This window comes from Pelophylax lessonae (assembly GCF_965119305.1).
Source record: "Pelophylax lessonae genome assembly, chromosome: 2".
Taxonomy (NCBI): Eukaryota; Metazoa; Chordata; class Amphibia; order Anura; family Ranidae; genus Pelophylax; species Pelophylax lessonae.
The window spans coordinates 40078394-40150482 of NC_138769.1; the positions used below are offsets into that span (position 1 = coordinate 40078394).

The following is a 72089-nucleotide window of genomic DNA, read 5'->3' on the forward strand; positions in this document are numbered from 1 at the left end:
TGCTTGCGGTTCCGGTACTCACTTTCGTGGCTCCTTGGTGGCCTAATGGCTATGTGGGTGCCATCGATTGCCCCTAGGATTTGCGGCATGTGTGCCCGCAGGTAGAAACCCAACTTGACTTCATTCCACTCATTTTCATTCTGTGGCCAGTGGATAAAATTGGGCACTATATCGACTATGGCATTAATGACCAACATGAACACCCTTGAAACTGTGGGCTGGCTAATGCCCATGATACTTCCCGAAGTGGCTTGGAAGCTGCCACGTCCTAAAATATACAAAGTGGCCAGCAATCTGGCCATGCCGGGCACCGCATGGCCGCGCTGTGTGTCCGGGTCAATTTTCTCTGCTATGAGCTGGTAGAGGTGTAGAATAGTTCCTCGCTCGAGCCGGAACTTCCTCCTGACATCAGAATCCCGCAGCTTGTCCAAATAGATCCTTGGAGCAAAAATGCGTGGCTGGCGAGGTAAGGGCACACGGACTGGAGGTGCTGCTGCTGGAGGTGCTGCTGCTGCTGCTGCAGCTTCCCCACCTTCTGCTGCAGCTTCCCCACCTTCTGCTGCCTCCTGTGCTAGGGCCTCCTCAAACAAGGCACCGATAAATGCCAGCATTGCACCATCTAATGCGTCTGGGATATCGTCCTCCATTTTGAACGCGCAAATTCGCGAATGCGCAGATATATATAGAAACGGCCGCTAATTATCACACCTGTGAGCCAGCTATAAAAGGAGCACATGGCCAATATGGCTGCTGGATGTTATAGATCGATGTTTCTTATGTGCTAGCAAGACCCTGTGACCCACAACCTACATTATCTGGAGGTAAGACAATTGTATCTCTCTCTCCCAAAAAAAAGGAAGGAGAGAATTTGTACTTATCTTGGGTGTGCTTAAGTTGTCTATGGTGAATCCCCTCCAACCCACAATAGCTTGGGAACCCCTCAAGTGTCTTTTAATCATTGGCAGTTGGCCCCATGTGCATGTGGTTTGGACATGTGTTTTCTCATGTTTGTTAAAGGTGTGCAGTCTAGATTTGGCATCTAAACCTGCCCCCTTACCTTCCCAGCTTCCAAAGACACCATTTTTGCTTTCCTGATAACTGTAATTTATTATGTGCACGTATGTAGGTCATGCGATTTCTCGTGTATGTTTAATGTTTGCAGCCTCCTTTTGCCTATAAAGGATTACACCACCCCCCTCCACCAAGTCTGTTTGTGCCATTAGGTAAGTGTTTGGAGGGCCTTGTGTGATTTGTACCCATATGCGTTTTCTTATGTGTATTTTTTCCATTTCTTTGCAGCCTCTTCTGCTCTTTGCCACCACCACCACCACCACTGTGTTTGTGCCATTAGGTAAGTGTTTGGAGGGCCTCGTGTGATTTGTACCCATATGCGTTTTCTTATGTGTTTTTTTTTTCTATTTCTTTGCAGCCTCTTCTGCTCTTTGCCACCACCACCACCACCACCGTGTTTGTGCCATTAGGTAAGTGTTTGGAGGGCCTCGTGTGATTTGTACCCATATGCGTTTTCTTATTTTTTGTTTTACATTTCTTTGCAACCTCTTCTGCTTTTTTTGCCACCACCACCACCACCGTGTTTGTGCCATTAGGTAAGTGTTTGGAGGGCCTCGTGTGATTTGTACCCATATGCGTTTTCTTATGTGTTTTTTTTTTTCTATTTCTTTGCAGCCTCTTCTGCTCTTTGCCACCACCACCACCACCACCGTGTTGGTGCCATTAGGTAAGTGTTTGGAGGGCCTCGTGTGATTTGTACCCATATGCGTTTTCTTATGTGTTTTTTTTTTCTATTTCTTTGCAGCCTCTTCTGCTCTTTGCCACCACCACCACCACCACCGTGTTTGTGCCATTAGGTAAGTGTTTGGAGGGCCTCGTGTGATTTGTACCCATATGCGTTTTCTTATTTTTTGTTGTACATTTCTTTGCAACCTCTTCTGCTTTTTTTGCCACCACCACCACCACCGTGTTTGTGCCATTAGGTAAGTGTTTGGAGGGCCTCGTGTGATTTGTACCCATATGCGTTTTCTTATGTGTTTTTTTTTTCTATTTCTTTGCAGCCTCTTCTGCTCTTTGCCACCACCACCACCACCACCACCACCACCGTGTTGGTGCCATTAGGTAAGTGTTTGGAGGGCCTCGTGTGATTTGTACCCATATGCGTTTTCTTATTTTTTGTTTTACATTTCTTTGCAACCTCTTCTGCTTTTTTTGCCACCACCACCACCACCGTGTTTGTGCCATTAGGTAAGTGTTTGGAGGGCCTCGTGTGATTTGTACCCATATGCGTTTTCTTATGTGTTTTTTTTTTCCATTTCTTTGCAGCCTCTTCTGCTCTTTGCCCACTACTACCACCACCACCACCACCACCACCAAGTCTGTTTGTGCCATTAGGTAAGTGTGTTCTGTAACTGTTCACTAATTATACTGTATATGAAGAGCAATCTGCAAATCCTGTTTTTTCTGTTTTCTCTTTTGTCATTTCATATTTAGGAGTTTGGGGCTCTTTGCTGCTGCTGGACAGCCAGATTCTCTGCCCACCTCGTGCTCCCATGGCCCCACCCACTGGAAGGATGAGAAGGGGCAGGGTGGCCAGGGTGGCCAGGGTGGCCAGGGTGGCCAGGGGGGGCAGGGGGGGCAGGGTGGCCAGGGGGGGCAGGGGGAGCAGGGGGGGCAGGGTGGGCAGATCGTCTGGCTCTGGTGTGAGGGAGGCTCCAGCTGTATCCATGAGGGAGTCCACCATCCCCATCCCGGAGGAGGAAGCCGGGGGAGGTGGTAACACACCAAGTGGACAAGCTGGCTCTTCTGACAGTAGTCCTGGAGCGGGTCCGTCCACCAGAGTCAGCTTGTCCACATTATCCCGGCTTCCCCGTTTCACCCACAATCAGTGCTGTGCCCTGGTCCACGCCTATATGGCCAGATATCAGGCGATACATGGGACCAGGGCCGCGTCTTACTCAGTAACAGAGAAGAACAGATTGTGGGATGAAATCCGGGATGCTGTAAATGCACTGGGTGAAGCACCTCGCCACCGTGACAGTGTGCGGAAGAAGGTCAACGACATCTGTGGGTCCGTTCGGAAGAAGCTAATTGCATGGGCTGCGGAGGGTCTTTATGACCGACAAGGTCGGCTGGATGAACGTGCACGAAGTTCTCTCTGGGATTATCAATTACCTTTCTTGAACATCATAGGACCTGATACCATCTTTACCAGAGAGGACTTAGATTCGGATGCTTTGCACCGAGGTAGGATATTATCTTGGATGTCAATTGTGTGAGTTGTTTGGAAAAGATTAACTACTATCCTATGTGTGACATTAATAGAATGTGATACTTGCCCTTCCAATTGTCCTTTTTTTGTTTTCCCCAACCTGCAATTTGTTCATCTGTAGCACGGATCTCAGCCCCTCCACAGCCCATGCAGCTTGGCGAACCAGACGGACTCACAGGTGTTGACATCAGTGCTGACCCTCCTCCTGGTAGGTCCAATATCATACTGTGCCAAACAATGTAGATGTTTTTTTTTTTCCAAGATAGCTCATATTGCTATGTCCTTTACAGAAGATCCGCAGCAGGGAACACACCCAGTGCAGCTAGGCCTGGAGGAAGGTGTTGGTATGTCTAGCCAAATAATGTTTTTTGGAATCTTATTAACCCCATTAACACACATGTTTTTTATTATGAAAGAGTGTTGCCTTTTAGATGTTTACCCTGCAAAACACAGTTGACAGCATTAATGGGTGCCGTCATTAGTAGGCAGACCAAGCCTTCTTAAACTTTGGGAGGGTTTAGCAAGTGTCCTATGAGCCCAGGAAAGCACTTTTGAATGTTTGGCCTCAATGCTTCATTCATGAAGCTAGGAGGGCAATCTGGCCATAATCATTACTGACTAAGGTTATGTACTAAACATGTTTTTTTCTTTTGTTTTTAAAAGAACATCAGGCCCCTCTTGACGTTGCAGCTGGAGTTGGATCAGGAGCTGGCGACGATTCTGCATCCAGTGCTGTGGTATGTGATATAAGGGAACAAGGTGCACATGTAACATTTCAATGGTAGCATTGATTTTGGACTAGATGTGGCTTACATTGTGTGTGTTAAATTAGTGCTATGACATTCTGACGATGCACCAGCACAACAAGAGTTCTATCTTGAACATCAGGGAATTATGTTATAATTTGGTGTGCCACTAATGTTCCAAAAACATCCAGGATCTTTAAAGTCCGGCCCGTCTTTGATTTTCCAGGTCCAAATTCATGGGTATCGTTTGGTTGGGTTGTCCTCTAGCCGATTGATGGCAAGATTTTAGAAAACATACGTAGATGTATAAAGTCATTGGTGTAGTAACAGATTTACCAAAAGCATAAACAACCTACCACACCAGGGTTAATTGGGAACACCTTCATGTTGAATCTTTTTTGCCTTTGTCATATTAGTCCTACCAATATAATATGTACCCATTATCAGAAGTGTTGCTAGCTTGGATAATCTTACAATGAACAAGTACTCATTAGAAGCACATCAAACTTTTCAACGTTCTGCTTGGGGTGTTAAGTTGTCAAACTAATCTGAAATATTTAGTCATGATGTTTGATAATGATTTGGTCTATTTCTTCTGCTTTCAGGTAGCCTTAGATGCAGAGGGATTGTCACCTACCCAACTTCGTCCATCTATGCTGGATGTAGCCGAGAGGCTGCTTGATGAGTATCAGGTCCAAAATGAGTTAAGGAGGCGTACTCAGCAATCTACTGAGGCAGTACGTCTGCTCGGGCTCATACAGGAATCTGTAGCAACAATGGTACAGGTTCACCAGGATATGTTACAGGTTCAACAGGATATGCGTAACAGCTTGGTAAGTTTAGCAGACCAGCATCAACGGGATCGGCAAAGTGTTGACACTCAGGTGCTGGCCACACGCCAATGCCTGTTTGGATCTGAAGATGCCCCATTGGCAGAGCCCTCCCAAACATCTCACTCACCTGCCACTGCAGGTTGTGGTAGTGGGAGGGTAATGCCAGTGTTGGCCACTTGTCAGGCAGCTGGGGATGGGACAATTCCTCCTGTAGCCACTCCTAGCACTTCACACTCCGTTCGGACTCCCACACCCCTCAATGAGCAATCCTCCTGCACAACCTCAATGCGCACTGGTTCCACAGTACCCCTTCCACCTGACTACATTCCCTCCACACCTTTATCACTTCACTCCTCCCCAGGCCGTTCTTCTTTTTTGTCACCAATGCGACATGTCGTTTGCCCCCGCACCGTGGACCACAACAACCAATCAACCACCACTCCCCACACATCTTCACAACCCTTGCACCACCAGCAGCATCAAATAGCCTTGGAGCAGCAACGATCCCATCTCATGTTAATGGCACACGTTGCCCAAATTCTTAGGCTGACCCCAGAGCAGATGAGACTATTGGCACAACATCTTCTGTCTGGGACATTTCCAAGGTTCAACACCCTGCATCATCAGCAGCCTCAGACACAAGATATGATCCTAATGGGCCACTTGACCACAACTCTACAGCTAACCCCAGACCAGATGGAACTATTGGCCCACCATTTGATGGCAGGAACCTTAACAGTGCTCACCACACTGCTTCAGGCACCACCACCAACTTAATTTTTTGTTTTTTTGTTTAATTTGGTTTAGTTTTGTTAATGATTGTTACATTGGCCAATTTGTTGGGCCATTTTTTTTTTTAATTTGAGGGTGGCACAATATGATTTATTATAGTGCTTTTTTTGGGGATGAAATAAAATTTTATGCAAAATGATTAGTTTGTGTTTGCTCTTTGGTTTTTTAGGAGTGTTGGTGGCCAAGTAATGGCCCTGGTTAATGTAGGCATTTATACACACGTGCTTCTCGATCTCCAAACATATGATTTCATGTAAATTTAGATAACTCAATGTTCACATAACGACCCAAGAAAAGGTCTCCCTTCAAATGTAGCTTCAAAACAAGTCTCAAGGCTAACATAAACCAAAGCCAACATACTAACAATTACAGACCACACCACTCGACTAAACAAATACAACACAAAAGACATTCGATGTGTACACCAAAAAGAAAACTTGGGTAATAAAATAAATTTTTTAATAACACATGTGGGTGTCTACCAACTGTAGCGTACAAAAAATATATTACAATATATAATAGAATGAACTAAATTGCCAATGTAACATTTGTGTTGCAAAGAGCAACATACTTTAATTTTATTTAGATAAACATATTTTGTGTTCCAAAATTTTTTTTGAGGTTTTCACTAAAACAAGTCTTTTTTGTAAACATTTTTGGTTTTTTCCGTTGCCAAAAACAACAAGTCTTTTTTGTAAACATTTTTGGTTTAGTTTGTTACCAAAAACAACAAGGCTTTTTTGTAAACATTTTTGGTTTAGTTTGTTACCAAAAACAACAAGGCTTTTTTGTAAACATTTTTGGTTTAGTTTGTTACCAAAAACAACAAGGCTTTTTTGTAAACATTTTTGGTTTAGTTTGTTACCAAAAACAACAAGGCTTTTTTGTAAACATTTTTGGTTTAGTTTGTTACCAAAAACAACAAGGCTTTTTTGTAAACATTTTTGGTTTAGTTTGTTACCAAAAACAACAAGGCTTTTTTGTAAACATTTTTGGTTTAGTTTGTTACCAAAAACAACAAGGCTTTTTTGTAAACATTTTTGGTTTAGTTTGTTACCAAAAACAACAAGGCTTTTTTGTAAACATTTTTTTTTTTTTTGGTTGCCAAAAACAAGGCTTTTTTTGTTTTTTTTTGTTTTTTTGGGTCCCAAAAAAAAGGGTTTTTTTAACTTTTTATATTTTTTTGGGTTGCCAAAAACAAGGCTTTTTTTGTTTTTTTTTGTTTTTTTGGGTCCCAAAAAAAAGGGTTTTTTTAACTTTTTATATTTTTTTTGGGTTGCCAAAAACAAGGCTTTTTTTGTTTTTTTTGTTTTTTTGGGTCCCAAAAAAAAGGTTTTTTTTAACTTTTTATATTTTTTTGGGTTGCCAAAAACAAGGCTTTTTTTGTTTTTTTTTGTTTTTTTGGGTCCCAAAAAAAGGGTTTTTTTAACTTTTTATATTTTTTTGGGTTGCCAAAAACAAGGCTTTTTTTGTTTTTTTTTGTTTTTTTGGGTCCCAAAAAAAAAGGGTTTTAAATTTTTTATATGTTTTTGGGTTGCCAAAAAGAAGGCTTTTTTTTGTTTGTTTTTTTGTTTTTTTGGGTCCCAAAAAAAGGGTTTTTTTAACTTTTTATATTTTTTTGGGTTGCCAAAAACAAGGCTTTTTTTGTTTTTTTTTGTTTTTTTGGGTCCCAAAAAAAAGGGTTTTTAATTTTTTTCTTTTTTGGGTATATTTTTTTTTAGAATGTAGAAATGTGACATTTAAAAAACATTGGAAAATTAACACAACAAATTAAAAAATAAAAACTACAATCTTTTTAAGGGTGACACATTCCTCACAAATGGCTCCTGAGGGTCTGGATCCGCCCCATAAGTGTGTTCCAAAACTAAAATTCGTTCTATGCACCATGTAACATATTCCAAAAGGACCTCATAGGTGAGGTGGGTGTGTCCTGGGTAGAAAAAGACATGACAATTAGTTTTATGCAAAATGATCCAAACAACGATTGTAATTAATGTGCCTCAACAAATATGCTTAGGAGTCTATTGGTTGGCTTTTATCAACACTCTGAAGCAAATATGCTAAATTGCTGGTGTAAACCTTAAACTCAAACTTTCACAGCAAATTGTTCAAAAGGTTACATAAGATGGCTTGGAATGTTAGTAGCAGTTCCACCAAAGCTAAGTAAAAGGCTTTTCTTCATGTCAACACAAGCAATCATTTAGAAGAATGTAAGGTGTTTTGGGTTCAATTGGTCAACACGATACATGTGCACACATTTATCTCTATCACCATTGGAGTTTGTGTAGCGTTCTCTCTTCCTCTTACTGTCTATAGATTGAACCTGACACATAGTAGAGACTTACCCTTTGGAATTCGGAGGGCCAGTTGTGGCCGGAGTACATGTGTCTGCTCCACCGTTTTATTTTCCGCCATCCCAGCTGTGTTAAGAGAGAAGAAAAAATGTATCTAAAAATCGAATCACGCTAACTGTAGGTTACGCAGTCATGAAAACGCTCTAACACCCACTCATTACCCCTCCACATTTCCCTGAACGTTTTATTTAGACATTGATATGGTGGTGATGCAGATTTGTACAGTGCAAGCGTCATTCTTCTGGGTGAAGCTTGTAGCGTTAAGGATACGTACTCCCTGCTTTTGTGCTGATTGTGTTTTTCTGATGTTTTTGGTGCCTCAGCCCTGCCTGTTCTAAGTGTTGGAAACATATCATTTTTGGAGGGCTGCGGAAAACTAATCAGGTTAGACTTACACTCTCTAGGTTTTTGGGGACAAGAGAAATAACAATCCTCCTTTTTACATGGCCCCTGTACACACCTCTAGGCACCTCCCTCCTGTTGGTTGACCCCACAGCAGGCAGCTTGTTATGGAGGCACATGAGATGAAGCCAAGCACCCTGTGCCTGTTCAGGCACTAGGCTGTGAGCCAGCCTTGCGCCCCTCCCTTCCGATGGTCTCAATGATTAGGAGTGACAGCATCAGGAGGCAATATTGGCATGCTGTCACCTCAGTTAAGGAGGAGGGGGAGTCTGTTCCAGACAAGTATTTGTGCAAAGTTTTGGACAGTAAGAAAATGGTCCCAGTAAGTCTTAGGGGGAATATGCACACCTATCACTTGGAATACTAATGCATAGAATGCATTTACATAAAGAACCTGCTGCCTTTAGAACAACTTGAAGCCTGAGCGGGGACATACACAGTTACCATTTCTCCACTTACTAAGTAGACACATTACTGGAAAAGCACACAACTTACCATCATCAGTTTTTTTTTGGGCCCCCGAAGTGGATGGCGTTGCTGGCTCTGGAGAAACTGCACAAAAAGAACACAAATTGAGAGCTGGAATGTGGTACATTACCGAGGAAGAGTATTTATGAAAGATTGATAAACACACATTTTCAGTGTTGACTAAATCAGGACATGATTAAATTACAATGTCCCCAAAAAATTTACAAGTACAAAGCACACCATTTCCAATGTAGAGAAACTAACACCAATTTAGAATAGGGTGGCTTGAGATAACTTACAAAAGATAACATGCCCTGTAATGCTCCCCAAAACCACCTTTCAAACATGAAGGTTAAGCAAGAGTGTTTCATGACCAACCTTCCTGTCACATATAGCAAAACTACACTTGCTTTGACTCCAACTTAGATTATCCTAGATACACATCATCCTAGCACACACAATTCATGTGAGAATCTAATTTTAGGTACTTACAGACTAGTTCAGGGGAGCCTGGAGTGGTGGAGGATGGGGGAGACCCTACATGGGGGGATGGTGTCCCTTCATGGGGGGATGGCGTCGTATCTCCTAGAAACACAAAGACACAAATACAATCCTTGAACCAAAGCTATTTGATAAAGGCACACAGAAAGTCGTTGGGAAACATTGAAGGTAGTAGTTACATTGGACTGGGTAAGCAGCGGCCCCTCTTCCCCAGTCCTCCACAACAAACATCCTCAATGTCAGCTGCTACATAACCCCAATGGCAAAATATATATATTACAGCCCTTATATTTCCCAGGACACATTGAACACACAAACACATGTAGAATACTTACTTCCCATTTGAGGAGAGCCCAGGTCCTCATCACTGGGTGTCAAATGGGCCTCTTCTTGGGCACCAATGTCCTCCTGCCCCAGATCCTGGCTACTTGGCCCTGCCTGAGGCTCCTCTGTTGCTGAAGCGACATCAACCACAAAAGAAAACAAAACAAACAATCATTCCTCCAAGTTAGACCTAATACACAACACACCAGCACATCCACATTACTTACAGTGGGCCTGAGAAGGCTGAGCCTCCACATCCTGATCACTGGTTTCTAAAATAAAAGAAAAACATTATATATTATTTATGGACACAAATAGGCAGTAACCTCTCATCATGCTAGCACCATACTCAATGCCCCTACAATTCAGAACATAGAAGTGCACTTACACCAATGAGATGCATTGACCATGTTTTAAAACAGGAGGGCACCATGCAAATTAAGCGGGCGCCTAAGGCCTCGCACCTACAAGGGCCTTGCGGCCAGTGGCGGAGCACCAACATTTCGAAGGGCGCAGTCAGGGAAATCTCCCAAGTAAAAGATTGCTTTCAATCCTCGGATATAAAATTTGCTGCAGTCCCTTCACTGCGTCTGCCAGGTGTCTGTTGTCCGCTGACACTTACTCCTCCTTCTCTGACTGGGGATTGGCCGTCTGATCATGTTATCCTAAGATGTGGAGGAATCGGTAGGTGTGTACCTGCACCAGTAGGAAGTGACTGGCCAGTCAACTCACTCTGCTATCATCAGTTGTTGCTCTGGGAGGAGAGCTCCGCCCTGGACCGGGAACATACAGGTAACCAGGCCCAGACTTGATATTTTGCAGGCTGGTCATAGATTTGTGGTGTCCACTATGCAAAGGGATTGAGTAGCCCCAGGGAATTTGGAAGAGTCTGAAAATGGTTGGTGGAGGAGGAGGAGAAGAAGGCCCTGGGTGGCTGGGGGACAAGGAGAGGGCCCCTGGGTGTTTTCTAGAGGAGGAAAGATCCACAATGACGCCAGAGTCAATTGCCAGGGAAGAGAGTGGAGCTGAGCAAGTCCTGCCTATCTGACCTGAAAGCCAAACATGGTATAGATGGAGCCCTTTGCCCTACACAATGACAGCACCGGAGGTGGAAGGTGAGTGGTAGCGGGTCTTTGACATTATAGAGCATATGGACTCTGTCCATTATTGGTAGTTTTTTGTTTGGAGTTGTCCTTTAGATGTTTAACTGTGTTGTTTTTGACCCGAGCTGTGAGGGACTGAGGTATGACAGCCCACTATGCTGAGACTTATAGTGCCCTAGAATGTTGAGGACTGAGGAATCCTTAGTCCCTAACAGAGGGCACTACAAGTCTTAGCATAGCAGGCAGTAGTTCCTCATTCCCCTACAGAGAGCATTACAAGTCCAAGCAGGTAGCCTTCTGCAGTGGGACTTGTTGTGCCCTTGACTGTGGTGGACTGAGGAAGGGAAGTGTAAGAGGGTCTCTGTAAGCTCAGATGTATGGGGGAGCTTTGGGGACCACAGAGTTCCCTTTTACACCAGAGTCCCCAGCTTCCCCCCTCAAATAATGGTTCCCAGAACTCTCCTTACATCAGAGTCTTCACACTTCCCTCTTACAGTGTAGTAAGTCTGGAGACTCCGATGTAAAGGGGGCTCTGTAAAATGTGATTAGAGATTTGAAATTTCTACCATTTTTATTTTCTACTTACGATCCACAATTTTCAGCTGCTCAAATGGCTCGCTGTCTCTGAAGGCATATTGGAGTGTGGCCGTCCTCCTCCTCCCCTTCTTCACCAAAAGCACAAGAGGGTGCCGGCCGTCCGCTTTGGCTAGAAGCAGAAGAAAAAAAAGAAACATAAAAAATACGAATGTACATAGTAGTATTAAAGGTTGTGAAGAGACACTTGATGGAGGTAGGAAAGGTAGGAGCGAGAGGGAGGGGGGGGGGGTGTTGGTATTAGTGTTGTTGCATAGCTAAACACATGTCCACCTACCCAAAAAATTGTAACCTATCTGGTCACATGTAATGTATATTTTTACTTACCGGAGATTTGCTCCACACCCTTTAGCAGGAGCATGGGTGAGCGCCTTTTGGCATCACTCCAGGCCCGCTGCAGATCCACCATATCAGCCTAGAACTGAAATCTCCGCTGCAGCCTCATCCGGACACGACACATCATCTTGTGCTTTTGGTGAAGATGCATGTTCACCTTATCATACCCCCAGAGGAGGAGGAGCTGTGGAAAGAGCAGTGTATGTTTGAGTCCAAGTATGTCCAAAATAGTACAGTCTTCAAATAACATGCTAGGTCGTCTTTGAGATATTGTAGAACAAAGAATTCCATTTCTGGTGATACATATACATCGATGTCCAAATCTACCTCCATGACATAGGTTGCCCCACACTGGTGATTTCCTCTACATGATATAGCCATTTTCTCAATTGGCCTTTCATGACACACCCAGGGCCGCCATCAGGGGGGGACAGGCAGTCACTGTATTTACAACCTTATTGCTGTCCATTTAGCAGGGTGAAACTAACTTTACACACATGTAGCATAGGTATCAACTTTTGTCACCATGTTAAAAGGACAGCAGTATGGGTAGCATTACAGTGACTGTTATTAGTCCAGGCTCACTAAACTAGCCAATGCTTGGAAAAGCAAGCCATGCAGATTGCTTTTCAGGTCCCTTTTAACATGAGCTGTCTGATTGGGTGTGGCTGTTAATTTTTGACGCAGACCTGATAAGCCCCTCAATTCTCCTTTATGGAGTGTTATATGTAAATGGGATTGCTTCATTTGAGATGCAGATTTAAACTATGTATGGCCAGGCTGAAGGTACCCAAGTGGATTGCTCGATCACCTGGAGGACAACGTACAACCAGTCTGTCAGATTTTACACACACTTATCGCTAGCATCTCTTGTAGCCACTAGCAATAATCACTGTGTTTTCCTGGCAGGGGCAGCACCGGGTGAACACAATGGCTCCGCAGGAGGGTTTCCCCTGTCTGTGTTGATGGTGGAATCAAGGCAAAATGTTTTTCCTGCAAGCCACGGGACAAACAAAGATAGTTTTGTAATTAATCCATGATTTTGCCAAAATGGAAAAAAAAAAGAGGTTTGCTTTGTATATTCTTAAGTTTGCTACATAACTAGAACATGTAACAGTGTTATATCATTGCATGAGATTTCCCCTCACTTCCTGTCTTGGTGTCACCACGACAGGAAATGAGGGAATCTCCCGTGGGGATATAGCCAGCAATTCTTTCCTTTTATATATACTATGGACATTATAAGGCAACAATTGCAAGCTATTTCCCCACAGTGATATTCCCCTCACTTCCTGTCTTGGTGACACTAAGACAGGAAGTGAGGGGAAATCTCATGCAATGATATCACCCTATTAGAAATTGGAGTTCCGTCTAAAAAGTATACATAAAGTAAGCACTTGGTTTCCAAAGTGGCAAAATTATGGAGGAGTTAAAACCCCATAGTGTGATTGGGGAATCTGACGCTGTGCTCCTACACTCCTCAATGTGTCTGTTCATTATGCTGTGCTGAATTATCCTTGATTCGCAATTCCTGCAAGAGTTGCACATGGTATGTGGGAGATGCGAATTTAAGGTGGCATAATTATCCACACAATCACACATAATCCTTTTTAAAGGTCCCCAGCAGAATTTGATGGCATAGTGGTTCACAGCAGTGCCATCAAATTCCAGTTAGATCTGTAAATTAACAAAGCAATGTGATCTGGGGGTGTATTTAACTTGCAATGGACACCCCCATTCATTATCATATGGCAGTGTGAGATGGGTGTGTTGGGAATGTGATCCATTAAGAAAAGTGATTATACACTCATGTGTTTCTTTTAGAGGTGATTTGTTCAAGGCAATCCTTTGAAGACATGACCATTCCAGATTTTTGGGATCACTGATTCCATCTCAGGTGAACCAATTAGCTGCTGTGTGCAGATCCAGCTTATGATGGTAAGAGTGTCAGACAAGACAAATGGGGCCGAGCTTGCAGTGTGTATGGATGTATGTAAGGCAATAATTTTTGGCATTATGCATTTAGGGAATATAATAATGTTTCTAATCTTGCATATATGAAAAGGGTCAATACATTTGTCTTTATCTAGACAGATTCCAAAGCGTCAGAGCAATCTGTCACAGATAATTGTGTTTCATTTTGTGTAAACGTTAAAACTAATCAAATCTATCTATATACAGGCATAGCCCACTTTAAGTACACAATGGGACCAGGGCATGTATGTAAACTGAAAATGTACTTAAAGTGAAGCAATCCCTTTTTTCTTTTCTCAATGCATGAAAATACACCAGCTCCATTGTAAATTTTGGCCACATTGACATAGCCTTACTCCGAAACCATGTGGGAGCATGTTAAGGGGATCCAGGACTATGACATGATAGATTACCTAGGCAAGCTGGCCAGCCACAAAATGGATATGGTGTAGTCCTGGGTACCCTCTCGTTGCTCCCTAAGTTTGTTATCCCTGTCACTTATGGTTTGTGAGCAGTGTCATGGCAAGCTGAACAAGCTGTGTCCTTACTCACGATTGTATATAAAGTGAGTGTACTTAAAGCAGGGTATGCCTATCTATATCTATATAGAAAGATCAGAGATGTGAACCTGTTCCCTATTATATACACTAATATATGGTATATAACATATTCTATAATGTATATATTGTATATAATATATACATAGTATATATATTGTCTCGAATATATATATTTTCTATAATATATATTTTGTGTGTATATATATATATATATACACACATACATATATATACACATATATATATATATATATATATAGGGAACAGGTTCACATCTAGGAAGTTTCTATAACAGGAAGCTTCTAGATCACGTCTAATAGGCAGAAAGTGCATGCGCAGATCAGCAGACCAAAAGTTTCTTGCACACCCTCTTCGTAGGTCAAATCTTTCCTGATGTCTGAGTGAGCTATATATAATCCAAGCAAACACACACCCAGAATGGTAACGCCCAGTCCAAAAATTAACTGTGTGTGTCCTGTGTGTTTTGGAGCATGCTCAGTTGCCAAAACAAGGGAAATAGAAATGAGGAGGAGGAGGAGAGAGACCTAAACTTCCCAAATCCATGTATGTATGTATGTAGGTGTGTATAGTATATGTGAATTGATAAAATTCTCTCTTCAAGTTTGCTAGTCATTATTTAGAATGTTTAGATACAGGAATACATACATATATATACAATTACATGAGAGAGCGAGAGAGAGAGAGAAATATATATTTAGGGAAACAATTGAAACACACCTTTTGGGATTTGGGAAGTGAGATTGTGACGATTGAACAGATATGTAAGCCAACAATCTGACTCATCACTCATGAACATCCCTAAATTTGGCGTGGCAATTATATCAGGCGTTCTTATGTGCGTTTTGGCTGGCGTTTTCACAGGCGTTTTGACATGCATTTTTTGGGCAGGCATTGTTATATGAAATCACCTAAAAAAGCCCCAAAAACAGACCACAAACACCTACATGTGAACGTAGCCCGTTTGGGGGCGTTTGAGGGGGATTTGTCCAGCTCAAGGATCAACTCCCAAAACAGGCAAAAAATCCAATCCTATTCAGTTCAATGGCCCCTGTTCCCATGTGAGCATTTTGCCGGCATGAGGAATACACCCAACGCTCACTGAGAAATAGCACAATGATTAGGGAGTCTGCCTTCCTGCTGTAGGTTTGTAAGTTCGAATCCGGAAGGAGCCCTCTGTATGGGCAACACTTGGATATCTCCAATTCTCCAAATGTTGACATCAATAATTTTGTTCATGTTTGAAAAAGGCATGTGTATCAGCAAACTTTTAATCTAAAGACATGAACAAAATACAAAAGATGCCAGTCAATATGTAGCAATATTGTGAGCTAAAGCTCTATTTGTTTGTTGGGCATACTTTGCTAATTAGCCAAGTATGAGATATATATATATATATATATATATACCTTCAGTTAAATGTGTATTAAAATGGTAACACTTGGCCATACCCATATGGAAGAAAATGTAGTATTTGCAATATATTTCTAAAAAAATTCTTTGGAAACACATAAAATATTGTCAAAATTGTGACATTTCCTTGATATGTGTGAAATGCTAATAATCTTTCTTTGAAATATGTTTTACATCTATTTTTTTTATATCTGACGACCAATTCCCCAATGTAATATTTTGTGGGTTTTTTCCGATAATGTGGAGGTTCTATATAAACACTGTAGATTTGACTGCTATGATTTCTGAGTTAGCAGGAAAGGTGTATGGAATGTGATGGTGTTTACTAAGGGATCCCTTGTTGGAAGTGTGCATGTTTTTCCAATTCCGCCGGTTTTTGCCATTTTCTATGGGCGAGACAGCGGATTTCCAAGCGGTATTCAAAAAAAATTTGACCCAAAATCGCGCTGGCGAAATTTTTGGAGCCTATTTGGCGTTGCGCATGCGCACATTTGCGCGTTCGCAGCTCGAGGCTGGAGGAGCTGTTTAACCTTTCTACACTTTCGCAGATATCTCTCTTTCTAAGTCAGTTTTTGACATTTTTTAAACGCAAGTCATCTCCAAATTGACTTCCACACCTTCCACAGTGATTTGGGATTTTTGGGGGTACAGGGGAAAATTTGGCTAAACTTTAGTCGAGCTTTTAGCTGGCGTGGTTTTAAGTCGCGCTCTGACCATATTGCATCTTAATGAATCTCACACTAGGCGCTATTTTCCGCCCGCCGTTCTTTGAATGCCAATTTCAGACTTAAATAATCGCCGGTTCGCAAAATCCCGCCGAAACGCCAATTCGCCGTACTATGAATTAGGCCCTATGTAACATACTCCTGCATTCTATACACTATATTATACATTACATACTCCTGCACTATATACACTATATTGTAAATGACCTACTCCTGCATTATATACACTATATTTTACATTACATACTCCTGCACTATATACACTATATTGTACATTACCTATTCCTGCATTATATACACTATATTGTACATTACCTACCCCTGCATGATATACACTATGTAGTGCATTACATAATCCTGGATTATATATAAGGGAAGCGCATGCGCCGATGTCATTAAACCAAGACGGATTACAACAAAACAAGGAGACAGTTACAAGCAGCGATCATTCGGGTATTTTATGAGGATTACAATACAATAAAGGTGTGTGGGAGAGTTTATAACCACTTTAAGTACCGCAGTTTGTTGCCATTCCACAAGCATGCACAATTTTAAAGCATAACATGTTAGGTATCTATTTATTCAGCGTAACATTATCTTTCACATTATACAAAACAATTGGGATAATATATTGTGTTTTGTTTTTTTTTTTTAATTCATTAAAGTGTATTTTTTCCAAAACAATTGGGTGTGAAAGACCGCTGCGCAAATACTGTGTGACATAAAATGCTAATTTGCTAATACAGTAAAACCTTGGATTGCGAGCATAATTAGTTCCGGAAACATGCTTGTAATCCAAAGCACTCTTATATCAAAGCGAATTTTCCCATAAGAAATAATGGAAACTCAGATGATTCGTTCCACAACCATTTATTCATAAGTCTTTCAGTTTATAGTCTATATACAAAGATTATAGCAATGTGATAGGTTGTGGCCTCATAAAATGTCCATCCACAAATGGCGCCTCCACAAGGGGATTAGAAGCAAAATCCAGCAGGAGCTACAGAGTATAAAAGAGAAGAGAGGCGCCTCTAAGTGTAGCAGTATGGGGACATTTAATGAAGGTACAACATTTAGCAACTCACATGGTTGATGATTAAAGAGGCACATCTAAGTATGTAGGCATCTGGGATAAAGCTGTCCACATAGACCATCTTCTGAATCACTGGCTCTCACCGATGTCAGTCTGCAATTGTGATTGGGAAGACTACCCTGCAGTAGAGTGATCTGAAAGCGAGACTTTGGATTGCAGCGGGGAAGGGTGTGATGAAGATGGCAGTGCAGAGGACGGTCTATGTGGAAAGCTTTACCCCGGATGCCTGCATACTTAGATGTGCCTGTTTTAATCATGAACCATGTGAGCTGCTAAATATTGAACCTTCATTAAATGTAACCATATTGCTACACTTAGAGGTGCCTCTCTTCTCTTTTATACCCAGTTGTGACATGACGCTACTTGTATATCTAGACATCGCTTGTATATCAAGTCAAAACATTTTTAAAAAATTTGCTTGTCTTGCAAAGCGCTCTCAAACCAAGTTACTCTCAAACCAAGGTTTTACTGTATATAATGTTTGGGGGTTCTAAGTAATTTTCTAGCAAATACGGATTTAAAAAAAAAGTTACAGAAAAGGCCTGGTCTTCAAGTGGTTAATTACCACAAAAAGAAAACTTTATTTTCAAAGAAATGATATAAAATGATTTAGGTACATTGATACACGATAGAGTAATTGGTAAACTATCACAGCATTGCAACTGAAACAAAACTGATAATGAAAGGGTATTACTGGTTGGTACTATGATGATTAATAGGGACAGTTAAAAAGGGCAGAGCAAAAAGTCACATGACCAAACAATAGAGGCAGGTCAGTTTCTGTACATTAGTGACCGTTGTTATGTTGATACTAGTCTGGTCACAGCAAGAAAGGTGAGAACTGAAGAATACTCTTTACTCTGAACTATTTAAAACAAAAATTTAAAAATACAGATTTCTTCTTATATCAGAGTAGGAGTATACAATGACGTCTTTATTTAGCTAGATTTGCCTTTGCTAAGAGGGCAGTTGACAATCAAAAAAAAAGTAGGATTAGAAGTGTAGCTCAGTATTATGATTGTATTGATGATTGATGATGTTTCTTATCCTGGCTGGAGCTTGCTTGTAATAGATGAAACCACTGTTATAATTAATTTATACGCATGTATGCTCAATAAAGCGGTATTAACCACTTTAAGACCGGAATGATTTGCCCCCTTAATGATCAGGCCCTATTTTGCAATTCGGCACTGCGTTACTTTAACGGACAATTGCGCTGTCGTGCGACGCTGTATCCAAATAAAATTGATGTCCTTTTTTTTCTCACAAACAGAGCTTTCTTTTGGTGGTATTTGATCACCTGTGCGATTTTTATTTTTTTGTGCTAAAAACAAAAAAGTGCGACAATTTTGAAATAAAAAAAAATATTTTTATATACACTATATTGTACATTACCTACTCCTGCATTATATACACTATATTATACATTACATACTCCTGCACTATATACACTATATTGTACATTACATACTCCTGCACTATATACACTCTATTGTACATTACCTACTCCTGCATTATATACACTATATTGTACATTACCTACTCCTGCACTATATACACTCTATTATACATTACATACTCCTGCACTATATACACTCTATTATACATTACATACTCCTGCACTATATACACTATATTGTACATTACCTACTCCTGCACTATATACACTATATTATACATTACATACTCCTGCACTATATACACTATATTGTACATTACATACTCCTGCACTATATACACTCTATTGTACATTACCTACTCCTGCATTATATACACTATATAATACATTACATACTCCTGCACTATCTACACTATATTATACATTACATACTCCTGCACTATATACACTCTATTGTACATTACATACTCCTGCATTATATAAACTATATTGTACATTACCTACCCCTGCATTATATACACTATATTGTGCATCATACTCCTGCACTATATACACTATATTGTACATTAGATACTCCTGCATTATATACACTATATTGTACATTACATACTCCTGCATTATATACACTATATTGTGCATCACATACTCCTGGGCTATATACAATATATTTTACATTGCACACTCCTGCACTATATACACTATATTTTAAATTACACACTTCTGCACTATATACACTATTCTGTACATTACACACTCTTGCACTATATACACTATTCTGTACATTACCTATTCCTGCATGATATACACTATATTTTACATTACATACTCCTGCACTATATACACTATATTGTACATTACATACTCCTGCACTATATACACTATATTGTACATTACATACTCCTGCACTATATACACTATGTTGTGCATTACATACTCCTGGACTATATATACGGGAAGCGCATGAACCGATGTCAGATCAAACCGGAACGGATTACAACAAAACAAGGAGACGGTTACAAGCAGCGATCATTCGGGTATTTTATGAGGATTACAATACAATAAAGGTGTGTGGGAGAGTTTATAACCACTTTAAGTACCGTAGTAACGTTTGGGGGTTCTAAGTAATTTTCTAGCAAATACGGATTTTAAAAAAAGTTACAGAAAAGGCCTGGTCTTCAAGTGGTTAATTACCACAAAAAGAAAACGTTATTTGTCTCAAGGAAATTATATAAAATTATTTAGGTACATGGATGCACGATAGAGTAATTGGTAAACTATCACAGCATTGCAAACTGAAACGTGGTATGATAATGGAAGGGTATTACAGGCTGGTACTATGATAATTAGGAACAGTTGAAAAAAGTCACATGACCAAACAATAGAGGCAGGTCAGTTTCTGTACATTAGTGACCGTTGCTATGTTGATACTAGTCTGGTACATAGCACAGCAAGAAAGGTGAGAACTGAAGAATACTCTTTACTCTTTAAACTTAAAACAAAAATTTAAAAATTCTGATTTCTTCTTATATCAGAGTAGGAGTATACAATGACGTCTTTATTTAGCTAGATTTGCCTTTGCTAAGAGGGCAGTTGACAATCAAAAAAAAAAAAAAGGTAGGAGTAGAAGTGTAGCTCAGTATTATGATTGTATTGATTGATGATGTTTCTTATCCTGGCTGGAGCTTGCTTGTAAGCCCCGGTTCACACTACTGCGTGTGCGGGGTTCGCATGTCATGTCGGAGCGCACTGCTCCGACATGACATGCGATCAGCTGTGCGGTGCGAGTTTAGCCATACAGTTTGTATGGCTAAATTCGCATCGCACCCGCAGCAAACACGCACAGGAGGCATTTTTGCTGCCGCATCAGGATCGGATCGCACAGCGGTTCACACTTGTGCGATCCGATCCTGTGCGAACTGCACGATCGCACTGCGATATGCGATCAAACTGGGGGTGTCGTTAAGATTACATTGACACCCCCAGCGGATCGCATATGGCAGTGTGAACTGCCTGGGGTGCGTGTGCGATGCGGGAACAGGCTGCGAGTTCGCAGCCTTCCCGCATCGCATCAGTGTGAACCGAGCCTTATAGATGAAACCACTGTTATAATTAATTTATATGCAGGTGTGCTCAATAAAGCGGTATTAGCCACTTTAAGACCGGAATGATTTGCCCCCTTAATGACCAGGCCCTATTTTGCAATTCGGCACTGTGTTATTTAACAGACAATTACGCGGTCGTGCGACGCTGTACCCAAATAAAATTGATGTCCTTTTTTTCCCACAAACAGAGCTTTCTTTTGGTGGTATTTGACCACCTGTGCGATTTTTATTTTTTGCACTATAAACATAAAAAGAGCGACAATTTTGAAAAAAAAAAACAAATTTTTTCACATTTTGCTATATGACATTCTCAAAAAAAAAAAAATTAATTAATTAAAAAATCTAAATTTTTTTAACATTTTAGGCCAATTTGTTTTCTGCTACATATTTTTGGTAAAAAAAAAATCGCAATAAGCATATTATGATTGGTTTGCGCAAAAGTTATCGCGTCTACTAACTACGGGAAAGATGTGTCATTTTTATTTTTTTTTTTTGTTTTTACTAGTAAAGGCGGCGATCTGCGTTTTTTTGCAGGACTGCGACATTGCTAGCGGACAGATCAGACCCCTAACTGACATTTTTGACACTTTTGGGGGTACCAGTGACATTACTACAGTAATCAGTGCTAAAAATATGCACTGTTACGGTAATAATGACACTGGCAGGGAAGGGGTTAATACTGTGGGTGATCAAGGGGTTAAAAGTGAGCCTAGGGGAGTGATTCTAACTGTGGGGGGCGTGGCTTGTGAAATGACCATAGAGACATGTGATCCTATACAGAAGGATCACAGGGGCTCTGTGATCATTTCAGGGAGAAGAACGGTCGGCTGTGTTTACAACAGCCGACCGTCCTTCTCTCTCAGCGGGGGGTGATCGCGGGTGTCAGGCAGCAATCGGAGCCGCCTGCCCACTGCACCGACTTCCCCTCTGCCGAGTGGGGGCGGGAGCGCGCCGCTGTAGGCTTGCGCTCGCCCCCTAGCTTCCTGCGCGCGACCAACGTAGGTCTACGTCGATTTGCGCAGGACAGCCACCCTGCCGGAGTAAAAAGGCGGCGAGGGGTCGGGGAAGTGGTTAAAGCCAATAAGAAAAATGTATTATTTTGCAGCTTACCAATCCTTAAATGTGGCATTATAGAACTTTTATTATAGTATTTTTTATTTAGTATTAGGTGAGGACCTCAAGCAAGGGAAAGGCTGACTGCACAGATTGAGGAAGAGGTTACCATTTTTGCTGGAAGTGGGATCCTTTCAGGTACATCCTATTGAAGCAGCCTGCGGAGACGGAGGGTACTGTGAGACTGTCGATGTTCTATCTAACCTTTGTTTCTATATGCTGGTGTTGACCTCTCTATAATCTGAGGGTCAACACAATCTGGTAAGCAGATTGGTTTTCTCACTTAGTGGTGACAAATAGATCAATAAAAATGTATTACACTTACATGGAAAGCATATAAGCTGTGCAGGCTGGAAAGGCACATTAGGCACATAAGGAGTCGGTGTCCATGAGCTGCATCGGGAGTAAGGCTCCACACCCCTATACGTAGGGGACTACTGAAGGAGTCAACATGTGACGTAACGCGTATAGGGGGGCAGAGTCTTACACCTGATGCAGCTCATGGACACCCACTCCTAATGTGCCTTTCCAGCCTACACAGCTTATGTGCTTTCCATGTAAGTGTAATACTTTTTAATGGCCTAATACAATTTTAAATGGAGAGCATTAGATCTCGCTGTCATTTCTCCTATATTCACGCCGTGGACATATACATAGTAGGGATCGACCGATTATCGGCAACACCGATATATCGGGGGCCGATATGCACTTTCCCCGATATATCAGAATCGGCCCCTGAGGTTACCGATATTACGATATTTAGGGAAAGTGCTTGTACCGGGGTGATGCCTGCAGCTAGAGGCATCACCCCGGTGCTGGTGACCATAGCCAATGGTCGGCTGACTTGTAATGACAACTGTCATTACAAGGAGTGGGAGGGGACTTCTGCTGCTCTCCCGGGTCTCCCGTCCCACCGGGAGATTCGGGCATCATACCTCCACCGCCGCCGCCGAAAAGAAGACCCGGGTCTCCATGTAAAAAAAACTGAAGTGATGTCATGACATCACTTCTGGGTGCTCGGCGCCGAATTAAAAAAACTGACAGCATTCAAAACAGCCAAACTTGGCGTTTTGAATACTTTTCAGTGCTGAGGAGGGGTTTGGGGTCTTGTAGACCCCCAGATCTCTCCACAAGAGTACCTTTATAAAAAAATAAATAAATAAAAATACATTTTTACATGTCCGAAAATATCGGCAGCTATCAGCCGATACCAATATCCGATGACCAAAATATCGGTATCGCCATTAAAAAAACGATATCGGTCGATCACTATTACATAGTTACATAGTAGTTGAGGTTGAATAAAGACAATAGTCCATCCAGTTCAACCTGTGTAGGTGTGTGTGGCTGTAATCATCTCACATAGCCCTGAATGTTCTGATCCTTGAGATGTACGTCCAAGAGTCTTTTAGGACAATTGAGAGACTTAAGCCCCGTACACACGTACCGATCGTCGGCCAAACGATCGGCCGTCTTTTGTCCAGGGCTGTCGTGTCTGTTGAAAACTGCAAAAGACTGCACACGAATTTTGTCGCCCAACAACAGCCGACTGCAGAAGTGACGTCATGTGATGGTTAACTTTCCTTGTCTTTTTTTTTTTCTGAGCATGCCCAGTCTTGCAAATCTGTTGTCCGAATTCTGTACTGACTGGCGAACAATCGGCCGTTCTGGTGTCGGCATACAAAAATTTTAATGCTTGCACGACAGATTCTGTTCGGCCGAAAGTGCGCTGTCGGCTGTCGGAAGCATCATACTAACAAGCCGAAAATCGGCCGATTGGTCGTCGGCCGAATCTTTTCGGCCGACAATCTGCACGTGTGTGTACGGGCCTTTAGATAAGAGATCTACCTTTGGCTGCCTCCGGTTCTCAGTATATTGGATTGCTGCCATCCCCCTTTGGGATTATTGTGACCCACGGGTAAAACAGGGGTCAGAACGGGAGGTGAGCGGCCATTTCTTTCGGTGGAGGATTAGCACAAGCACTTTTGGTCCGGCACTGAACACCTTATTTTTGAACTCTTTGCATCATTTGTATATTGCTGCACTTTATGGACCTTTTTGGATTATTTTTGTATGAATTTGCATAGGTAATTCCGTCTAATAATAGCATTTATACTGGCTCACCCACTTTATATTTTGCTGATTTTGCACTTATGGACTTTTGCAACATTGCTCTGTTTACTCTATGAAAATGTTCTACTCATTTATTATGGTTATATTGGGTTATGAACTGTATTTTGCACTTTTGCACAATTGCTTTATTTGCACTTTGTACAATGCATTAATTAGCATATGCAGTTTTTGGTTTGAGCTTTATTTCACTGTTCAATATATTTTAGATATTTTCTTATCATTTTTGACCCTTTAGTGTTTTAGCACGGCTCACTTTATGTACTTTATCTATAGCTTTACTGCAGTTTTTTTTATTAAGCCATCTGGCGCAGCACTGTTGTTGTTTTTATCTCTCACCTACTATATGCAGTGTTAGCATAATTAGTGTCTTCAGCCTTTAGACTAGTTAGACTTTATCATTAGTGTTGGTGTTAGTTGCGCTGATTTTTTAGTCTATAGTCTTCCACTGTTCCTGTGTAGCCAATGGGAGCGTATACAGAATGGGAGGAGCTGATCATAGGTTCCCGCCCAGTGTTCTCTCATCAGTAAGGATACATTATACATCCTAATTCATGAGAAAAAGAAGAAATAAAAAAAGATCCATCCACACAGGACGGGGGGAGGGGCACATATACAGTATAGCAGTGCTGGGGGGGGGGGGCACATATACAGTATAGCTGTGCTGGGCTTTGAATGAAGACTACAATAAGAGAAGGAAGTTGGGGGGGGGGGGGCTGTCAGTGCAGCTGGAAGTGCTCTTCGGTCTCAGCTCAGTCTACAATGATCATAGTACAGCCAGCTAAAATAGGTTTACATTTCCACTAGTGCAACTTGGTGTGCGACTTTGGGCACACTCGTATGACAAGTCACAGCCCATTGATTTCAATGGCACCCGTTCCCATCTATGCGACTTTAAAAATCAGTGTCTTAAAAGATACCTGCACTACTTTGACGCAACTTTTGATGCGACTTTGATCCAGAGAGTATGACGTTGGATCAAAGTTGCATGAAAGTAGCACTCTAAATTACAATAGTGGAAACGTAGACTAAAGTACCGTTTCCACTGGTGTGACTTGTCATGCGACTTTTGTGTGTCCAAACTCCAAATCAAACGTTTTCCACTATTACGATTTAGAGTGTGACTTTAATGCAACTTTGATCCAATTGTGTTTGGACTTTGAATGTCTTATTGCCATTTTTGACAGATTTTTTTTAATTTGATACCCCAAATTTTAATTAATTTTTCTGCAGGTTCCAGTATGATTTCGTTCTCCAGAAGAACACAGTGACTGATTCTTCACCCCTAAAGATCTAAAATAAATGAAATTATCCTATTTCATACTAAAAATGTCACAGTCTGGTAGGGTGGCATTTGGACGAAGGAACGCAGAATCTCCTACATCTGAAAGGTGAAGATCAAATGAATTACTTTGAGGACAGCAGTGGGGAGCACTAGCTGGAGGACTCACATACAGAATAAAAACATCAGCCGTAAACATACTGGGATCATCCAAGGTAAAAGATTACTTGGTTCATACACATCCAAATCCTAGTCATGGTCCACAAGAGGTGGATGAAGATTGAGGGACATTATCATGGTTTTAAGGCCAATTTTATATTGCTTTTGAAAGCTTTTCATTAGTTATTAACCACTTAAGCCCCGGAAGATTTTACCCCCTTCCTGACCAGGGTTTTTTTTGCGATTTATTACTGCGTGACTTTAACGGACAATTGCACGGTCGTGCGACACTGTACCTAAACTAATTTGACGTCCTTTTTTTCCCACAAACAGAGCTTTCTTTTGGTGGTATTTGATCACCTGTGCGATTTTTACTTTTTGCGCTATAAACAAAAAAAGAGCGTAAATTTTGCAAAAATAACAATATTTTTCACATTTTTTATAGGAAATTCCCCCCCAAAAAAATTTAAAAATCTAAATTTTTTAACATTTTTGGCCAATTTGTTTTCTGCTACATATGTTTGGTAAAAAAAATCGCAAAAAGCGTATTTTGATTGGTTTGCGCAAAAGTTATTGCGTTTACTAACTAAGGGAAAGATTTCTGTCATTTTTGGTGTTTTGTTTTTTAACGCGTAATGGCGGCAATCTGCGATTTTTTTTTGCGGTACTGCGACATTGCGGCGGACAGATCGGACCCTTGACTGACATTTTTGACACTTTTGGGGTTACCAGTGACATGCAGTAATCAGTGCTATACATATGAACTGTTACTGCAAAATGACACTGGGAGGGAAGGGGTTAACTTTATTGGGGAGGGTGGGGTTAAGTGTGTCCCTAGGGGCGTGCTTTCTACTGTGATTGGCTGTGGCTACTAGTGTAGGAACAGTGATCAACGGTCCTACATAGTAGAACCGTCTGATCACTGTTTCTACACAGGGGAGACTGACAGGTGGCTTGTTTACATCAGCCGCCTGACTTTCTCCCTCTGTACCGACGATCGGCGAGTGACCGGCGGACATCGGGTCCGCCGGTCACACGCACTAACTTCCCTGTGAACGAGCCGCGGCGGGCGCGCGCCTCCGCGGGCACGCGTTCGCCCGCTATTGGCTCACAAGGAAGTGACAGGCAAGTGACGTACCGGTACGTCACTCTGCCTGGCCGGGGCTGACCGCCGCAGTATATAGTCGTGCGGCGGTCGGCAACCGGTTAACTACACAAAAACTCTTTAAAAACAAATATTGAATACACATTGCATGCAAGAAACTTGATTCAAAAAGCACCGTGGGTTTTCTAAAGCTGGAAAACACTCTTTATAAGGACACAGACAATATTAAAACACGACAGAAACACAAACCTTTACCTACTCCCCTGCTCATGCACGCATCCCTTTTGACACTTTTTGTGCAGCCCTTGGGGTCCCTGCAGGCAATAATCTTTTCTCCCTATCTACCTGTAATTGCAGTGATCTCTAGCAGTCTCATGTAATACAGTACAGTGGTGGGCCATCCATTAGGGGCGCAGGGGCGCTGCCCCCCCATCCATGCGTCCGGCCATCTAATCTTCATGCAAGGTACTGGATGCATTGATTCCAATGGGGGATTTCTTTTTTTTTGAAGCACATGATTAGAGCCAGAGGCTCTAATAGGCTTTAAAAAAGGGTGGGCTCGGGGCGCAGAGCACTGCGCCCCGAGCCCACCCAGTTGTGTGACAATAGCGAATGAATATTCGCTATTGTCACACGGATTCTCCTCCTGGCCAATCAGGAAGTGGGTCCTGAGACCCGTTTCCCAATTGGCCGAAAGCAGAAGCCATCCCATTGGCGAAGGAGGAGGGAGGAGACGCAGGGGAAGCCCGACCAATGAAGGGGGACACGGAGGAGACTGAGGGGGAAGCTGCCGCCACTGCCTCCACATGTCAGTCCAGGGGCAGCACAGGGTCAGTGAGTCAGCTACCGGGGGGAGGAGTATGGTGTGCGGTGTGGTCCGTGGTCAGGTCCATCTGCCGCACCCCGCCCCCCCCCCCCCCCCCCGACCCATAGAGCACTAGCCGCCACTGATAGAGTATGTCACCTTTATGGCTTTTTACGTTCCCCTAGTCCAGGGGTCTCCAAACTTTCTAAACAAAGGGACAAGTTATTATCCTTTAGACTTTTTAATGTGGCCAATAGGAGTAGAAAATGTCCTTGCATAATGCCTCAGACTTAGTTGTCTGTGGGAGTACAAAAATTAAATAGCACCTATAGTCTGTAGAAGGAGGAATAATGACCGATCATTGGTAATGGTGGGGGGAATAGTGGTAATTGTTGGTATCCGTGGGAATAATAGTTCCCCATCATTGGTGTTAGAGGGAGGAATAGTACCCCATCAGTGGTGTCAGTAGATAGAAATAGTACCCCATTGTTGGTGTCAGTGGGAGGAATATTACTCTGTCAATGGTGTCTGTGAAAGTAATAGTGCCCCATCATTGGTGTCAGTGGAAGGAATGGTGCCTCCTTGTTGGTGTTAGTAAAGGGAATGGTGCTCCATCGTTGGTGTCAGTGGAAGTCCAGGGCCTGGATAAAGGCAAACAAAGGGCCACAGTTTGGAGATCACTGCCCTTGACCAAATAAAGATCTTTTAACCCTAGCAGTGCAAGGTGAGTCCCATTTCAAGATTCAAATATTATCTTACTTTAATGAGACAAAAAGTTATGGAAAAACCAGTGGGGGCAAATCTTCCAGTGGGGACACGTGTTCTGGTGACAACTGTCTAAGAACAGAAGGAGGTTTCTTCCACTTTCTGGTGTGTCTCTGGGACAGTTTTTAATTTGCATGCTTTTCTCTTTTTTTTCTTCTAGAATTTGACCAAAAAGAGTTGTGCGATTATCATTTATCACCATCATTATGCTGAAACATCTGGGTGTGTTCTGCATCCTGTGGCATCTAATAGCTACAAGTACGTATTCTTCAGTATATACTGTGACTTTTTCCTTGTATTGCATGTAACTATTCTCTTCAATTTCCAGTTGGAATTTAAAAAAATAATTTAAATTAAAAAAAAGAATTTAAAAAAGGCTTCCCATTAAAAAAAATATGTCCTGCACCACTGAATGATAATAACATCTGCTATTGTGAGCTGCAGTGTCTGTGAGGGGGATTGAGTGAGACACAAATAAAGAAGGATTTGGCTCAGTCAAGGATGGTAAAGGAAGTTTATTTTTGCTGTATGAGGCTTGTGCATTCATGTCAGGAACCATAAACTAGAAAGAAACAGAAATGCGGTTAAAATCACACCTTAAAAAATAACACAATTTAGGAATGTAATAAAAAAAAAAACGGAAGACAGAGTTTGGATGCCAGAGGGAGTAATCAGACAAGCCGGGGTCAGGAAACCAGAAGTTAGCGTAGTCAGCAGCAAAAATCAGAAACAGAAATCAGAAGGAAAGTCAGCCAGGACAAGTCATATACAGGAGCACAGGAAAGAACACACTTAGAGATCATAGACCACGCAAAGGCAAGGAGAAAATGATCTAAGCTGCTTAACCACTTCTAGATCGCCCCCTGTACATTTACTGCAGCGGGGTGACCTCTCTGGGCGAAATCACATACCTGTGATTTTACTCTTCCTGGTCTGGGGTGTGCATGTGTGCCGCTGGCGACCAGCTCCCGCTGTGATTGGAGACAGTGGGAGCCAAAAAGCGGGTCCAGCAGACCCGTTGTCTGCTGGAACCCACCGATAGGGGTTTATTAACCCCTTGCGATAGCAATAAAGTAAAAATTAATACATAAAATAAAAAAAATTAAAACAATTATAAAATGTATTGAAAAAAATGACCCTAACCCCTGTTACCCTGCACACAACCACAAACCCATGGTGCGCATGTGTAAGTAAACCACGGTCACACCACGCATGTGCCACAAATGTCAGAGTGAGCCCAATAATTCTAGCTCCTAGGTTACTCTAAACTGATAAGCTGTAAAGGCGTTAAAAGTGTCAACTATGGAGATTTTGGGTACTATTGATTTTTGCGATATCACTGATGCATGCAATTTTAAGACTTGACATGTTTGGTATCTATTTACTTAACACAACCTCATGATTTATATTTTAATAATATATGGGTTTAATATTGTGTGTTTGCACTAAAAGTTATTTTATTATATTGTTTTCCTGAAAATGTGATAATGATAAACAGTTGAGAAAATATCATGCAACTATCATCTTTTTATTCTACAGGGTCTCTGCTTTCTGAAATATATGTAAAGCTCTGGAGGTTTATGTAATTTTATGGCCAAAAATAAAGATTTTTACATGTGTGCAACAAAAAAAAAAATTGAAAAAAATAAAAAAAACAAATGCCGAATTATTTAAGTTAGTGTTCTTTTTTTTCTATTTCATTTTTATTTGTGTACTGTCACTTTAGTTTATTTGACTTTTTTTTTGCTGTCTGTTTTTTGCTTTCTGTGAAAAGTATAAAACATAGGGAGGCTAATGAGAGGCTATTTTTTGACACAATACCAGGTCCAGAATAATTAAAGGAATTGTAAAGGCAGAAGTTTTTTTTATCTTAATGCATTCTATGCATTAAGATAAAGAAACCTTCTGTGTGCAGCAGCCCCCCTAATACTTACCTGATCCTATCTTTATTCAGCAATGTTGCAGGAGTTTCTCAGCTGCCGGGGACTCCCCTCTTTATTAGCTGAGACAGCAGCGTGGTGTGACTGGCTCCCGCTGCTGTCAATCAAAGTCAGTGAGCCAATCAGGAGAGAGAGGGGATGGGGACGGGTGGTGGCTCCGTGTCTGAATGGACACAGGGAGCTGTGACTCGGCTCGGGTGCCCCCACAGCAAGCTGCTTGCTGTGGGGGGCACTTAACAGGAGGGAGGGGCCAGGAGCACAGAAGAGGGTCCTGAGGAGAGGAAGATCTGGGCCACTCTGCGCTAAAGCAACTGCACAGAGCAGGTGTCAAGGTCTTGCCTGTTGGTAGCCATCTTGGACATGTGCAGACTGCTATCTTTTATAAACTCTGTTTGCATCATCACTTGCCTGCTGCCTGGGCGTTGCTCAGTGATGATGTTGCACACCTGACTATATATATATCACCTGTTGGCTCGCAGTCCTTTGCCCTTGTGTTTGTGCGCCAAAGTGCATCACTGCTAGCAGTCTTCTGTTCTCCTTGTTCCTCCATGCATGACCTGGCTTGGCTGTCAACTTTCCTGGCTCTCGATTCCGCATTGGCAGACTACCCGGCATCGGCAGACTACTCGCCTCTGGACTCGACCCTGGCTTGGATGACTATCCGGTTCTAGACTTGATCGCGGCTTGGAGGACTACCTGCTCTGGACTTGACCCCGTCTGTTCCTGATTTCGCTCCTCACCCTTGCTGTTTGTTGTTGTTGCTCTAATAAACTGCTTTATTTTACTTGACTCCTCGTGTGGTCTGGTTTCATGGCACCCTGACAGCAGGTAAGTATACGTAACACGCTTGTTTGTTGTTTTTTAAAAACAAGATTTTACAATCACTTTAAGCCCGCATTCACACTACCGCGGCACGACTCTGTACTACTTTTGGGGCGACTTGTGAAGTCCCGTGCACCGCGACTTCGGCGCGACTTGCACGGACTTCATATAATGAATGTCTATGCAAGTCGATCCGAGGTCGCCCCGAAGTAGTACAGGACCCTTTTTCTAAGTCGGAGCGACTTGTGTCGCTCCTATTAGAATGGGTCCTGTAGCAGTCAATGGACCACGAGGGACCGCGACTTGTCAGGCTGACAAGTCGCCTGACAAGTCACGTTAGTGTGAATGGACTCTGAAAGGGGATTCTTTAACCCTCAGGAGCCCTTAAAAACCAAAGGCACCTTAAAAACTTTAAAACACACCTACATTTCTCCTTCGTCATTGACTCAAATGCAGTTCTCCAAAATATTGATATTTTGTCATCCTTATTCACACTGAAATTTTGGAGACACGAAAAGACATAATTTGGCCCATCCTTGTTTGTAAACAACTGCTCAGTACCACCTTTTCACTCTATTCATGCCATATCCATGCTTTCTTTGTAGGACAAACCTCTGTGATAAATGTGGAGAAGCAAACCGCTGCAGTAGGGAGTACGATCACTCTTCAGTGTCAGCTGCAGACCAGCCTTCTAAATGTTTTCCAGATTACATGGCAGAAGGAGACGGGCAACTTCTCTGGACCAATGGCTACCTGCAGCAAAATGTACGGCCAAAGACTCCTCGGTTATGCTGCCAATCGGACAAGACAGTTTACAACAGACACACTAAATGCCTCGACCATCACAATAAACCCTGTCAACCAGGAAGATGAGGGATGTTTCAAATGTATATTTAATGTGTACCCACTGGGGGCAAATTCTGGAACAATCTGTCTGGATGTCTATGGTAAGTGCTGGGATTGTATATGCAACGTATAAATAAATTTCAGCAGATTAGTAAAGGCCAAGGCTGTGGCAACATAGGTGTTTCCACTTGCACTGCAAAGTTTATGTGACGGGTACATTCAAAGCATTTGTACGCTAATAGTTTTGCGATGTGGTATAGTAGCCTCTGATTTCTTTACTAGTGTTAACCTGTAGCACAAATGTAAATATGACCAGCACACCATGGATACTCCAGGTAATGTCCAAACGTTGATTAAACTATTACATCGCAGTGGTAAAGGTGCAACATTTCAGGGCCCTGCAGGACCCCTTTGCTGGCCCTACATGGCCCCAAAATGTTGCACTTTTATCGCTGTGATGTTATCACTTTAATACATGTCTGGACATTACCTAGAGGTTCCATGGTGTACTGGTGATCAATACTTTGACATATGGTGTTACTGTTCTCCAGCTGGTAATGCATTACAGTACTCGCTTACTTCTTGCCATTTTCCAGCAATGTGCCCAAGTAGTTGTGGCATAGTGACCTCTGGTTTCTTACCCAGTGTTGTCCTGCGGAACAAAGCGGAGGCTTTAGTAGCATCAGCCGGAAGATAGTCAGTCTTGCCTTAGCAACATAGGGGATTTGTAGTCTTGTGTCATGTCCCAGGTGGTTGTGGCATATTGGCTTCTGTTTACTTACCCAGTGTTGTCCAGTGGCACAAAGCTGGGAGTTTAGTGGCATCAGCTGGAAGATAGCTAGTCTTGCCTTAGCAACATAAGGGATTTGTAGTCTTGTGCCATGTCTCAGGTGGTTGTAGCATAGTGATGACTGGTTCCTTATCCAGTGTTGCCCTGTGGAACAAAGCGGGGACTGTAGCCAGAAGATAGCTAGTCTTTCCTTAGCAATATAGGGAATATGTAGACTTGTGCCATGCTTGAAGCAATTGTGATGTCCCAGTGTGTTCTGCCATTCATTTTAAGCACACCCATAAGGCAGAAAGAGAGTAACCCTTATGATTCATAGCAGGGGAATGGGAGGCTATCATTCAAGGTTACATGGGGCCTTGTCATTACGAAGTTGACCATTCTGGTGGTTGCTGAAGGTAGGTTTGGTAGAAGTGTCTCCAAAGTATTTTCTTGGTGGAGTTGAAGAAAGTTAGCCATTCTGATGGTTGCTGAAGGCAGGTTTGGTTGACTCAGGTTGTTGGAAATACCTCTATTGGCTGACACCTGGTTTGACAAAAGAAGAGCAGAGGAGCAAACCTTCTAAGCAATGGGCCAGTTTACTGTCCTTCACACTTTAGGGGCCAGTGGATATAGAAAATGCCACAGCATCAGAGAATGTCTCAGGTGGTTGTAGCATAATGACCAAAAGGTTCCTTATCCAGTATTGCCCTGTAGAACAAAGAGGGGACTGTAGTGGCGTTAGCCAGAATATAGCTAGTCTTGCTTTAGCAATATAGGGAATATGTAGGCTTGTGCCATGTTTGAGGCAATTGGGATGTCCCAGTGTGTTCTTCCATTAATTTTAAGCACACCCATAAGGCAGAAAGAGAGTAACCCTTATGATTGATTGCAGGAGAATGGGAGGCTATCATTCAAGGTTACGTGGGGCCTTGTCAATACAGAGTTGACCATTCTGGTGGACAAGAGCAGAGCAGAGGAGCAAACTTTCTAAGCAGTGGGCCAGTTTACTGTCCTTCACGCTGTAGGGGCCAGTGGATATAGAAAATACCACAGCGTCAGAGTAAAAAAATTACATAGTGTCTGTAGTCAGCAGAAAATTGAATAGTACCCCATTATTGGTATGAGTGGGAGGAATAGTGCCTAATTGTTTATATCAGTGGGAGGAATTATTCTCCATTGCTGGTGTCAGTGGGAGGAATAGTGTCCCACCATTGGTGTCAGTGGAAGGAATGGTGCCCCCTTGTTGGTGTCAGTGGAAGGAATGGAGCCCCTTTGTTGGTGTCAATGGAAGGAATGGTGCCCCCTATTGGTGTCAATGGAAGAAATAGTGCCCGAGGGCTGGATAAAGGCAAGCAAAGGGCAGCATTCGCCCACAAGCCACAGTTTGGAGACCAATGGACAAGAGTATAGAAGAAAGTATTTTCTTGGTGGGAGTCCAAGCATCCCGTGTGCCATGTACCAGAACTCCCATTATGTTTACACAGCTAGCTGCAATTTGATGGGTTTACATTCGGTTTGGATTCTCCCTCAGAATCATGTAGGAGTGAAATAAAGGCTCCAGTATGGTGTGTGAACACAAAACTTAAACAGAGTACAGCAGTGAGCTCTTCTAGGAAAAGTCTTGCCAAATGTGGCCTCCTCCATTTTTTTTTTTTAACAGAAAGTCTCCTCCATATTTAAAAACCTTCTCTTGTGTGTAATTTTATAGATTATTTCTGTGATCTGGCTGCCCCATCATCCAACATTCGTTCAGGCTCATTTCATTGATGGGCTAGGAAGAAGTCAGACCTTTATACATGCCTACTTATTTTTTTTGTCGGATAGCACCTAGTTCTTCTTTCTATATAACTTCAAGTCTAAGTTTTTAAAATTGTGGATAGAATTCTGTCAGATTTTTATTCCTTTCTGAGACCCCATTTGAATGACTTCCCTAACTTCCTGTCTCTCTGAGAGCCTTACAAAAAAAAGCAGGGAGCGGCTGTCATCGGGACAGGAAGGCAAAGACAGCAGTAAAAACGTCAGAAATTCTAATCCTTCTCTGGCCTACTAAATAGGAACAGACAGTAGTAAAACCTGAACATGCCTCTAACCCTTTCCCACTTTATTCACCTTTAAAGTATAACTAATGGTAAAACTTTTTTCCTGACAGACTCCATGGCAGCATACGTTCGGGTAGGCCCCACCTCCTCTCCTACCCTATAGGACCCCACTCCCATAAATCTTTGCTCCTTTTCAGCATCCATGTTCCTTTTTTGTCCTCCTCAGGTTGCACATACCTGTGTGTTTCCTATCCTTCGATTGGACGTTATGGATTGTGGATTTGGTTTAGCATGGTCCTGACTCCGATAAGCCCTTGCTATTAGCCGGGTATGGAGGGGGCAACTGAAGATTCATCTGGCCAAAAGCCCAGCTGCTGCGGGTGGTCCTGTGTTGCCTGAAGCCCAATGTACTGCGCCTGACTGTGTCTGAGCTGAAACCGCAAGTACATTTTCTAAGATTATTTCCAAAGTATTGTTTTCCCTGGTGCTAGTGTGTATTGTACCTTGTGCTTCATATTGCTGCTGAGGGGGTCGGGTGTCCTTCCTGTCCGGTCTTCGGCGCTTCCTGTGTCACGATCGCTGGTATTTTGGTCATCTGCGCATGCGCGGCCGGGTCTGAAAGTGAGGCTTGGTTAGCGCATGCGCAGTACCGTGGTCAGCGGCCATTTTACGCATGCGCAGTTGCCGCGTTTGGCGATGATGTCATTTTGGCGCCAGATTTAAACAGAAAATTGCCTCTGCAAACTGGGAATGTCATTTCTGTTGGCAGCAGGCTTTCCCGGGTTCCGGATTCCTATACTAACAGGTTAGTGATTTCAATGGTCTTCTCCCCCCCCCCCCCCCGGCAGCTTAAGCACAAATACCTACTTTTATCTCCTTCTGTCTCCAGCGAATCGCTTCAGCTAGTATGGAGTCATCACCGCCCCTAAGTGATCAGCCCGCTCATGGCAGGTACTTTAGTGGGGTAGTTATGGTGGGAAGTATCACGGATCTTGTGTTTCCCCTGCTATCTTCTTATCGTTTAGGTTTTTAGTTCTTCTAGATGCGATCCGCAGCATAGTGCCGGCACAGAAGATCACCAATCAAAGTCGCAGGACCGGCATTCCTAGTCCAGATCGAGGCGCAAATCCCCTTCCAGCTCTAGGCACTGTGGTGAAAAGAGGTCCTCCCCTTCTAAAGGCCACGGTCGCTCGGGTCAATCCCGTAAAAATAAATGCTGGGGGTGTGGTCAGCAGGTCCCAGATGGAAAGTCTCTCTGCGACCATTGCTATGCTCAAGCCGCAGGGGAAAGACAGAACTCAGATCAGCATCTGGAGTCAGTTGTAAAACGGGTTCTGAAGGACTCTTTAAAAGCTTTGGGAGTCTCTCACCAAAAAGCAACTTATGTACAGCCACGTTCTCCAGATTTTGAGTCACAAGGCCAGGACTACCTGGATTCCTCTCAACCAAGTCGTCCTTCCCTCCTGTTGTCAGACAGTGTTTCTGAATCGGATGACCCCTGTGTAGGCTTTAATTTTGGGCTGGTTCCCCCTTTGGTGAAAGCTGTAAGGGAGGCCCTTGACTGGGAGGAGTCAACAGTTCCCCTTCCTAAACAGAAAAAGTTTTTTAAACAATTGAATAAAGAACGTCTCAATTTTCCATTCCTAGGAGAACTCGGGGAAATTATCACTGAAGAGTGGAGCAAGGTGGATAGGAAAAATTCTATGTTTTCCAAGATGGCAAAATTGTATCCTTTCAAACAGGAAGAGGTTAAACATCTTGAATCCCCTCCACTTGTTGATGCAGCAGTGATGAGACTCGTAAACCACGTGACTCTCCCTCTGGAGGATACAGCCTCCTTTAAGGATCCATTGGAAAGGAGAATTGACTTTGACTTAAAGCGAGTCTATCTCACAGCAGGCATGGCCTGCAAGCCAGCCTTGGCTCTGGCTGCAACATCTAAAGCAATGGAGATCTGGTCTGAGGATGTTGAGGAGACTCTCAAAAATGTCTCTGAAGATGTCGCCAAGAGCTCTCCTATCCAAGAGTTAAAGATGGCATCCGCCTTCCTGGTGGAGGCCTCTATTGACATGATCCGTCTTTTGGCCCATGTGATGCTATCTTCTGTCACTGCCAAACAGGCGCTTTGGCTTCGGCCTTGGGTAGCTGACGCCGCTTCAAAACAAATATGGTGTCGGATACCATTTGAGGGATCTTCCCTCTTTGGCAATAAATTGGAGAGTGCCATCTCTAAGGCCACTAGCGGTAGGTCGGGATTCCTCCCTCAGGACAGGCGCCAAAGTAATTTCAAGAGAGCTCCTCCTAGGAAACAAAGCGCTGGTCGTTCCAGAGACGCATGCAGCTATAAGCCAGGCAAAAGCTACAATAGAGACTGGAAGTCTAGACAGTCCTCCTTTCAGAAGTCATCTAAGAGTGATTCGTTTGGTGACTGGGAGGCCACTAAGTTGTTTTGAAGGTGGGCCCACTCAGACATGCCAGGTGGGGGCCCGTCTTTTCCACTTTCGACATGTCTGGGCGGCCTCAGTTCGAGACACCTGGGTGGTCGACACAGTTTCGGTCGGTCACTCTTGGACCCTCAACCGCACCCTGAGGCTCAGATTTGTCCCAACTTCCATCCCTGCCTCAGAAGAAAAGAGACGGATTCTGTTCTCCTACATAGAGTCCCTGCTACTTCAAGGTGCAGTGATTCCCGTTCCAGACATCGAAAGGGGTCAAGGAATCTACTCCCCTCTTTTTATGGTAAGGAAGAAGAATGGCTCTTGGAGACCCGTTATAGACCTAACACATTTAAATCAATATATTCTCAGAGAAAGGTTCAAGATGGAGTCCCTCCAGACAATCCAACTCTCAGTACAGCCGGAAGATTGGCTGATATCTATAGACCTGAAAGACGCGTACTTTCATGTTCCCATCGCAGAAAATCTTCAGCGATTTCTTCACTTCGCCATAGGAGAAAGTCACTTCCAGTTTGTTTGTCTTCCCTTTGGACTCTCCACGTCACCTCGCACAAAAGTCTTGCTGGCAGTAGTGGCATTGATCAGAGTGGAAGGCATCAGATTATATCATTACCTGGACGATCTGCTCCTCTTATATCAGGACAGGTTGCAGCTCCTCAGACACAGAGACCGTGTCATCGAGGTCCTTCAAGAGTTCGGATGGATCCTGAACCTCCAAAAAAGCCATCTGGTTCCCACCCAATCTCTCATCTTTCTGGGAGCTTTGTTCAACACAGAAAATAATACCATTTCTCTTCCAGTGGAGAAGATTCCAGTCATCAGGGAGAGGATCTCTCTGGCTTTCTCCTCCTCTCATCTCACGGCTCGTCAATGTCTGAAGGTGATTGGGACTCTGGTAGCGACAGTTCCCATGGTAAAGTGGGCCCTCTGGAAACTGAGACCATTCCAGAGAGGCTTTCTCCAGCAATGGCAGTCAGACGATCTGGCCCAGTGGATTGTATTGACAGCAGTCATGAAGAGGTGTCTTCCATGGTGGTTGGTAAGAGAAAACCTTCTGAACTGTCACTCCATAGCCCCCATCTCCTGGATCACGGTGACATCGGATGCCAGCTCCACGGGTTGGGGAGCCCACTGTCTATCCGAAACAGCACAAGGCAAGTGGGGCTTTTCTACTGTCGGGATTGTCTCCAACATCCTAGAACTCAGGGCAGCCTTCAAGGCGCTCCAGGCCTTTCAACATCTGATTCAGGGAGCGTCTGTAATCCTCAGATTAGACAACACTACAGCGGTGGCCTATGTGAAGAGGCAGGGTGGAACACGCAGCTGGTCTCTACTGCAGGAAGTGAAGCCAATTATGCTCTGGGCCCAGAGATATCTAACCAACCTGTCAGCGGTGTATGTCCTGGGGATACAGAACCTACAGGCAGATTTTCTCTCTCGGGTGACACTCGACAACAACGAGTGGTCCCTCAACGTGGAAGTTTTCAGGTGGGTTCAGTCCCTAGACTTTCTTCCGGAGGTCGACCTATTTGCAGCTCCAGGCAACAAGTAACTTGCAAAATATTACACAAGGTTCCGAGACCCCCGAGCCATTGGAGTCGACGCTCTCACGGACCGTTGGAAGTTTCGCAGAGCCTATGCCTTCTCTCCAACTCCGATTATTCTCCAGTTCCTGCGGAGACTCAGGACTTAGCAGTGATCTCATACTGGCCCAACAGGCCATGGTTTCCCCTGTTGACACTGCTCAGTTACCGGTCTCCTGTATCTCTACCTCTCAGGCTGGATCTTCTGTCACAAGGCCCTACCTTTCATCCATGCCCAGCTCGACTGCACCTCAAGGTCTGGTTCTTGAGAGGGGGAGACTGGAGGCATTAGGATGTCCAGCAGAAGCTATCCCTACCCTTTTGAGTGCTAGACGAAGCAGCACCAATAGGGTTTACGAAAGAATCTGGGCAAAATTCTCCAGTTTTTTGTCTCCTAGAAGTGATCCTGATGTGATTCCTACCATACAAGATGTTCTGGGGTTTCTACAATCAGGCCTAGACCTGTCCTTATCTGTCAGTTCTATACGGGTTCAGGTTTCAGCCATCTCAGCCTTCACAGGAGTTTCCTGGGCAAGACACACACTGATTCGCCAATTTTTCAGAGGTGCTATGAGGCTGAAACCCCAGAGGACGCCGAGATTCCCAAAATGGGATCTTTCTTTAGTTTTTGATTTTTTCTCTTCACTAGAATCATCTCTAGGTAGACTTCTGTCAATTAGAGAGCTTACACTTAAAACTGTGTTCCTGGTGGCAATCACGTCAGCAAAACGTGTCTCCGAGATCCAAAGTCTGGGGGTAAAAGAGCCATTCCTAACGTTTTTTCCTGACCGAGTGGTTCTTATACCTATGTTGGGGTCGACTCCTAAGGTGACTTCAGTATTCCACGAAAATCAGGAGATTGTTCTTCCCATCTTTAGAACAGATGAAGATTCTCAACCTCATCCGCTTGATGTAGGCAATTCTCTACAACAATACCTGACAGTCACAGCTGTCTTCCGTCAAACAGACTTTCTTTTTGTCCTTCACGGAAAGAAGAGAGGAATGCGGACCTCTTCCAGGGCTATTGCTGCATGGATCGCTCAGGCCATTCAATGGGCATACAAATCCAGGGGCTTGGATCCTCCAGAAGTAGTGACGGCACACTCATCTCGAAGTGTCTCTACATCTTGGGCAGCTTTCAGGCATGTCGCCCCCGAAGTAGTCTGCAGGGCGGTGTCCAGGTCTTCCATCAATACGTTTATGTCTCACTATTGTATTGAACCAGCTGCCTTATCTTCTGTAAAATTTGGTATTCAAGTACTATCGGTTGATGGTACCAATTAAAATTTCTTTTGTTCAGCATCTTCCCACCCGGGAGTGTATTGCGAGTTATTTGCCGAACGTATGCTGCCATGGAGTCTGTCAGGAAAACGGAAAATTGATATCAAATACTTACCGTAATTTTCCTTTCCTGATGGACTCCATGGCAGCAGGAGTTCCCTCCCAGTTCCTGAGTAGGCTAGTTACAGAACATGGATGCTGAAAAGGAGCAAAGATTTATGGGAGTGGGGTCCTATAGGGTAGGAGAGGAGGCGGGGCCTACCCGAACGTATGCTGCCATGGAGTCCATCAAGAAAGGAAAATTACGGTAAGTATTTGATATCAATTTTCCGTTTTTTTTTTTTTTTTTTTTTAGTTTTGGATAGGGTGGAGAGGGATTAGAATGCCTGTCACTCTATCCAAAAATGACCAAAAATGTTTTGGCTATAGTTCTTCTTTAAGTAATAAAGTATTTTGGCTTGTGTTGGAGACCACGCTTTTTCTGGCACTTTTTTTTTACAAGCTTTAATCGGTACTTTTTGCTATAAAATTACCTAAACCCCCAAAAATTATACATTTTTTTTAAGCAGAGATCCTAGGGAAACAAAATGGTGTTAGTTGCAGTTTTTATATGCCACATAATATTTGCGCAGCGGTTTTGCAAACGCAATTTTTTTTTTGGAAAAAATACAAATCACAATATTTACCCTGATTGTTTTTGTATATTGTGAAAGATGATGTTACGCTGAGTAAATAGATACCTAACATGTCACGTTTTAAAATTGCGCACGCTCGTGGAATGGCGACAAACTACGGTACTTAAACATCTCTATAGATGATGCTTTAAACACATTTACAGGTTACCAGTTTAGAGCTACAGAGGAGGTCTAGCTCTAGAATTATTGCTCTCACTCTAACATTTGTGGGGATACCTCCCATGTGTGGTGCAAATAACATTAACATATGCGTGTGTAACTTACATATGCGTTCGCTTCTGCAGGCGAGCACAGAGGGATTGGGGCTTTTTTTAACCACTTTCCATTCAAGGAGGTTCCCATACATGGGCGTCCGCAGCTAGGGGCAAGGGGGGGCAAATGCCCCCCCCCCGAATCTCAACTTCCCCTTTCAAATGGTTGTTAAGCCACTTTATACCATCCTGTCTGGTCTGTTTAATAATCCTGTGTACCTATGTGTCTGTGTATGTGTGTTAAAAAAAATAGGCTGTTCTTTACCAGTTTTCAGAGGGCTGAGAGCCGCTCACTTGACCCGCCGGCTCTCTCCTCTCCCTGTCTGACAGTTGCCTGCAGCGGGCGGGGCCAAGGATTCCTCACTGATGTCAGTCGGGAGGGGAGGAGGAGGGGAGGGGGAGAGGAGGAGAGAGGCGGCGGGTCACGTGAGCGGTGAGTGGCGCTCTAAAAACTTGTAAAGAATTTGTTATTTTTTTAAAACACAGACACAGGGGCACACAGGATTATTAAACAGACTGTAGACAGGATATGAAACTTTAAATGAAACTACAGCCGGAGTAGGGGAGGATGCGAGCACTGACACAGGAGCAGACAGGCAGGGAGGGAGGGGGTCAGAGGTTATTTTAGGATGATGCCTGCGCCTACAGGCATCATCTCGGCACCATTGTTCGCAGCCCATGATTCTCTACAATGCAGAAGTGATCCGAGTGACTAATTAGCCCCTCCCACCACCACCGCAGCCTCTCTCGAGTATTTGTCACTTCCAGTTCCACCCCCTTGTTTACCTGGCCACTAGCGGTCAGAAAAGCAGCCGATCAGACCAATCTAAAATATCGAATGGGTCTAACAGAGGACATGTCACGGCCTATGCTGTCACAAGGGATGTTGTTCATCCCTTTTGATAGCAATAAAGTTTGTACAAAAAAAATTGAAAAAAACCAAAACATTTTTGTATGAAATAAATAAATAAAATAAAAATGTAAAGCCCTCCACTGTGCTTACACACAAATGCGAATGTATACGTTACTCCTGCACATATATGTAAACGGTGATCACACCACACATGTGAGGTATCACCGCGAACGTCAGAGTGACAGCAAAAGTTCTAGTACCAGACCTCTCGTGCCAATCTTAACTGGTAACCTGTAAAGGCGTTTAAAGCATCACCTATGGAGAATTTTAAGCATCGTAGTTTGCGGCCATTCTACTGGCAGATGCAATTTTAAAGCATGACATGTTAGGTATCTATTTACTTGGTGTAACATTAGCTTTCACATTATGGGTTAACTTTCCTTTTTTTTTTTTATTCATGAATGTGTTTTTTTTTTTTTTTTTTTTTAAAATATGTAGGAGCAAAGTGTCAGAATAGACTTGGGAAGGAGGTGGTAAAAAAAAATATTTATTTTACTTTTTAGTCTTATTTTTACACCGTCCCTTTATTTTTCTTAACACTTTTATTCCTATTACAAGAAATGTAAACATCCCTTGTAATAGAAATAAGGATGACGGTCCTCTTTATGGAGAGATCTGGGGTCAAAGAGACCCCAAATCTCTTCTTTACCTTTAAAAGCCAAGGTTTAAAAAAAAAAAAAAGAAAAAAAAAAAACATGATTTACTTACAGCCTGGACTGGAAGTAATGTCACAATGTCACTCCGGTCCTCCAAGGCCATAGAGGTGATCAAAGAGTATCTACTCTTTGATCGCCTACTGGAGCAGCCAGCCAAACCATCTAATTGTCTCTTGGGTGAATCAGCGAAAGCTGTAAGCCCGAGAAACACCTGTGCTCAGAACAGTTTCATGATTGAGCCAGCTGCTAAATATGATACCAGGATTATGGTTGATATCTTTAGACATAACCCCGGTAAACCACTTGCAAACTGCAACGTGTGTGTGTATATATATATATATATATATATATATATACACGTATTGCAGTCGGCAAATGGTTAGAAGAAAACAGTAAAAAAAATCTTACTTGGGTTGAATTATCTGTTGCCCATCTGTTAGCAGTGGCAAGATTTCCCGGTGGCAGTTTGTGTCTCCAGCCACTCTCACATGACCATAGGTGTCACCCTCTCACAGTTGGACTCAATTGTTTCTTCTATATTATGGAAAATTCATCTTTGTGACACAATCTTCTGGTTTTCTAATGGTCTCAGCAGATGGGCAAAGCTGGAAATTCTGAAACCATATATTCCATGCAGAATTTTGAAAATACACATTTTTAACAGCATCATATCTATTAATTGTTCCTTTTAGATGCAAAAATACCAGAACCTTACACAAAAACGGATTACCAGACTGACACAAATTCTTCTGATAACAGTTTTCCAGGTAAGTGCACTTTCTCCAACATTTTTTTGCTGAAGACCCCTTTATATTTCAGCCTGAGTTCTCTTAAAATACCCAGTCAGGACCCAAGGAAGAGCAAGATGTCAGGGCTTCACAAGATTTTGGTTAAATTTGCCAGTCAGAAAATCATACTTAGTTAGGTCACCTTTACAGAAAAATGTGAAAGTGAACTAACACTGGACACCCTCCCAGTGGTGTATTTTGGTTTTGTGCTGCCCTAGGCAAGACTAAAATCAGGCAACCCCACCATCTAAATTTGTACCACCCCTTCCTGTACGTTGACACCTGCCATCATCCGATCCTATCCACCAACAACAGATGGGGGATCTATTCGGATGGCAGTCAGATGGAAATGGACATATGAACTAGGGAACGACCGATTATTGGCAAATCGGATATATTGAGGGCCGATGTGCACTTTCCCCGATATCATAATCGGCCCCGGAGGTTACCGATATTGCCGATATTTCGGGAAAGTGTTTGTACCGGAGTGATGCCTGCAGCTAGAGGCATCACCTCGGTACCGGCGTCCATAGCCGATGGTCGCCTGTCTTGTAATGACAACCGATGCGGCTGAGAAGCCGCTCGGCTGTCATTACAAGGAATGGGAGGGGACGTCCCCCCCCCCCCCTTCTGCCACCTTCCGTGGCTCGCCCGGGTCTCCCGTCTCACCGGGAGACCCGGGCAACCAGCCTGCATGGCCGCCGAAGACCCGATCAAAGCCACATTTGGCTCTGATCAGGTCTCCATGCCAAAACCTGGAAGTGATGTCATGAGTGACATCACTTCCGGGTACTGTTTGGCGCTAGAAAAAATTGACAGCATTTCAAAACAGCCAAACTTGGCGTTTTGAATGCTTTTAAGTGCAGAGGAGGGGTTTGGGGTCTTTTAGACCCCCAGATTCCTCCACAAAAGTACCTGTCAAAAAAAAAAAAAAAATTTTAAATGTACAAAAATATCTGCCAATATCGGAGGAAACCAATATTCATCGGCCAAAATATCGGTATCGGGATCGGCAACGAAAAACCGATATCGGTCGATCACTAATACGAACCATCTCCGTCCGAGTCCGACTGACCCATAGAGGAGAACAGGCTGTGTCCACTCTGCATAGCAGACAGGTCAATCAGGGTCCAATCAATCTGGTTCATCCCAATTGCAATGCACAGAAAAGGATTTCAAAATTCCTGGACCACTGGAGTTGCTGCGGGGGGTGCTGACAGCTTGGCTACTCCACAGATAAGTACAGATAAGTACAGCAGGGACCTCAGGGCTGGGGAGGGTGTCCGGTGTTAGTTCACCTTTACATTTTTGTGGTTTTTGGTTCTGTGTTGGAAAGTTAAATTAGAAGAGAATTTTTATTTTTTTTTACAATTTCTTACTACAAGTGAATGTGCTTATAACTAATATAATTCTTCTTTTTCTTTCACCAATAACAGAAAAAGACCAGCCAAAGCAAAGAGAAGCTTCTTCACATATTCTATTCCTTCTGCCTGTTATAATAGCTGCAATCGGTCTGATAGTCTTTGTTGGCTTAAAGGAAGATTTAAAAAGAAATCGCCTGGTGAGAAATCATAATAAAAAATATATTAAAAAATCAATACAGTGCCTTGAAATTTTCCACATTTTGTCATGTTACAACCAAAAAACGTAAATGTATTTTATTGGGATTTTATGTGATGGACCAACACAAAGTGGCACATAATTGTGAAGTGGAAGGAAAATCATAAATGGTTTTCAATTTTTTTTTACCAGTACAAATCAGCCCCCCTGCTGAAATTCCCCATCCCAACACAAATCTTGCCCTCCCGTACCCCAAATCCCCCCACTCAGCTCCTCTCCAAAAAAAAAGTCATCCCTCCTAGTACAAATACTCTACCCTTCAAATTTCACCTCATCCTCCCTCCCCACTCTAACCCCCCCCCCCCCCCCCAAACAAAAATTTCTCCTTGTAGCACAAATGATAAATGGTTTTCAAATTTCATCCTTCAGGCTCAGTTCACACTGCTGCGACTGCAAAGTCATACGACTTTGCCTGTGACTTTCTTCCATATAGATCCAACTTGGATGCTATTTAGTAATCTTTACAAGGGCTGACATCTCATCCAATTCAGATCAAAGCAGTGCAGGAACCTTTTCTAAAGTCAGAGCGACTTGTGTACTATCAGTTAAGATGGCTCATATAGGGAAACATTGACATGTCATGCGACTTGGGGGTCTCACAAGTCGGATTCCATGTCACAGCAGTGTGTATTGAGCCTCAGTGTCTTCTGTAATTTTTGGGCCTCATCCACTCTGATGTTTTTTTTAACTCCCCGAGAAGCCTCCTCCTGGCAGCAGCGTTATGGCCAAAAAAATGCCCGACGCTTGTAAAAGTGTGTATCGCGTTTACACACGTTTGGGTGTTAATTTAATTGGCCTGAATAAAAAAAATTTACTCTGGCCACTAAAATAAATTAACACTGAAGAGCTAAACGTGTTTAGCACTTAGGCGCGTTGAAGTGCGTCAATCGTTTTTTCTGCCAAAACGCCGCTGTTTCAGGACGCACTGGCGGTGAGTTGTTTTTTCCCTGCCACTGCACTCTCCTGCCTGAAAATGCTGCTAAAATCCTGTGTGCATGGACATATAGGATAACATGCAGAGGAGTTTAGAGGCAGGAAAAAAAGACACCAGATGCCCCTAGATGTAGCTTCAAAAATGCTCTGTGTGCATGAGGCCTCAAGCCTTGTTCACACAGAGTGATCACATCCATGCCATGTGCAGGGCTGCGTTTAACTGCATGGGGTTGCACATGTGTTCCATGCATCCCAGTGGCGGCAGTCCCAAGTCTATAGGGACACAGGAGCTACACAGCACAGCCACTGTGTCCCAATATCACATCCATGTGGGTGCTGGGGAGAAGGCCACAAACATATCTAGGGTGCGTTCAGAGCCATGCACCCGTACCCGTAAGGAAGTCATATTGGGAGCAGCGGCTCTGTCTGTGCAGCCGCTGCATCCCAATAGATACGAATAGGACAGCCGGTGTGCGGATGTAAGCAACACGACCCTGCATGGTAGTGGTAGCTGCAAATACAGTGAAGGAGTTTAAGCATGCATGGGATAGGCATAAGGCTATCCTTCATATAAGATAGGGCCAGGGACTATTCATAGGATTCAGATATATTGGGCAGACTAGATGGGCCAAATGGTTCTTATCTGCCGACACATTCTATGTTTCTATGTTTCTATGCATGTAATCACCCTGTGTTCATTCACACGGCCTTGGATATCGTCCCTGAATTTTTCAGATTTGTGCTTCAATTTTCTTTTTTTAATAAATACACACTTTTTGTTTTTTGCTTAGGTCTCATTCGTTTGTAAGGAGGAAGTTCCAATGCATCCATCACACCAAACACCAAAACAGGACTGGATTTAAACAGCTTTATTATCAATTTAAACAGTGTCACTATAGCACCTGCAAATCCCCAGGTGTGAACAGGCCTCAAGGCTTAAAGTGGCTGTAAACCTCAGACATGAAATATGAACAAAGCAATAGTGTGCACTTGTCTCAATCCAAAGCACTAGGTGTCATTTCTGTCTGCTACCTCCTTCCTCTGCTATCAGTAACTTCTGAGTTTTCCTGACACCAAAAGAAAAAAGGTGATAGGGGAGGGATCTCTAGCACACAGCCTGTGATAGACAGCCTCAGCCCTGTTCCTTTGTGCTGTCTGAAAGGGGGTGGATCCTTTCAATCCAATCAATTCTCAGACCTCTCCTCCCTAAGCTCTGCAGAGTGTAATTTCAGCTCTCTGCCCCCTTTTTCCTGCCTAGTGTCCTACTCCTGTAGAGGGCAGCATAACCCAATAGTTAAGAAGTTTCTAGAGCTGTGTCCATTAATGAACATCAGAAAAAAGGTGTCATGGACTTGCAATAGTGTTTTGCAGCTTACCTGTTCCTTCATGTCTGTATTAAAGGGCAGACTTCACTTCTGGTTCCCTTTTATCATCTCTCCTTCCTGTTCCTGCCCCACCCCAGGTCATCACAGGAAGTCTATATTAACCAGTGCACTGCAGGTCTGCTTTGCTGCTCAACAGTGTTTGTTTCCTGTTTGCCGTGTGCTTGATCTATCTTTCTGTGTATCGACTTTGGCTTGTCTCTGACTATTCCTGTTTGCCTGTTACCCTGACCTTTGGCCTGTCCCTTGGTTACCCTCGTCTGCCTGTTACCCCGACCTCGGCTTACCCATCACCATTCCGTGTGTCCTGAGTGGCTGCTTCCCTTCTCTCCCTACGGAGCGTGACCTGGGGGACCCCAGGGGCCGCGACCTGGGCCCAGCTGCAGCCAAGTCCATCCTCACCACTAAAGGCTCTGGTGAACACCTGCTGGGTCTTAGACTCCGCGCCCTGGGGAATCTTGGGCTCACATTCCGGTCCATCCGTAGCAGTCTGGTATCGGGTTCACTACCTTGCGCTGCACCCCTGCCTCCAACAGGGTGCAGTTGTCACCTGGCGACAGGTGATCTGACAAAAGGATTTTACAGTAAGACAAAAATCCAATTTTGTTCAGTTTTGGATATAGTAGGAAACGGTAAAATGTATTTTTAGGTAAATATTTTGAAATACTAAATAAATAATATTAAATAAATATTTACTTCGCTGTCTGTGTACTATTGGGGAAATTTCCTGTCCAATGGATGCAATGAAATGTTAGAGGAAATCTCCCAAAGTGAGGGGAATTCCCCTCTTAGGGTTTGTTTACACTAGCAGCTAGGGGGGTGGAAAAAACATGCAGCCAAACCACATTTAAATTGCTTCCCGTTCCCCTTCCAATCACTCCCCCTTAAAATGATTGTAAAGTCTTGTTTTTTTCCTTTAAAAATAACAAACATTTTATACTTACCTCCTCTGTTGCAGTGGTTTTACACAAAGCAGCGAGGATCCTACTCTTCTGGGGTCCCTCTTCTGTGATCCTGGTCCCTCCCTCCTGTTGAGTTTCCCCACAGCAAGCAGCTTGCTATGGGGACACCTGAGCCGAGTCACAGCTCCCTGTGTCTATTCAGACACGAAGCCGCTACCCATCCCCATCACCTCTCTCCTGATTGGCTGCTGTCTCAGCCAATGAAGAGGGGAGTCCTGGGCAGCTGAGACAATCATGGACATTGCTAGACAGAGAAGGACCTCAGGTAAGTATGGGGCTGAGGGAGCCTGCCGCACACAGAAGGTTTTTTTTTTTTATCTTAATGCATAGAATGCATTTGACTTTGCAACTCCTTTAAGGCCTCATGCACACTGGACGTTTTTGGAGCTGCTTTTAGCAGCGTCAGACTTTTTTTTGCAGCTGCAGAATGCCCATCCATGTTATTCTATGGCCTCATGCACACATAGAGCTTTTAGGAGCTCCAAGTGGCATAGGCGTTTTACAGCTCCAAAAAAAAAACCCAGGAACTGTGCGTTCTGGAGCTGCAGCATTAAGCTGTAAAAACGTCTGATGCTGCTAAAGGCTGAATAACGTTGCTTAACGTGCGTTAAGCCACGTTATACATTTTTTTTTCTTCCATTCAAAATCAATGGTTCCCTATGGGAGCCTATTGATTTGAATGGAAGTCGCACCGCAAGATGATCCGACTTGAGGCGCGACTTGCGCTGTGAGAATCTTGAGGGGGAACTCCACGCCAAAATGGGGAAAAAAACGGCGTGGGGTTCCCCCCCCAGGTTCCAAACCAGGCCCTTATCCGAGCATGCAGCCCGGCAGGCCAGGAAAGGGGAGGGGACGAGCGAGCGGCCCCATCCCCCCTGGATCATACCAGGCCACACGCCCTCAACATGTGGGTGCTTTGGGGCAGGGGGAGCTCTGCACCCCCACCTCAAAGTACCTTGCCCCCATGTTGATGAGGACAAGGGCCTCATCCCCATAACCCTGGCCGGTGGTTGTGGGGGTCTGCGGGCAGGGGGCTCATCGGAATCTGGAAGCCCCCTTTAACAAGGGGGCCCCCCAGATCCCGGACCCCCTCTCTATGTGAATGGGTATGGGGTACACTGTACCCCTACCCATTTACCCCATAAAAGGCAGTGTGTGTAAATAACGACAGGAGACTTTTGGAAATTTTATTAAAAATCTTCATCCCGTCTTCTCCCTCTCCTCTCTTCTTGTCTTCTCCTCTGCGGTCTTCTGCTCTTTTGCTGTCCGCTCTTCTTGTGTTCTCCTCTCCGGGGTCTTCTGCTCTTTTGCTGTCCGCTCTTCTCTTCTTTTCTTTTCTTCTCCTCTCCGGTCTTCTGGTCTTCTGCTCTTTTGCTGTCGGCTCTTCTTCTTCCTCCGGTCCTCCTCCGACGACGTCTCCGGCGATTATGCCGGTCTCCGGTCTCTGCAGCTTATTATATAGCCATTAGGGGTGTGGCCGTCAGATGGTGTCATCGGGAGACCCCGCCCCCTTGTGTCACATATGACGTCATCTGTGACATAAGGGGGCGGGGTCTCCATATGACGTCATCTGGCGGCCACGCCCCTAATGGCTATATAATAAGCTGCAGAGACCGGAGACCGGCATAATCGCCGGAGATGTCGTCGGAGGAGGACCGGAGGAAGAAGAAGAGCCAACAGCAAAAGAGCAGAAGACCAGAAGACCGGAGAGGAGAAGACAAGACAAGACAAGAAGAGCGGACAGCAAAAGAGCAGAAGACCGGAGAGGAGAAGACAAGAAGAGAGGACAGCAAAAGAGCAGAAGACCGGAGAGGGAGAAGACAGGATGAAGATTTTTAATAAACTTTCCAAAACGTCTCCTGTCGTTATTTACACACACTGCCTTTTATGGGGTGAATGGGTAGGGGTACAGTGTACCCCATACCCATTCACATAGGGAGGGGTCCGGGATGTGGGGGGCCCCCTTGTTAAAGGGGGCTTTCAGATTCCGATAAGCCCCCTGCCCGCAGACCCCCACAACCACCGGCCAGGGTTGTGGGGATGAGGCCCTTGTCCTCATCAACATGGGGGTAAGGTGCTTTGAGGTGGGGGGTGCAGAGCCCCCCCTGCCCCAAAGCACCCACACCCCCCCATGTTGAGGGCGTGTGGGCTGGTATGGTCCAGGGGGGGTGGGGCCGCTCGCTCGTCCCCTCCCCTTTCCTGGCCTGCCGGGCTGCGTGCTCGGATAAGGGTCTGGTATGGATTTTGGGGGGACCCCACGCCGTTTTTTTGGCATGGGGCTACCCTCAAATTCCATACCAGACCCGAAGGGTTTTTTTCCCCATTTTGGCGTGGAGTTCCCCCTCAAGATTCTCACAGCGCAAGTCGCGCCGCAAGTCGGATCACCCTGATCCGACCTGCGGTGCGACTTCCATTCAAATCAGTAGGCTCCCATAGGGAACCATTGATTTTGAATGGAGGCAGAAAAAACGCTGCTAACAGCTACTGTGGCCAAACGTGCAATAACGCTAATGGAAAAAGCTACTGAAAGCACGTTTTTACAGCTGCTGTTTCCCGGCGTCAAGTAAACAGCTTTGGAGCACGTTTTTATGACGCCCTGTGTGCATGGAGCCTAAGCTGCAAATGGAACTAAGCCCCCTGTTGCATTAGCCAGGTGCATCCGCCCCTCAACTGCCTACTAGTATAAATGAGTGCAAAAACACACACAGGAAGGTACAAACGCATAGTGCATTACTACCACACAACTTTGTTAGATAATAAAAAACAATCACTTACTCACAAACAAAAGTGATCACAGGTGCATCACATGATAATTTCAGCCGTAAGCAATGTTATCTAGCCATGTATCGCACAGTTGGAAGGCTGGCGCGTTTTGGGGGCTAAACCAACCACGAGCAATGCTACCGCTTAAATGGTCTCACATCAAAAGTACACTCCTCCCTCAACAAACACATGAGCAGAGCCAACAATAAATAAAAATGGAAATAAAATGACCACCCCCTGTTAGATAGCTACTATCCATATATAAAGTATGTATACTGTAATTTTCAGTATTCCTGGTGCCATCTATGGCAACATACTAAAGCTACCAGATGTATGCTGCCATGTTGGCACCAGGAAAATGAAAAATTGTATCAAATATTTACCATAATTTTCCTTTCCTGGCATCAATCCACATGTTTGTTGCCATGTTGGCACCAAGAAAATGGAAAATTGTATTAAATACTGTAATTTTCCTCTCCTGGCATCAAGCCTTGGCAGCATAGTTGGTGGTTTAGTATGCTGCCATGTTGGCGCCAGAAAAGTAACTTTTACACGCACCTAAAAACAGTGATATTGGGGTGAGTTTTATCCTTTTCCCCGGAGACACTGTTACAGTGCTCAAGTTCTTTGTAAAGACGACGATATCTAACAATTGTGATATGTACAGTATATATGGAATTGGACCAGTTTCCTACTGCCCAAAATTGCCCCCTTCTCTCTGGATACATCCAGTTTTTCATGTTGCCCTTCTCAAAAGGGCAGTGTTTAATCGGTACTCAAGACCCCCAACAACTTTCCCTACTCCTGTTCTCCTGGATGGGCAGCATGAGTATGAAATAACTAAGATAACTAAGGATTCCAGAAGGCGGGGCCTAGGGGATTAGGGGTGGCCTAGGGAAGCTGCACACTGAAGGTTTTTTACCTTACTGCATAGAATGCACAAAGGTAAAAAAAAACCTTTAGACTTTAGAACCACTTCAAGTTTGCAGCCTTAGAATTTGTCCTTATGCATAAAAGAGAAGGGAAATGGAAAAGATTCACATGCAGTGTGAAGCTAGGTGGATCCACAACTTAAAAGCCGCTGTACACCCAGGACAGAATGAATCCCCTAGTTTCAAGTGTTTCCTATAGAGCGTGCTCATGCACATCTATGGTGAACTCCCCATTTTTTCAGCCATCATTTATATTGAATCATTAATTTTGATTGGTTCTTTTTTCCCTTTTTTTTTTATTATTAAATACTGAATAAATTAATTTGTATTTTTGTGTTTTTTTTTTTTTTTTTTGTCGATTTAACATTGTTTACCTGTTTATCTTTCAATATGATTCTTATGTTCAAACATTATCTGTGTGGTATGTGAGTGGACAGGTAATTGATCCCTGCCTGTATCTGTCTGTCCCTTTTGGTACTAGGGACTTTTGGGCCTATTCTAATTTGGAGGTGGGGTTTCCCACCGGGTGTTGGTCCCCTCTGGAAGGTAGCACCAAGGGGCACCAAGAAGTTTGCTCTCGGGAGAGGTTCTTCCCTTGGGCAACCGGTTTGAGTGTACCTTTTGGCTCTAGGGTACAGGCCAATCTGGGGAATTTGGAGGAAGCTCGTTCAACCCGTGAGTGGAGGAGCCCAATTTTCGGTAAGGAGGGACAGGGTTCTTTTTTGGGACTCCTCTGCAGCTATCTCCTAATTCCCCACTAGGTAACGTCTGGTAGAGGTGGGTGGCTTAATTCTCCCTTTCCATCTCAGCCTTATCCACCAGTTGTCTCTGCCTGCTGTGAGTGGATTCTTTTTAGCCAGTTTGCCATTTATGCCTAATATCAAAATTGTTTATTGGAGGTCTACATTTACCTATGGCAGTTATAAATGATTAATGTTTTGGGCTATGGCAAATCTACTACCACTTATTTCTATTTACATTTTAGGAAGGGTCCCCTAGACTGGTGCCAGTAAGATTTATGATCTTCTTTGTACCCGTTTTTTTGTAAAATTGGAGCCTTTTTTTATTCTGTTTTAGGAATTAATTGGGCATATCCTAATGTATAAACATAGTCACATTTGTTTTGTTTGCAGCAACTTGCATGCTTCCTTATCTCCCCCTGCAGTCTACTTTGTGCCCTCCTTTGAGTGGAGTATGATGGGTTCCTTGGCTGGGGAGGTTCTCCTCTTGGGTGAAGGCCTTGGGTTCTCTGGAGATATCTGTGGGGATGGTTGGAGTGGGGACGGTTGGAGTGGGGACAATTAGAGTGGGTAGGTTTCTACCTCAGCCACACCACACAGATACTGGTGATGATATGGATTTAGTGTACACCATGTTTAAAGTGGAACCCAAATTGATGTTTTTCTTGTACAGTTTGTGAATTTTCAAGTGGTTTCCTGATGAAGCGCAAGCGCGAAACATGTTGAAACCAGGAATGATGAGTACCTTTGTATATACACCAAGTAAAATTCTTTCATAATGCATATGATTTGTTTCTTTGGTACAAGTGTATTGTATCACATTATCCAATTATCATTTTTTTTTAACTTTTTCTCTGATGTGAACAAACATTTTGTAATAAAAATAGTTTCTCTTTCGTTCATTGAGGGACACAGTGCTCCATATTCAGAACCATAGGGTTAAATTGCCCTCTACAGGAGTAGGACACTAGGTGGAAGAAAGATTGGCTATGCCTATGGCAGTCCTAGCTGGTATACATCCTCCTCTCTGCTATAGGCCTTCAGTTTTTTTTTTTTTTAAGCCTATTCAGGAGTAAGGACCTAGCTCCCTGTCGGGATCTTTGGTTCTGGCAATTTTTTCCTTTTATATGGCATTTTTCTTCTCCTGTTTTTTTTTTTTCCTGTGAGATCTACAATCAACTGTGGGGCTGGGCAATGGGCTGGATATCTAGATCTAGTCTGGCAAGCGAGTGCTCCGCTCTGGGTGGGCCGTGACATAGCCCCACTGGACGGGGGCTGGCCTGCGAGTTAAACACCTTGCAAGGTCGCATACGACTGGGTCTTGGCCCGAGTCGCAGGCTTCCTCCTGGTTGACAGCCCCCCCATTTCGATGGTAAGGGGTTCTGTCTGGAGTGTGCTCCCCTGGTTCTATGGTATAGCGAGTAAGATGTCCTCCCTCTCCCCCTTGATGCAGTGTGGGGTGAATGCGGGCAGCGCCGGGATGGTCAAACCTGCAGGTTCCCCCTCCCCCCCCAGGCCCCCCTCTGTTTTGTGTGGTCCCTGTGAGCTATATTTAAATCCCCCCCCATCCCGGGTGGGGCGGTGGGTCAGGGGGAGGATGTGGGCTGGTGTGCTGCACTGTACCGGCAGGGGGAAGGGGGGGCGGGTGGGCATAACGCTGGCAAAATGGACTTCCCTGCTGGGGCGGGCACTGACAATTTTTGTGGTCCTGCGGCCTGGGTCCCCCCTTCCACTGTAGATTGTGGCCTGGGATCCAGGAGTCTCTTCTGGGTCCCTGGGAGCCTCGTGGGTGCCGCGTGTGGTGGCCATTTTGCCATGGTCTGTGCCATTGCTTTGGGGCCTGTGTTGTTTTCTGTAACGTAACCGTGACCCACACTGTGTTTGTGGGCTTCCTTTAGTATACAGCTTCATCCAGTCTTAAACATAGGGATCAGATATTCTAGCCGCCCCCCATACAAAACTAGACGGAACTTTGCTTGTAGAGAACTGGAACCTTCTCCTTTATTGAACAGTCTCACACAGAATATATACAGCACAGGGAAACACCCCCCTTCTGATCAAATTACCACACCAGGTTAGGTGCCTGATTACATTATCATATGCAAATGAGATTGGGTATAGAAATAGAATTAACCTGAACTAATTACTAAGAACAACCTGAACTAAGAACAACCAACACAAACAGTATTCTACTTTTCCACCAGTAACCAATAGCACACAATGATTCAATGAACTAGCAGGCTGCCATCCTCGAGCTCCTTAATTACAATACACATTATCATAAGCGTAAACACAGAACACACAGTAGACAACAGTAGTCAACAATGTCTGGAAGACAGGTGGTTGAGCTGATTATATTAGCATATTCTATGAGTCTTGCTGTCTTGGGGAGACATGGACTTGAATCCAAAGTAACATTACTCCAAGGGCCCTACATTTAGAGCCTAATTCACTAAAAGAAAGGAGTAGTAGAATTGTTCACTTATAAAAAAACTACTCCCAGCTAAAGTAATTAACACCTCAATTAGGTTAAGCTGCAAGTGTAAAAACCTCAACTAATTGCAATAGTGAATTCAGATTAGAGTAAACCAATTTGCGGTTGCGTTTTTCATAAATGGAAATTCCTCTATTCTGAATCAATATTACAGAGCAATGTCAGCTATTATGGTTACATTTATTTTTTATCTACAGTTATGTATCTTATGTGTTTTAACTTTTAGATTTAATAAAAGCAGACTACAGGGCTCTCTAATTATCAACATTTTTTATTCATCCTAAACTTTCAGGCATGTCTAATTGTACTCAGCACATTGGTGTGGTGGTTTATGCTCATTGACAAAGACTGCTAGGTCATAAGTTCTAGTCCCAACCATGCTAGCACCTTGTGTGTGATTATAATTTTGCCACATAGTAATACCTTGGCTACATCATATAAAATTGCATGTAAATGGCCACATATATTCAAGAAACATACATGCATATGTGCCGTTTGCAATTAGGCGTTTACCAAGTTTCAGCATTCACAGCTGTCTAAAAGTTACAGAGGCGATGGCATACTTGGGATTTGAACCCATTCTCCCAGGGTTCATAGATAGGAGCGCTAACCACTAAACCATTGAACTGAGCACAATTACCCATTTTTTTTATTAAGTAGTCTCATTATTCAATAGTTAATTACAGAAATCTGGAAAATATGTATAGTGCTCAAATGCATGATCATTGTAAACTTGACACTAATTCGTAATGTAGTGTAATGTAATGTAAATCCATCGTCAATCATGACGCCCGCCGGACCCAAATGATTTGGAAAAAAAAAATGCTTTGCCTCTTCTGAGGCTCCCCGCCATCTGCCAATTTGGAGCTTTGACAGCTCTTTTCTAGGTAAGGGGCGGGGCCACCCATTTCAATCACCTGGTGACCCCGTCCCCTTCTGACATCACATGACGCCACGTGACGTCAGATGGTGGCAGTGCCACCGGGTGACATAACCGGGTAGCCCCACCTTGCCTAGAAAAGAGCTGTCAAAGCTCCAAATTGCCAGACAGCGGGGAGCCTCAGAAGAGGCAAAGTGTTCTTTTTTGTTTGTTTTTTCGGGTCTGGCGGGCGTCCTGATTGACAATGGATTTACATTGAGGGACACTATAGTATTTTGGAAATGTCATTTTGAAAAAAGATATTGTCCAAAACTGTTATGTGTTTTATACTTTTTTTTACTTTTTGGGTGAATGGGTAGGGGTACGATCTGCCCGATACCCATTCACATGGGGGGGGGCTGGGATCTGGGGGCCCCCTTGTTAAAGGGGGCTTCCAGATTCCGATAAGCCCCCCCACCCGCAGACCCCCCCACAACCACAGCCCAGGGTTGTCGGGAAGGGGGCACCCCTAAGCACCCTCCCCATGTTGAGGGCAAGCATCCTGGTATGGTTCAGGGAGGGGGGCACTCACTTGTCGTCGTCCCCCCTATCCTGGCCTGCATGCTTGGATAAGGGTCTGGTATGGGTTTTGGGCGGGACCCCACGACGTTTTTATTTTAAAATTTTGGCGTGGAGTTCCCCTTAAAAATCCATACCAGACCTGAAGGGCTGAAGACTTTGAAGTTTTAATATGACAGACAGACAGACACACCTTTTGAATTGGTACAAAAGATAAAAATGTATTTTTGCAAAAAATATAACTTTTTTTTTAAAACAATAAAAAAAAAAAAAAAAAAACTTATAAACATTTAAAGTACAAGGGCTGGTCAGGAGAAGGACCAACCCCAGCTTGCCGCTCCAAGGCCTGGATGCAGTGGACGGCCCACCGCAGCATCTCCTTCATGACCGGCAGTGGTGGGTCTGTCACCACCTTGGAGAAAAAGAGACAAGATAATTACCTGGAGGCAAAATGCATAAACAAAGGATTCACAAAACCACCACATCAAAAACTAGGCACTGTAGCATATTTGCCCCGTTTTACATACATTCTTGCTCAAACATGATAGATTGCTGGTCTACATAATCAGATTCAAATGCTTAATCCCCAAAAATGTTTAGGGCACGTGTAAGGTGAATTCCTTGGCCAACAAGATGACATTTTTTCGTGCAATCTCCATGGATATATCTATGTTAGGAATGCTGTCCAATTCAATCCACACAGGATCAGAGTTTGCTATTGACCTAATGGTTTTACTAATCGGATGTGGTGGAAGGGAGGAGGCCCAGCTCCTATAAAAAACAAACATATGTAACAATGGTATGTGTTGTGTCCAATTGCTAGCTAGGCTACAATGTGCCCACATCTCTCTATCAAAAACTAGATTTACATTGAGATCTCTCTCTCTCTCTTTCTCGCTATCTATATACTGTATTTAAAGAGACACATTGGAAAGACTCAACACTCTCAGGCTGGAGCTGGGCCAGTGGAAGGGGTTGGTCCTTCTGCTGATCAGCCCTTGATGCTTCAGGAGAATCTGTGTGAAGAGAGATCAAAAAGAAGAAAACTAAGTTTAGCCATGAAATTCAAACAACGAATGGAGGATAGACAGTCAGGAAAAACATCAAATCCCCTCTCCCTTTCTCTCGTCTTTATCCACACCATATCCACGCACCCCCTTTTTGCTCTTTTTCTAAATGTTCACCCATTAAATACCCTTACTCTTTTACAATTTTCTCTCTCTCCCACCTATGTCTCTTTTTCTCCTTACCCCCTCCACCCTTCACTGAAATGGTGCTTTAAGCATCTTTTCAGTGCTGAAGCTGGTTTCTACACTTCAACCTTCCTGTCACATCTAGCTAAAATTCAATGGATCTTCACTAAACTTTCATTTGCACGTATACACATCCCCCTAGCACACACATTAAATGGGTGAAACCTTTAGAGATTTATCACAAAGGAAAAACATTTGGCCAGTTTCTGATGATACACATACACCTATCTACACATCTATCTACACGACCTATGTCACCACACAGTGGCAAAATGTAATGAAGTATTGCTGACCTCAACATTGGGGTTGCATTGGGGAAAGGGGGCTCTAAACACCCATCTCAAAGTATCTTGTTGATGGGGACAAGGGCCTTTTCCACACAACCCTGGCCAGTGTTTGGGGGGGGGGGTCTGTGGGCAGGGGGCTTTTCAAGATTGTAAAGCCTCCTTTAAAAGGTGTCACTCATATCCTGCCCCCACCCCCCATGTGAATGAGAATGGGCTACATTGTGCCTCTACTAACTCCCCTCCATAAAGTTGGCCCAAAAGCCAAAGGCAAACCCACATTTGAGCAAAACAGTTTTTAGGAAACAATTTTTAAAAACACTTTCCAGAAATGTCAATCCATAGTCAATCACAATGACCGCCAGCACATAAAAGGATATCCAAAACATAAGCTCCACCCACAGCAAATGCTAATCACCAATGTGCTGCTCCTCTGTATGGCAGTTATTAAATAGGTGAGTGGCAGGGCCAAATGGCGATGTCACCTGGTGGCCCCGCCCCCTTGTCACATTACCAACCAGTGCTTTTTTATTTTGGGCTGGTGGGGCGACAGACCTCTTAATTGACAATGGATCTCCATGGTGGAAAGTGATGTCTCCTATTGTAACTTAAAGAAAGGACTTTTCCCAAACTGATTTTGTAATTACCTTAGTTTTATGTTGAAAGTATTTGGTGCTCAACACAACCCATACTCATTCTCAGAGGGGTAGGATCTGGGGGAAGATTTGTTGAGCTGCCATAACCACTGGTCTGGGTTCTGTGGAAGAGGCCCATGTCCCTATCAACATGGGGCCAAGGTGCTTTGGGGTAGTGATGGCTGGTCTGCTATGGATTTGGTGGGGGATATATGATACCTTTATGCAATAAAGTATAGTGGGATTGTGTTGTTAAATCCATAAAAATTTACTTACATCCCAAATATCATGATAAGATCAAATGGACTAGTTGGTCCCAGAGAGGATAGAATAGAGACAACCAATTAGGGATAGTTGGAAACCCAGGAAGGGAAAGCCAACCACCCAAAGGGACGGCCGAAAAAACAAAGTGTAGATTAAGAGGAGAAAAAAATGTCTTATTTTCAGTTCCTTTTGGCGTGTTCTTTGAAACGAGACACACCTTGTCATATAATTGCTTTTTTTAGCTTGCCCCCTGGTCAAAATATAATCCTCTTTTAAGTTACCTTGGAAGTATAGGTATGTTGCTGATAAGCACAATTATTGCTCTCAGCCATTTAATTACATTTTTGACTACACCAATTGGTAACGGGTCTATCTATGGATATATATATATACTTGTTTTTTATGTTGCATGGTATATTCACTACAATTCTAACTTCTCATATCAATACACCAACTCCCGCACTCATCCTGGGGGATATCCTATAGTGTATGCCTTCTAGTCTATCCTGGCTATTGGTGCTGGTTCTGTGTGGGTGAGTAAGCTACTAGTGCTGGTGATCCACTGTGTGAAATGTGGATATGTTTATTGATAATTTGTTTACATTCCAATGTAGAAAATTCAAGATCATCTCACTAAAGATATATTCCCCTGAAGAAGCGATTGCGAAACATGTCGGTCGCTGTGTTAGGTTACAGCCAGATTGGCCTACCAAACAGAATGTTAATCTGAGAAATCTATTTCTTTTTTTTTTTTTCTCACAATTTTAAACATTAAATAGAAAAGTTAAACAGTATGCATTATAATAGTAAAGTGCATTGGTTTTAAAGCAAAAGTTTCAAGTAACAGTGAACAATGGAGATAAACGATTGCATAAGACAATATACTCTGAAAAATGTTTAAGTAGGCAAGACGATTACAGTTCTCAATTGATATCATGGCGCACATTTCCAGTAGCATGAAATATGTAAACGTCAGATGATACAGTTACTTCTAATGAAATATCTAGTGGGATGAACCAGTGTGCCCAGTTCATCCGTGGTAGTAAGAGAAATAATAAAGAGAGAGAAAGGTAAAGAAAAGAGGGAAAGGAAAAAGGTAGAGAGAGGGAAGATGGAAGGTTGGGAAGAGGATGATGAATGGATGGGGAGGGAGTAAGGAGGTAGAATTCTGTTCAGTCAAAGTTAGTGGGATTAAATGTTAGGATTTTGTTTATTTGTTCATAAATTCACTATTTTCTTCCGAAACAGTAAAAACTTGCCAAGGGGACCATAATTTTTGAAAGAGGTCATTTCTTTCTATTCTGATGACTAGTGTCTCCTCCATCTCATAAATATAGCCCACCTTGGTGAGCCAGTCTGAGATAGCAGGGACCTTTTTGGTATTCCAGTATAAGGGTATCAAGGATTTGGCTGCGTTAAGGACGTGTCAGCGATCTTTTATACTTTCTGTAGGGGTAACAATTTATATGTAAAAGGCAGCATGCCGCATCTAGGTTTAACCTGGTTTCCGTAATATGACGCACCCACTTCAGAACTTCCTTCCAAAAATTCTTCAGAAAGATGCAATCCCACCAAATGTGGAGAAAGGTGGCTCGTTCGGAAGCCACATCTCCAACAAATATCTGATGTTTGTTTGGACCATTGGTTTATATTAACAGGTGTGCGATACCATTGTGTCCTGATCTTGTAAGAGGTTTCTTGTAGCCTGGTGCTTAACCGCTTCCATACAGAGCAGTTTGACACCCTTCCTGCCCAGACCAATTTTCAGCTTTCAGCACTCTCACACTTTGAATGACAATTGCTCAGTCATGCTACACTATAACCAAACAAAATTTTTATCATTTTTTTCACACAAATAGAGCTTTCTTTTGGTGGTATTTGATCACAACTGGGGTTTTTTTTTTTCGTGATATATGCAAAAAAAGAGCAAAAATTTTGAAAAAAAAACACTTTTTTTTAGTTTCAATTATGAAATTTTGCAAAAAATAAATTTTTCTTCATACATTTGGGCCAAAATGTATACTGCTACATGTCTCTGGTAAAATTAACCCAAATTAGTGTATATTATTTAGTCTGTGTGAAAGTTATTGAGTCTAGAAGCTATGGTACCAATTACTGAAAATTGATCACACCAGATGTACTGACTGCCTATCTCCTTTCTTGAGGCCCTGAAATGTCAGGACAGTACAAATACCGACCAAATGACCCCTTTTTGTAAAGTAGACAGTCCAAGGTATTTAGTAAGAGGCATGGTGAGTTTTTTTGAAGTTGTAATTTTTTCCCACAATTCTTGGGAAAATGAAGAAAAAAATTTTTTTTTTCTTTTTTTTCCCACAAAGTTGTCAATTTATAAGCTATTTCTAACACATAGCATGTACACAGCAAAAATTACACCCAAAAATACATTCTGCTACTCCTTCCGAGTATGGCGATACCACATGTGTGAGACTTTTACACAGCCTGGCCACAAAAAGAGACTCCACGTCCAAGAAGCACATTCAGGCGTTCTAGGAGCATAAATACACATAAAACTTTCTTACTACCTATCACACTTTTCAAGGCCCTAGAGCACCAATACAATGGAAAAGTCCACAAAATGACCCCATTTTGGAAAGCAAACACTCCAACGTATATTCTATGAGGCATTATGGGTCGTTTGAACATATTTTTTTCCACAGGTTTTTGGAAAATGTGGGAAAAAAATGAAAACTTTTTTTTTTTTACACAAAGTTGTCAATTTATAGGATATTCCTAACACATAGCATGTACACAGCAAAAATGACACCCCAAAATACATTCTGCCACTCCTCCGGAGTATGGCAATACCACATGTGTGAGACTTTTTCACAGCCTAGCCATATAGAGGGGCCCAACATCCAAGGAGCATCATCATGCATCCTAGCCACTTGCCTAGGCCTATTTTTGACATTTGGTGTTTACAAGCTAAAATCAGTTGTTTTGCTAGAAAACTGCTTAGAACCCCCAAACATTATATATTTTTTTTTAGCAGAGACCCTAGAGAATAAAATGGAGATTATTGCACTATTTTTTATCACACCGTATTTGCGTAGCGGTCTTCCAAACGCAATTTTTTTGGAAAAAATTCACTTTTTTTAATTAAAAAATAAGAAACCAGTAAAGTTAGCCCAATTTTTTTCCATAATGTGAAAGATAATGTTACGCCGAGTAAATAGATACCCAACATGTCATGTTTCAAAATTGCGCACGCTCACGGAATGGTGACAAACTTTGGTACTTAAAAATCCCCATAGGCGACAATTTAAAAATTTCTACAGGTTGCCATCTTTGAGTTACAGAGGAGGTCTAGGGCTCAAATTATTCCCCTTGCTCTAACGATCGCGGCGATACCTCACATGTGTGGTTTGAACACCGTTTACATATGTGGGCGGGGTTTCTGTATGCATTCGCTTCTGCGCGCGAGCTAACGGGGACAGGGCGCTTTAATTTTTTTTTTTTTTTTTTTTACTATTTATTTTATTTATTATTTTTTATTTTTACACCGTTTAAAAAAAAAAAAAAATTGATCATTTTTATTTCTATTAAAAGAAATGTAAATATTCCTCGTAATAGAAATAGGCACGACAGGACCTCTTTTTTGTGAGATCTGGGGTCAAAAAGTCCTCAGATCTCACAAGTACACTAAAAGATAGAAAAAAAAAAAAATAATAATAATTATAATATAAAATGAAAAAAAAAAAGGACCTTTAAACCGGTTGCTAGGCAACAACATTTTCCGTAGCTCCGGTCCTCCAAGACCATAGAGTCAAGTGAGGGCAAGCTTGCCCTCACTCGACATCCTGTCTGTGAGGATTCGGGACCGGATCGTTTTCCCCGCTGCCGGCGGGTCCGGTAAGCGGGGAAAGGGACCGGAACGCGTCGGGAGGGGGGGGGGGCGCCTCTTCCGCCATCCCGGAAGGGTGATCCCACGGCGAATCCGCCGCTGGGACCACCCTTATCGGAAAGCCAACCGTCCACCGTTTAAAAAAATACCAGGGTTATGGCAGCTATCTGCTACCATAACACCGGTATTTAGGTTTAAACGGACGACGTATATAAACCTTTTTGGACTTGGACATGGTGGCTGTATGAAGGGTGACAGGTACTCGGGTACTTTGTTGGGCAGGTGACAGGTACTCTGGTACTGATGAGCAGGTGGCAGGTACTCGGGTACTCCGATAGGCAGGTGACAGGTACTCGGGTACTCTGATGGGCAGGTGACAGGCAGGTGATAGGTACTGATGAGTAGTACTCACTGACTGATAGGTGATAGGTGATACTGTACTGATGGGTACTGATGATCAGTACTGATACGTGATAGGTACTGATGAGTACTGATGAGTAGTGATGGGTACTGATGAGCAGGCGGCAAGTACTTGGGTACTTCAGGCGTCAGGTACTCTGATGAGCAGGTGGAAGGTACTCGGGTACTCTGATGGGTAGGTGACAGGTACTCAGGTACTCTGATGACGGGTACTCCGTTGACAGGTACTCAAAGTACCCGAGTACCTGTCATCAGAGTACCCGAGTACCTGTCATCAGAGTACCCGAGTACCCGTCATCAGAGTACCCGAGTACCTGTCATCAGAGTACCCGAGTACCCGTCATCAGAGTACCCGAGTACCTGTCATCAGAGTACCCGAGTACCTGTCATCAGAGTACCCGAGTACCTGTCATCAGAGTACCCGAGTACCTGTCAGAGTACCCGAGTACCCGTCATCAGAGTACCCGAGTACCTGTCAGAGTACCCGAGTACCCGTCATCAGAGTACTCGAGTACCAGTCATCAGAGTACCCGAGTACCTGTCATCAGAGTACCCGAGTACCCGTCATCAGAGTACCCGAGTACCTGTCATCAGAGTACCCGAGTACCCGTCATCAGAGTACCCGAGTACCTGTCATCAGAGTACCCGAGTACCCGTCATCAGAGTACCCGAGTACCCGTCAGAGTACCCGAGTACCTGTCATCAGAGTATCCGTCATCAGAGTACCTGAGTACCTGTCATCAGAGTACCCGAATACCTGTCACCAGCCCATCAGAGTACCCGAGTACCTGTCATCTGAGTACCTGATGACAGGTACTCGGGTACTTTGATGGGCTAGTGACAGGTGCTCTTTATTGGGGGGGGGGCAATCAGTGTGTTTGGGGTGCACTGTAGTTGGTAACTAGCTGTTACCACAATCTCCTCCTCACACAGGATCAGTGTGTGAGGAGGAGAACACGGTAACAGCTAGTTACCGTGTTCTCTGTTGACATTTGTGACCGGCTGTGATTGGACACAGCCGGTCACGTGGTAAAGAGCCAATTTCATTGGCTCTTTACCTAGATCGGGGATCGACTCTGTCTGAGGGACGAGCCTCGTCCCCGATCGCTGCTCTGCGCGCCCCCGGGGGCGCGCATTGCAGAGAGAACGAGCGGCTCGTGCTGGAGCCGCTCATGTGATCGGCTGTGATTGACACAGCCGATCACGTGGTAAACAGCCAATTTCTATTGGCTGTTTACCTTGATCAGTGATGGGCTATGTCCGAGGGACGAGCCTCATCCCTGATCGCGCCGCTGCGCGCCGCCGGGGGCGCGCAGTAGCAGCTAGAACGGGCCGACTTCATATGACGGCGGCCCGGATCTAGACAACCACTTTGCCGACGTCATTTTACATGACTCGGTAAGGAAGTGGTTAAAGAAAATTTGTGTGAGAAGTAACGGGCTTTCTCCCACTGAGCCGGAGTGAAGGAGCATCCCAACTCTTTTTCCCATATGCTTGTATATGGGTCTGTAAAATCTGGAGGTGCTTCAATAAGTCTTTTATAGGATTGGGATGTGGCCCCCTCAATTCGGTCTCCGCGTATGCACTGCTCCTCAAAGTCAGTCAATGGTCTGTGCATTAGGTTCTTGTGTTTGTTGCGTGAAATGAAATCACGCAGCTGCATGTATGTCCAAAATGGTAAGGGTGCGTCAGATGAGCATTCCTGTTTCAGCTCAGTAAAGGATTTGATGTTTGAATTTCGAAAGCATTGTTTAACCCGAAGAGGTTGGGTCTTGTCATTCTGATGTAGAACAAATGTGCGATTGTTAATACCAGGTTCAAAATCTGGGTTGTTTAAAAATGGAATGAGTGGGCTCGGATCTGAGGAGATATTATGTTTAGTTGCGACTTTCTGAAATATCTTTAGGGTAGTGGCTGTAAGGGGGTGTTTTTTGATGTCAGATGGGAAATTTTGCTGATCTGTCCACAAAAGATGATGGGGTGGGGTAACACTCCAGCCCAATTCCACTCCCACCCAGTCCTTGCTGTCAGAATGGCAATGCCAGTCCAGACTTTTTGTTAGATGTGTGGCTTGATAATACTTTTGGAAATCTGGGAGACCAATAACTCCATTCAGTTTTGGTAGTTGTAGGTATTTGAGTTTTATTTGTGGTTTCTTATCAGCCCAGACAAAGGATCTCTGCAAACTGGCTAATTTATGGAAAAAGGATATAGGTATCTGGACTGGGAGGGCATGAAAGATGTAAAGAAGCCTAGGGAGCACCGTCATCTTTATTATGGAGTCTCTGCCAAACCAGGAAAAGGTTTTTACATTCCATCTCCTTAGATCAGCAGCAATTTGTTTCATAAGGGGATTGAAATTTGCCTCAACTAGGTCCTCTAATTTTGGTGTAAGTTTAATGCCTAAGTATTTTAAGGCGTGCTTTTCCCATCTGTATGGGCAATTTTCCATTGTAAGTTTTAATAAGTCTGGGGACAGAGTCAGGTTTAACGCCTCCGATTTACTGTGATTTATTTTGAAATTAGATAGGAATCTATAGAGTTTAAATTGGTTATTTAAGTTGGGGATGGAAATGTGTGGTTGTGAAATAAAGAACAGGAGGTCATCAGTATAAGCTGAGAGTTTGAACTCTCTGGACCCTCTATGAAAACCGTGTATGTCAGGTGCAAGGTTGATGGTTCTGATGAGGGGTTCAAGGGTAAGTATGAACAAAAGAGGAGACAAGGGACAGCCTTGTCTAGTACCGTTTTTTTAAAGAAAAGGGTGATGACAGGATGTTATTAACCTTTACCCTTGCAGTGGGATTCAAGTATAAGGACTGAATCTAGGTTAACATGTTTGAGCCCATACCGATATGTTTACATGTGTGGATCAAAAAATCCCATTCCACCCTGTCGAAGGCCTTTTCTGCATCAGTGGAGAGCAGAAGGCCTTCGACTTTAGTGCCCCTGATTCCGAGGATCAAATTCAAGGCTTTGGTGACACTATCTTTAGCCTCTCTGCCCTGCATGAAGCCCACTTGCTCCGGTCCAAAAACATGGTGCAGAAAAGAACCCAATCTGTTTGCCAATATTTTGGTTAGAATCTTTAAATCGATATTTAAAAGTGATATCGGACGGTAACTTGAGCATAAGGTTGGATCCTTTTCCGCTTTGGGAATCACTGATACATATGCCATCAGGAAATCCTTAGTTGGAGCATGCTGTTGTAGAATGGAGTTTAGGGCGTTTGTAAGATGAGGGGCAATTATGTCGGGAAATAATTTGTAATACTGGGAAGTAAAGCCATCTGGCCCGGGGCTTTTCCCTGTCTTCAATTTTTTAATTACTGATTCAGTTTCATCTACAGTGATCTCCCTTTCCAGTTCTTCAATCGCATCCTTCGGCAACACATGTAGACCACTACGATGAAGATAATCTAGGATTTGTTGGTCTCGCGGGTCATTCAGACCCTCTGGTTTGTTTTGTGGCGGAATTTGATATAATTTGGAGTAAAGGGCTTCAAAACATTCAGCCATTTTGTGTGGATCTCGTAGGAGGTCACCCGCCTGGCCTCGGATGCAGTGAATATTGTTATCAAATTGCGCTTCTTTCAACGCCTTAGCTAAAAGCTTGCCTCCCTTGTCCCCGTGTTCATAATAAATGGATCTTTTAAAAAATAGTGATCTCTTGATTTTAGATTGAAGCATGTCATTCAATGTCTTTCTATGTGTTGACAGTTCCTGTTCAACCTGTTTCGAAGTGCTAAGTTTATGCTGTAATTCAAGGGATGATATTTTCTCAACCATTGCATCTACCATTTTTTCCTTTTCTCTCTTCTGGAATGCACCATGTCTGATCAGCGCTCCTCTTATAACACTTTTGTGGACCTCCCAGACTAGTAGTGGAGAGACATCTTCTGAGAAGTTATCTCTGAAGTAGTTGGTTATAGAGGTACGAATATCGGTTAGGATATCATGTTTAACCAACAGTGATGAGTTCAATCTCCACGTGAACTCACCTCTGCAAGGCACATCTGTTTGGAGTGCTATAGAAACAGGTGCATGGTCTGAAAGAGATATTATTCCTATGTCTGCCTTAATCAGTCTTGGGAGGTCTCTTTGTGTTATGTAGATGTGATCTATACGTGTATAGCGTTTGTGCGGTGCCGAGTAAAAAGTATAATCCCTCTCAAAAGGGTTAATCGTTCTCCAAGCGTCCACAAGAGTCAGGGATCTAAGTTGCTCCCTGACTTTTTTAATAATTTTGTATGAGATACATGTTTTGCCTGACGAAGTGTCCTACAGGGGGTCTAGGGGCACATTAAAATCTCCCCCCAGCAATATACAGACCTTTGCAAATTTTTTGAGTTCATCTATTATCAATGTGCAGAAAGTAATGTGCGCCTTGTTAGGGTAATAGACATTTGACAGTGTAATTGGGTTTCCGTTCAGCGAACCAGTTAGGAACAGGTATCTCCCAGCTGGATCTGATAGTTGTTCATTTAGCACAAATTTACAATTTTTGTGAAATAGGATTGTTACTCCCTTGGTCTTAGCATGGGGGCTCGTTTCATGATATGCAGTGGGGAAGTATTTGTTAGTTAGTTTCGGAATATATGAACTTCGGAAGTGTGTTTCCTGTAAGAAAATCACTTGTGCCTTAGATTTCTTTAATTCGTATAGTAATCAACTTTTTTTCTCCGGAGAGTTGAGGCTGTTCACATTGTGTGATATGAGGAAAGGCGATTTGCCTAAGTGCGAATAGATCATCTTGCGGGGGTAAGGGGCGGGATGGGGAGGGGTGGGATGGCGGAGATAAGGGTGGGGTGGGTCTAGTAAAGGTTAATTAGGAAGAAAAGAATAAGAAAGAGAGAGAAAAAGAGACTATGTCATTAATATTGGCCCCCTGAGTCTAAACCGCCCAGGTGATCAACTCCGTAGTTAGGAAATAGAGGCAGCCGTGGCACTCAATCTTGAGTGGCCAGGCAACCAACTCCTATTTGAGGAAAGTTGGTTGGCGCGTTTCGAAATGGCACTTACCAATAAGCAGTTGAAAAATAAAGGTATATAATCGTCTAACAACCGGGGGCACTCCCCCACCTCATTTAAACAGTTAAAAACTTGTAAACATTGAAGAACACAATATGAGATAACATAAAAAAGAAAAACTTTTTTACGGCTTGTTGGTATATCAAATACAGGTAAATAATGTATATGACAGGGATAACCTGAATGTGATCCCAGCTACAGTGCACTCTTTCCTGGATCAAATCAGATCATGCATATATTGCTTGACCTGTGGGTCACTATATATCCCCCATTGTATAAACAGTTAAGGGTTTCACCATCATCACAGAAATGTTGGACAAACAACAGTCATAAAGAGAATTATACAGCTTACCAGCTCTTTGCGGATAAATAGATATGCTGGGGTTTGTGTGGGAGTGATCAGTTATCATGGATCTTGAGACGGATCCGAGTATTACCTGATTTGTCCAAGATTCCGCGACGGATAGCCTTAAACTCACGCCAGGAATGCGATATAGATGTTTTAGTTTATATGGAATTTTTTATATACTGAATCCTTATATTGATTTTATAATAATAACTTTTTAATAGTCAGATGGCTATCATATCAACGGTATGCCTATTGGTGTTAGAAGGATGTCTGAAAAGAAGAAGATGCTGAGGCTTATTAGAGTCCTATAAGTCTAGAGTTCTATACTTTCAATGTTTTATAAGCATATGATACTCAATGTAATATATGGAATGTAATTTTTAATAATTTTTAACAATTTTTTATAGGTTTTTATAATATCTGTGCTTGCACTTTAAATGGATACCCTCTTGTTCCTCCCCTCCAACCGAGGTAGACAACGATAATTGGAAACTGACCCCTTAAGAGAATGAAGTCAATGAATCAGGGCTGAAGGATTTGTAGGAAGCAAGGTGGGACCTGAAGAAGGAGGCTCCGCCTCCGAAACGCATTGTCTGTGGCAACCAGCAGAGGCAGTGTACCCGTGTTGAACCCTCCACTCTGTAGCCCCTTACTGCTTGTGGCTTCGGCGTCGGATGAGGCTCTCCTGTGTAGCGGTGGATGATGGCGGACTGGTGCGCAGGCGCACTGGTACCGACACATAGTGACCTGATGGTGCAGCCGTAAACAGGAAGTAGGGGAGAGCGGGGTCATAGCGGTGGGAGCCGCAGGAGAGGAGACCAGGGTGTTACTATCTGGAGGGACGGGAGGAGCTTCTGTTAATATGCCGACATGCGTTTGCAAAGAAGAAAATATGTGAGTGCATCTTAACTGTACTGTACTGTTTGTCCTATAATAAAGCGATATTGCCCGAGGTCTGCGTGCGCTTCCCTCTATTAAAGATTGATATAGATGGGATCTCCTTCTCTTTATGGAGAAGTAGATATGAAGAGGTAACACACAGAAAGGTAGGTACATATAGACATATAAATAGAGATATCGCATGGAGCATTTTTCACATCTCTAAGGATCTCTAAGGGCATGAAATGAGAAGGAATAATTCACCCCCATTTACCTCTAGTAAAGTTATATTGTGTTATAACTACTGCCATCTTGTGGATATTTTAGGAATCACCGTTCCTGTATGAATACAGTGGCAGGTTATTTTCTCGGCACCCAACTGAAGAGAAGTTTAAGAGGATAGGAAGGAAATGATGACAGGTAGTAAACTAGACTCTGATTGTCTGGGATGAGAAGTAATCAGAGAAACCAAGATGAAGGGTAGAAGTGTGCCAAGAAAAAGGAGCCCTGCTGGTTTTAACCAATTAAATTCCCTCCATATGCTTGGGAAACCATTCCCAGTAACAGTGTCCCACAATTAAAGTCATATAACCATCTTGTTATGAGCATATGAGGGTATAATTTCACATGACTGTATATGTCTGCTGTCCAAAATCCGCATATAATAAATAAGCATATAAAGAATTGAACAGAAGAGGTTATTGAAAAAGGCACTTGTAAGAGCATACCTGCACGTTTGTGAGACTCTACTGCCCTCTACTGTCTGAAAAGCAAAATTGGTTGAGGAAACATCCAATATTCAGTGTGCCATTGACCCAAATGAAACTAATTTCCAATCAGTCAGTCACAATGGAAAAGAGTGTGCTGAGATCAAAAATTAGTGTGCTGAAAGCAAAAATAGTAAGTTTTATATGACCGGTCACTTATGGTCTCGCAGTCTCTGTGTCCTGGGAGGTGAAGTGAAAAAAGGTTCTTGGGATCCTTAAATTTCTGTTTTTTCCCTCCTTTTCTAAAGGGAGTATGTGCTGGAGATGGATTTGAATTTGAGAGCTCAGTGGTGTAGGTGGAAGCATGAATTCTGCGTACCACTCTGGTAGGACTACGGGGTCCAGATGCAGGAAAGCGCAGAAGTGTGGGAGTTCATCAGGGGTTCTAAGCATGTGTTGTCTGCCTCCAAACGTAGCTTGTAGAGCGAATGGAAATTTCCAACCATAGGGTATGTTTTTAGATTTCAATATTTCCAAGAGGGGTTTCAGTGCACGTCTATTTTTCAGAGTAATAGGGGATAAGTCTTGAAATAGTTGTATCTGCTGATCATTGAAGATGACTTGGTCATTTCGTCGTGCTTGTTTTAGGATTTCCTCTTTTAACGGGTGATTGCTCAGGCACAGAGTTGTATAAAGTACTCGAAATCCATACTTGAGTAAAAGTACAAGTGCTCAATAAAAAAGTGACTTGAGTAGAAGTACTAAAGTATTCAACATTTTTTGTACTTAAGTATTGCAAGTAGTTTTTTTTTAAATTTTGCTACTCAAGTACTGAAAGTAAAAGTACAAGTACTGTGTTATGTAGTTATTAAAGAAAGAAGTCAAAAGTTTGAACATCATATTGTTTTTTATTATTTCAAATGCAGCTTTTATTTATACATACAGTAGCATTTATTGTATGCGCTGATAATACACATGTTTTGAGCTTCATGAAACCTGCCATCTACTGTTCTGGCAGTGGTAATTTTTATAATAGTAACGAGTAACTATGCAGCACAAAAAAAAAAATATCGGAGTAGAAGTATTGAAATCATTGAAAAAATGTAGTGAAGTAAAAGTGGAAGTAGGAGAAAAAAATTCTACTCTAGGAAAGTACAGATACCGCCTTTCCGTACTTAAGTACAGTAGTGAAGTAGTTCTACTTAGTTACTATACATCTCTGCTCAGGCAGCATATGATGTCTCGTGGAGGTGTATTATCCGAGGCCTTAGGTCTAAGTGCTCTATGAGCTCTGTCAAAGTCTATCGGGGATTCTGCTGGTCTTCCTAGCAGGCCATTAAAAATGGAAGTCAGGGCCGGTTTGATTTGTTCACTCTCCATTCCTTCTGGGATACCCCTGATTCTAATATTATTCTTCCTCTCCCTAGGAACATATTTAACCCTTTGATCGCCCCTGACATGTATCCCCATCCCTGTATAGGTTGCTGATTGCTGCCATTACCAGTAAAAAATAAATAAAAATTCCATAAATATATCCCATAGTTTGTAGACACTATATTGTTTGTGTAAACCAATCAATATACGCTTTTTGGGATTTTGTTTTACTAAAAAATATGTAGCAGAATACATATTGGCCTAAATTGATGAAGAAATTAGATTTTTTTACAGTTTTTTTTATTGGGAATGTTTTATAGCAGAATGTAAACAATATATTATTGGGGGGG

The 72089-nt window shown here is 43.1% G+C and overlaps 1 protein-coding gene across 1 annotated transcript; it reads left to right on the forward strand.

The window, feature by feature from the left end:
- Positions 1 to 25500: 25500 nt before the first annotated feature.
- On the forward strand, positions 25501 to 45512 carry LOC309547936 (OX-2 membrane glycoprotein-like; the record flags this gene model as incomplete). The annotated part of the gene is made up of 6 exons (XM_082247934.1): positions 25501 to 25760; positions 28540 to 28637; positions 31747 to 32088; positions 43323 to 43397; positions 44855 to 44979; positions 45408 to 45512. Exons 2-6 carry the CDS (start codon positions 28586 to 28588, stop codon positions 45510 to 45512), a joined length of 699 nt encoding a protein of 232 aa, XP_082104060.1. The 5' UTR covers positions 25501 to 25760; positions 28540 to 28585.
- Positions 45513 to 72089: the final 26577 nt, after the last annotated feature.